The sequence below is a fragment of the Miscanthus floridulus genome, chromosome 8, assembly GCF_019320115.1.
Source record: "Miscanthus floridulus cultivar M001 chromosome 8, ASM1932011v1, whole genome shotgun sequence".
Taxonomy (NCBI): domain Eukaryota; kingdom Viridiplantae; phylum Streptophyta; class Magnoliopsida; order Poales; family Poaceae; genus Miscanthus; species Miscanthus floridulus.
Genome location: NC_089587.1, coordinates 113,634,639 through 113,704,178, shown reverse-complemented (window position 1 = coordinate 113,704,178; position 69,540 = coordinate 113,634,639). Strand labels below are relative to the sequence as shown.

Genomic DNA, 69,540 nt, shown 5'->3' with positions numbered 1-69,540 from the left:
GTGGTTTCTTCCAACAAATTCAATAAAGTAATGTGCATATTCTATAGAGTACTTTACGGGCATTATCTGTACTTTACTCTGAACCTGTAGGGTCACAATCTGGCATTCTAGGGAGCAATTGGATGTTATTTTGCTGATTGCCATTGTTAAAGTTTCTAAATTAGAAGCTTTTCATGGATGACTGGAAACTATAGTGCTCATTTTGATGTCAGGCCGATCCTTTGTTGGAGAGATGATTTCTCCATGATTTCCAATGCAAAATGGAATGATTTGATTGGTCCCCTTTGTACAGCTGACTTCTATCGTAGTTTTTTTTTCAATCAAAAGGGAATTATCATGCGACCTTCTGTTGTAACATGTGCTGTTATTTTCTTTGGAACAAGAAGCTCTCATCCTTTCAATGTTACCCGACTAGATGGTGTTGTGTGTATGCATCAAGCAAACCATTGTCTTCCTTTTTCTCAAATGTGCTTTGTTTTTTATTTAGCTAACCAGTTATGGCTTGCCATATACGCATTTTTAACAACTGAGAAAATGCTTAAATGCTCTTGTAGTACAGTATAGTAGTACATCTCCAAAGCAAAAACAGCAACAGTAGGTGTATTCTGGAACAGTAGGTATATATATATATGCGCGCGCGCGCGCACGCATGTCTAAAGCCTATGAAAATTTCATGTTGTCATGGTGTTAATCATCCTTCTAGCCGTTTGGAACAAAGGATTTTCATAGGAAAAGTAAAGGAAATCAAAACGGAGGAAAGAACTAAATGGTTAATGGAGTGTTTGGTACGAAGGAAGCGAGCTATCCCTTTTGCTCTGGAACACTGTAGCCTCAACACGATTTCGTAGGAAAGAAAACCTCCACTCCTACCTCTGGTTTTCTCTTCCGTTGCGTATGCCCGAGGCAAGTGCAGGCGAGCTTATGCGCTTGGCCCGTCTGTCCTCTCCGCCGTATGTAGAATGCAGCGAGCTTCACCCCATCCTTGGGCCTGACGCGCACGGCGTCGTTGGCGCTGAGCAGGCATGGCACTTCGTTGTCGTCGAAGCACCCAGAGCCGTCAAGGCACCGGCCTCTCTCCCTTCCGCTGGTGATGTCGCAGGATCTGGGGAAGCAGGGTCGAAGCCATGCTGCCATGGGCTGAGGTATTGAGCTCCAATGGAGATCCGCCGCAGATGTATGTGCGGGAGCCGCTGTCCTTTTTTTCTTTTTTGGAAAGATTGTGTGCGGCTGTGTAAAGGCTCTGAGGTAGTTGGATAAGGATGAAGACGGTAGAAGTTAATGGCAGTGGGTCCCACATGTCAATGTAACAATGCAAACAAATATTCATCTTTCATCACGTTAATGTAGTCACTCGGCCAAACCAACCAGCCAACAGTGTTTTCCTCTCACAAAAAACTAGCACCAGTCAGCCCCAACCCAGCACCAGCCCCAACCAGCGAACAGGCCCACTATAATCTAATGCGTATATATTTTGATTGTCACTTCATTTCATTCCTGTCATGTATTCCTGCAATCCAAACAACCTATAGGTTTTCATTCCTGTATTTTGGAATCATATGGTTTCCTACTTTCTACTCTATCCTATTTATGTGTTTCCTACCGTTCATTTGTTTTGGATTCCTACGTCAAAATGCTTCTCCACTTGTTGATACAGCGACCTTGCTTTCTTACCGAGACTAAGGTGGTGTTTAGGTGCCCCTCCTAAATTTTAGTTATTGTCTCAGTCGAATGTTTAGATCATGCATTAAGTATTAAATATAGACTAATATCGAAACTAATTGGCATAGTTTATGACTAATTTGCGAGAGGAATCTTTTAAACCTAATTAGTTTATGATTTGACTGCGTGGTGCTACAGTAAACATATGCTAATGACGGATTACTTATGCTTAAAAAATTCGTCTCGGGGCGGGAGTACTGACGGATATGTAATTTATTTTTTTATTAGTATCCGAACACCCCTATGCAACGTCCTCCTGACACATCTCCATAAATTTTAGTCGCGGGATCCAAACACCACCTAAATCCAACTTGTTTACATGTGAACTTTAAGAATCTGATATCAGGTTTTGCAGTCGAAAGACTAGTGATTTTTAGGAGTGTTTTGGTTCTTTAGTCGCTCCTAAAATTTAATGTCACATCGAATGTTTAGATACTAATAAAGAGCATATAATATAGATTAATTAACAAAATCACTTACATAGACGGAGGCTAATTTGCGAGATGATTTTTTTAAGCCTAATTAATCTATCATTAGCACATGTTTACGGTAGCACCACGTTGTCAAATCATGGACTAATTAAGCTTAAAAGATTCGTCTCGTAAATTAGTCGAAAGTTAGTTAATTAGTTTCGTAATTAGTCTATATTTAATACTCTATGCATGTGTCCAAACATTCGATGTGACATGAATTTTAAACGCCCTGTACAAACAAAACCACCCTTATTATCAAATCTAGTAGCTGGTCTGATCCTTCATTATGCAGCAGAGAACTGCCTTGGTGCAATACAGCTTCAATGTCTAATCTTAAGAGGTTGATGTGACTGGAGCGGATATCACATAAACACTGCTGGCATTCAAGCTGCCCAAAGAAGCAGAGTTTAAGCTGACAAAAGCGAGAATGAGGCATCCTCGTGAATTCTAGCTAAGTTCTATTGGTTGAGCGAGATACAGACTTTGCAATGTCTTTTTTTCTGTGGAATATGTGTCGTTAAATATTGTCTCTAGGCTGTAGCAGATACTTCTATTTGAACACTGATGACCTTCTTGGTTATGTCTCTGTCGAATATATGCACCTGTTTAGTTACTTTTTTTCTTGCCATGTCGTCGAACACTGAATGACCTTGTTCTTCTAACTAGTTTGCTACAACTTCGGTGCAAGTGAATCATCCTTGCATATCACTTATTGTTGACCTGTGTTACTTCATTTGTGATGAGTAAACTCTTGTTTATCAATGGAACAATAATGTCATCATGAGAGGAAAAGAAAAAGTTACTTGTTGTTTGGAATCCCCCGTAAATCCAGCCGGGTCTTCTAGAATCCTGCCTGCCGATACGATGCGTTTTTGGCTCAGGAAAGAAACTGCGTCCGGAATCAAACAAGAGCTGCCGAATGAGGCAGAATCCCTACCTGCCGATGCGATGCGTTTTTACCCGGGAAAGAACTACGTCCGGAATCAAACAAGAGCTGCCGAATGAGGCCTAAATAGCTAACTTGTTATTCCATTTCGAAGGCCTTCCGTTTTGGCTATTAGAATGGAACATTCCGGTACCGGCCGATACCCTGGACTTTATAATAATAATAATAATGTGTGAATATACTTATACACAAATATGCATATAAATATGTACCAACCTAACTTATGGTGTAAATATCATTTTTACCAAACTAACATGTCATTCAGCAAGTTCATAAGACCTTATTTCAAAGTTCAAACTCCAAAGTTCATACATGAAAAAATAAAATACATGCAGCCCCGACCGGTATTGGCCGGTATTAACCGGTATCACCCGGTATTGACCGGTATTTGACCAGGTATGGGATTACGGCTCTTCTATACCGGTCTAGGTGCCGATACGAGGCATTCCGGCCATTCTGGCCGGTACCGGAATGGAATTTACAACTATGCTAAATATGCCACTACTGGGTACGATAATGCTCTATCGTGGACGTCTGGACAGATGGATGCCTCACTCTGCTCATTCCCGCACCTAAAAAAATCTTATCCCGCTTCCTCCTCCCCATCCTTACCCCTTTCGCGCTCGCGCCCTGCCCCACCCCGATAATGTGGCCATGGCTGCCTCCCATGGTTCTGGGCTGCTTTTAAGCAGCGTGCTAGGCAGCCCAAAAAAATACGTTCAGGCAAACAAGGTGCGTTGCAGCTCACGAACCATGCTCTGGCCCTCGTCCAGGAAACAAACGCACCTTGGTCAGCGACTCAGCGAAGGGCAGAGCCGCAGAGCCCGGGAGGCCGGCGAGGATAAGGGGCCGCCGGGCCGGTACTAGGCGGTGAGAACCAAGGCAGTGGCCGAGATGAAATGAAACAGAGTGATGACAGAACCCCGTTCATCTTCATTCATCCTGCTCCTGCCAAACGATTGATTCTCTGCTTGTTGCTCGTGCTCCTTCCGTGAAACATCTTTTTCGTTCCATTTCCTGTTGTTCGTCTCGTCTCCAAGGAACAGAGCCGAGTAGGAGGAGTATCATCTCGTTTTCGTTTTGATTCTGACGCGCGGAAGAAATATCTCCCCGACCGGTGTGCTTCCCTTTTGTTTCGGTGTGGCGTGTGAGAGAGAGGCTTGCTTATCAGGCTCGGACTTGAGATAGGAGGCTGGAGTGGGCTGGGATCTTCATCATCACAAAAAATGGTCAGTTTACTGTTAGAAAAAGTCCACATTGTCTATCTTAACTTTCATGAAAGTCTGTATTTCCTTCTTCAACTCTATAACCGTTCAAAACACATCCCTCAACTTTTAAAACCGTTCATCTTACCTCCTTGACCCTGTTATAAACGGTTTTGAAGATAGTTTTGTCTTTTTCTTTTTTATTTATTTCAGCTAAATCTTTGAAAAAATCATAGTAAATCAAAAAACATCATAAAATCGAAAATATAATTTTGTTAGACTCCGCGTGAGTAGATCTACACAGTAAACATATAATATGGTATGTTTTAGTACAAAGTTTTTGTTGTGACTTTAGATTTATGCTTTTTTGTAATTAAATTGAATAATTTATAGCTGCAGTTTCTATTTTCCTGTTGTGGTGAAAATTTTATGGTGGACTAATTATTGTATGTTTAAATTGTATTAAAAATTGCATACTCATTGGATCATATATAACTTAGTTATAGATTTTATTTAGGTTTATGCTTGTTAAATATAAATAAATCTATAACTAAGTTATACATGATCCAATGAGTATAAAATTTTTGCTACAGTTCAATCATACAATAATTAGTCCACCATAAAATTATCATCATAATTGAACCATAAAAACTACAACTATTAATTATTCCAATTAATTTCAGAAAAGCATAGATATAAAGCCACATCAAAGGCTTTGTACTAAAGTATACCATATTATATGTTCACTGTGTAGATTTACTCACGTAGAGTCAAAAAATTGTTTTTTTTTCATTTTATGATTTTTTTATGATTTACTATAATTTTTTAAAGATTCAGCCAAAATATATAAAAAAGAAAAAGATAAAAACTGCCTTTAAAACTGCTTATAACAGGCGTGTTCGCTGGTTGGTTTCTAGGCTGGTTTGGGCGGGCTGGTGCTGGTTTATTGTGAGAGGAAAACACTGTTGGCTGGTTGAATAAGCCTGGCTGAAACCAACAAGCGAACAGGGTGAGGGTCAGAGAAATAAGATGAACGGTTTTAAAAGTTGAGAGAGATGTTTTGTGTGGTTTTAGAGTTAAAAAGGAGGAAAAATGTATTTTCGCGAGAGTTGAAGGAGACACTGTGGACTTTTCCTTCAACGTTGGTTTCAGCTCAGCTGCGGCCTGCGGGTGATTGGTGAAACGCAAAAAGACAGGTTTCGCGTCCCTGTTGTGCGACTGCGACCAAAGATTTTGTGTTCCGGCGCGGCAAATCCGTCCTTTGGAGAAAAAAATCTGGGATAAGCACACTTTTGACTTGGGCGACGACTTAACAGGGTTCGTTCGACGCTTACAGCGTTTTATCTTCTCATGATTGGGTTGGGGATTTCACGAACGAGTCCAGCACAGCTTCAGTTCAAAGAAAAGGCCTTGCATGTTGTCAAAAAAAAAAGGCCTTGCAGGTTGCAGCGGTAGCTAAACCGTACCGATTGGCTAATCGGCTGCCTGGTGTTTCATCGCACGTGGTGATCCGAATCCCGCATGGTGTGCCTGGTGTTTTGTCGTATTTTCTTATGATTATGACTGAAATTGTGTCAGAAACAAGTAAATAAGAGGAAGTAGGTGTTTTGTCGTATTTTCTTATGATTATGACTGAAATTGTGTCAGAAACAAGTAAATAAGAGGAAGTAGGTGTTTTGTCGTATTTTCTTATGATTATGACTGAAATTGTGTCAGAAACAAGTAAATAAGAGGAAGTATGATAGCAGACTGCCGGCTAAATACTAAGGTAAAGAAAAAAGAAGAAGAGAAAGAAAAGAAGCGGACAGTAAGCTTATAATCAAGTTATATTGTAAAATAGACAGTAGAGCATGTATTAATAATAAAGCTGCGAGAAGGTTGCAAAGATGGCTACCCGCGTGCCGATTATATTACTAGCCTCGCTCTGAATAAATGGTCCTGTAGCCTGTAGGTGCAGGTGGCTCAGGCCATCCACTCGTTTTCCTGTGGTGTCGTCTCAGCTCGGCTCGGCTCATCCCGGTCCCGGATAAAAAAATGGCCAGCCAGGAGCCGGACGGACACAGCACATGGGCGTCAGTCATCACGTAGGGCATGGCGCGCGGACAGGCGGCCGGCGGGCCTGGGCCTCTGGCCGATGATGCTCTGCCGCCGGTGCGTGTATCCCGTCTCGCTTCAATGCACTGCACTGCACGCCACTCGTAGCCGGCAAGACGGCAGGCAATCCAGATCCGTGCCATGTTGCTTGCTTCGCCGCGACGGTAACAGCTACAGCACTGTTCAACGGCGCACACGGGATAGACAGCAGAGAAGCGGAGCGGAGCGGAGCGGAGCGGACGAGAAGCTGCGGCCCGCGGGGAAGGGCCCACACCAGGCCCCCGAGCCCGATTTGACACGCGAGCGCGGGGGAGGGAAGAGTGCGATGGACGGAGTCGGGCCGAGCAGCCTCCGGGCGCCTGCCAACGTCGCTGTCTCGGTCGCTGCCGGGGTTTTTGACCCAACGCCTTGTTTAGTTTGAAAAAAAAATTTGACGAAATGGCACTGCAACACTTTCGTTGTTATTTAGCAATTAATGTTCAATCATAGTCTAATTAGGCTTAAAAGATTTGTCTCGTGAATTTCGTCTAAACTGTGTAATTAATTTTATTTTTATTTATATTTAATGCTTTATGCATGCGTCCAAAGATTCGATGTGACGAAGAATCTTAAAAAATTTTACAAAATGAAGTGCAACTAAACCGGCACTTACCTTAGCTTCTACAGTACTGAACTCGGAGAGCCACGATGGCTTTGACGTACTGCATGACGTACTCGTACTTCCATCCAGTTCAGGCAGTGTGGACTCGTACAGACAGGCCAGGCGACGCCTCCCGGTCTCCGAGCTCGGATGCCGTCAGATCCAGCTCCAACGGCTGGGATCAACCGACGAGACGACGCTTCTAGACGCGATTATTACAAATAAAATACGTCACGTGCGGCGCAGGTAACCTCCACCCACGGTCAAACAGACGGAGCAACGGGAAGCCTCGCCGCGTCGCGAACGCTCTCAGCGCTCCCCTCCCCTCCCCTCCTGGCCTCGTCCCCCCGAGACGAAGAAAAGCCGGCCTGATTCCTCCTCATCGCATCGCGCCCTCCGCTCCGACTCGCTCCGCCTGCCACCACCTAGATCCTCGCGCCCACTGGCTGACGCGGGGCCCTGTTGTCTCTGGACCCACCTGTCCGTTGCCCTCCGGTGGGAATTCTGCGCGTGTGAAGTGGCCAACTGGGGCGTGCGTGGCGTTTTCTTTTTTTGGCCGTTGTGGGATGGGATATGGGAAGGCGGTGGGTGGGTGAGCTGGATCCAGCTGCGACGGCGGCGACTTTGTCGCTGGGTGATCATTACGCCGGGCCGATCGCGTCTTCTTTCTTTTTTTTTTCTTTCGGCTCGTATCGTTTTGCAGCCAGTTTGGTTAGCTGGTCTCTTGGCTGGTTTATATCGTTGTTCGTTTATGAAAAAGTATTATTAGTTAATTTATGTGATAGAAAAATACTGTTCTAGCTGAAAATTTACGATTGTTTACGACCAAACCAATACACTGTTTGTTTGGGACGTGCGGACATTTTACATTTTTTCAAAAAAAATTGGCCTTTTGCGTTTTTTGCCCGAGTGCATCCGTTCCATCCGATGGAGGGGGCGGCCGGCCGGCCGCTCAGGATCTCCTGCGCCGCGCCACTCTGCGCTGCCGTAACCTGCGGTGAGCCCGTCATCGCAACTTGGAAGGATGTAGGAGTACAGTACCTACCAACCGAGATGGTCCACTCAATTCGACGAGCACGAGATCACACTTCTCAGCCTTCTCAGAAAAAAAAAGAAAAATAAGATAATGGTTGTGCTAATGCAGGCGTGGTAGTGAGGTGATCGTGCCACGCCACTAAACTCGTGGAGTAGGATCTTCATTAATCGCCCGTGACCTCATCGTCTTTATCAAGTGACGTTCAACCGTAATGCATGCGGCGCGGTGCATCTTTGCAGATATACTCCGTACTACTAATCTGGTAATGATGTGATCCACGTATATTTTCCAATGCGTTACGTTTTTTTTCAATTCCCGTGGCCATAGCCATGGTTAGCTCTGGCCCTGTTCGCGTGCCTTTAAATTTGGCTTATTCGTTTTTTTTATCTAGAACAGTGTTTTTCTCTTACAAATTCCTCAAGAATTTCTCTAAACCATCCAAATTCCTCTAGAACCATACCATCCAAACGGGGCCATCTCAATGCTGTCGGCTGAACTCATCGACACATGGACCGTCTGACTAAATATCTGAGTTTTGGTTAAGACGGGATTCTTTTTAGTGCATCTAAGGCTAACGAGTACCCTGTTCGTTTGATTTATAAGTTGTACTTTTTCAGTCAATGAACAATATTTTTCTCTCACAACAAATCAGTTAACCGTACTTTTAGTCATGTCTTATCAGCCAAGCGGACAGGGCTTAGATTTGAGACAAAGTAGATTTGTTGTTTGCTAATTTTTTTGGAGCCGGGATTCTGGTTTGACCGAAGTTAAACAGAAGGATTTGTTTTTATATGGATTTTGGGTAAGTGTTTGAGTTGACTAAAAACTGAAAGACTTCTTACAACGGCTCTTTGAAGGGGATGTGGCTATGAGCCTGTTCGTCTGTTGGTTTCAGCCAGCTCAAACCAGTCAGCCAACAGTATTTTTCTCTCACAGCAAACCAGCACCAGCCAGCCCAAACCAGCCCAGAAACCAACCAGCGAACATGCCGTATATGTAGTAGGTTGCCTCACTTAAGTGCCCTAAGGTTGTAGAGCAAGTGTTTTCACACTCCATCCATCCTCTCAAGTCCTTTAAGATCATATCAAGGCTAGAATAGACACTATAGTGCATCATTATGAGGTGTAGACCTTAGAGCTTGAGAGGTTTCAGTGTGTTGGACGTGTTGCCCTTGTATTTTGGTGGTCCTGGGTGCTTGAGGTCTTTGTGGCCTTCCAGTGAAGGCGTGATGACCTTCGAGTTGACGATCATCCGTTCTCAGTGTAGAGCGACTACGTGTTGGTGTTTTGAGACCAGGAGACCCTCTCTCTCTCGTGTGAAGAAACTCTATCGTGGGAACGACATCACGGTGACCACGATCGGGTGGAGGTGGTGACACTATGTGACTCACATCCACATTTGGTTTGTATTTGATTCCATGCGCGAATTAGGTGACAGTGGTGGCAACAGTGAGACTTGGTGACTCACAACTTTGTTTTTTTGGCGGAGACCTTGTGTGGCAACATAGTATTAGTGATTGGGTGGCATAAGAGATTTTATGACTTCATCGCCTCTGGTCAAATAAACACCGCAGTCAAAATGGACTTTGTGACTGGGAGCGTACCTTGATGGAGCTTCAATATGGAGTAGGGGTTGCGATCTAACAACCGATCCGACGGTATATATCGTCGCGTCTTCAAGAGTCCCCCCTCTCTATCCTTAGCACTTTTATTTACTTAGTGTGTTTATTGCTTCTGCATGTGCTTTGCTTTTGTGTGACTTTTACATTTCTAGATTAGCCACAGACTAGCTGATAGGATTGGCTCTAGGCGGTTGCTAAGCTCTTTTTAGATTGATGATAAGTTAAGAGCATAATAAAAAAACCTTAAGTGCACATCTTGTTAGAGTAGTTTGTGGTTTTCTAGTGGTTGTTTAAATTGGTCCCTAGGTTTTAATGTCTGTTTTAGACACCCAATTCGCTCCCTCTTGGGTACTCACGACTCCTTTCAAATCTAAACAGTGTAATGATTTCTATTGTCAATCTAATATTAGTTTTCATAAGTACTTTTGTTGAATGTGTGCTTTTGAATGATATTGAATCTTGAAATGATGATCATGGTTGTATACTTAAAAAACTCACACTCACTCGAAATCCCAACTACAATAAACCACTACTACAACTAAAGAGAGTGTAATGGAGAGCTTACGAGCAGGAGGGGTACCCCCTATTTATAATCTAGAGAGTTGCCACATCCTGATCTTTCACCCTATCTATTTCCATTGCTCCTACATAGATTAATCGGTCAAACAAAAGGATACACTACAAAGATGCAAACTTTCTTGATCAAACTAGCTACGGAGAACGAAGAACATATACTCCTTGGTCCCTGCCTGATGCCAACGATGAGGCAAGGAGCAAGCCATAGAGTAACTTCTAGAAGATCTAGTTGCCACCATTATTGTCCGCCTCCTTGTTGGCTTGTTCCATCGTCACATGCAACAATTGCATTGCCACCGCTGTCGTTGCCATTGCCACCCTTAACACCAGACATCATCGTTGCCATCCCGATCTTGGATGTGATGGAGCAAGGAATCCACCCTCCTGACCTGGATCCACGTTAACATTCCTCTTCCCATCCTTGTCACCGGACACCATAGTTGCACTAACCTCGCTGCCGCCATTGGTCCCGAACATCGTCGCACTGATCTTGGATGCCATGGTGCTTAGGAATCTGCCTTGCTCACCCAAACTGCCACCACTGCCAACACCATTGACCTCCACTACTTCTTGATGTGCCTTATTTAGAGACATCATCGTCTTACCCACTCAGTCCTACACCTAGAAATGAAACTGCTAGAACCATGATCTCAACAAGGCTGCTCACGCCAGAGATAAAGGTGTGAGTGGAAGATGGATGTGGGAACACGGATGGCGAGCAATGGTGGTTCAGAGATTATATCAAGCGATTTTGTCAAGACAATTGTGAGAAAAAAAGAACAATAAACATAGATTGTTGGATGCTTTTTATCACTAGAGCTAATGAACCATCAAAAGATAATACCAACTCTTATAGCATGGGCAATCGATCAGGGTTTTGTAAAAATCTTTCATGGTAAATGTTTAGCCAAAGATATAGCCAAAAGTAAGTGTTTTAAAAAAACCTGAGGTCAAAACTAAGAGAAATACTCTAACGTAGGTGTCTGTATAAAAAGTGACCAACAAGTAAATATTTATTGTTTTGCCGTACGCTATGATCGGATGTGGCCTAGCACTCAATGACATAGGGTTTATACTGGTTCAGGCAACGTGCCCTACGTCCAGTTTAAGTCGGTCAGTGACTTTATTCCTAAGGCTAGGTGCTCAAAGTTTGTTGTGGGGTTATAAATGAGTGGGAATAAGATGGAGGTGTTAGAGGTCCGGTCGGACTCTGGACCGAAGGGCCAAGAGTGACGGGAGCTCCTACGTGCGCTAAGTATTAGAACGTATGCTATGTGTAGCTTTAGAGTTCTAGAGCCATGAAGCTATTCGAGTGCTCAGAATGTCTAAAGCTAGCAGAGAGAGAGAGTTAGAATTATTCCCCGTCTTTGTTGGCAGAGAGCGCATCCTCTTTTATAGATGAAGGGGACAACCTTACAAGTTCAAGAGAGAGAGAGAAAGTGCCCTAGTATTGTTGCCAACGTCGTCGGGTACAAGATAGTTTGTCGACGTCCACAATACTGTTGACGCCTAAATGTATGTGGCAGGCTCCATCGTGTTCTTCTGGTATGGCAAGTGTCGGCGCCTACCATACTATAGGACAAATGTCGGCGCCTACAACACTGTTTGTGTTCTGACATGTCTGGAAGGCTACAAAGTACCCTTCTGGCATAGCTTGACAGTACTGTCCTATAGGTGTGTAGGGTACGGGCCTTGGTATTCCGGTTGACTTGAGCACCTTACCTTATCTGCTCCGCCTGATTCTTGGGTCCTCACTGAGCGGACGTCCCTGGTCGATCATTCCCAGTCAGCTCCGACCGCGTCGGTCGAAGAAGAGCCATAAGCAGAGATTTAGTGTATTCCCGGTCAGAGAGGCGGGTTAGAGTCGGAAGCGAGCGTCGTCCCCTCCTTGGCTAGGCCTTTCGGTCGGAGAAGCAAGTCAGGGTCGAAAGCGAGCGTCGTCCCCTCCTTGGCTAGGCCTTCCGATCAGAGTCTAGATCGCTTTTTTGGCCTGTCGTTAGATATCTGGGCCGATCTAGGAGTTGCGTGTTGTTTTGTAATGCCATCTGCTAGGCCAAGCTTTTATTGGGAAGGGGGCCCATTAGGGACCCTAGGTTTATGAACCCGACAGGAGCCCCCGAGCCCCCAGACGATTCGGGTAGAATCGTCTGGAGGATTTTTCAACTTGCAAGTGGGTGCGCGCGAGCGCACCTGGTGGGTGTAGCCCTTGAGCCTGTGTCTGACTAGTGAGTCGGTTGGAGGTGGAGTATCTTGGTACTCTTTCCTAGGGCCATAGACTCATATGTTTCTACCGTTCGGGGTGTTCGCCCGTGTTTGTCCCGCACATGACCTACGCGATTGGTTGATTTCCTGAGTCGGCATCGGCCGACTTGAGCCCCGTTGGGTTCGGTAGGGGTTGGTCTAGTTTCATAAATTACCCTGTCCATGGTTTCCACAACTGAAGGGCTGAGCTAACATCGCTTGCCTCGATGGCTTAAGTGACGCGCTCGGTGAGCTCACTAACGGGTGCGTTTGAGCGGAGTCTGGGTCCATCGTTCATAACGGGGTCGGCATGGCCCTCATGTGGCATTCCACTACTCCTTAACCCACCTTTGGTAGATGCCTAGGTCATTCTAGAGACCAACTCAGGTGGTCCGCTGGCCTCCCCTCGATGGAGATTCTGTGGGCATGGCTTGAGGTTAGGATCGAACGAGAAGGTCAAGATGACCCTGTCTGCTTCTGAGCATATCGAGCGAGGGCCGCTGGGGCTCATCTATGTTTTCTCCACTGGCTCTGTTTAATGTGAGGCGGCCTCGAGCCCTTCGTGGGCTGGCCTTCAAACCCTAGTCGGTCATTGCTCATGTTGAATGAGGCAACTACCACTTCGTGACGCAACACGAAGCGTTGTGATGCATTAATTGCATATGTGATGCTTTGGATGTATGGGATGAATGAATGATTGTATGAATGAATGTGTGAATATGTGTATGAGATAGGATGAATGAATGATCATGCATTAGAAAATAAAGTAAGAATGTTTGGTAAAGTTACCTTGATGACTCGAGTGACGGGTTTGAGGAGCTCTTATTGGATATGTCCGAATAGGATCCATGTTTGTCGTTCATGATGGAGCCGGCGTAGCCCGCATGGGGCATCCCACTGCCCCTTACCTATCTCTTGGTAGTCGCCTGAGCTATCTGATCGACTCAGGTAGCCCGTTGGTCTCTCCTCGACAGAGATCCTATTGGTGGGCCCTTCCAAACCCTGCTTGGGAAGGGGGAGGGTCGTTTGCATGCGATTGCGCCTTGTTTCCTAGGCCACATCTCGCTTTAACCGGGCCACATCTTGCTTTAACCGGGTGACGTTTTGTTGGGTGGGGTGCATCCCATCAGTCGGGACGCATCCCATCGCATGCCTATTCACATTTAAATAGGGGAAGGGTGAGGGTTTTCGTACCATTCCTTTGCCTTTCTCCATCTGTCACCTCTCCTCCTTCCTTCTCACCAAGCACGTTCATGTGCCACGGCGGTTCCTAGGAGAAAGAGGGTAAAGTGAGGGAGAGGAGAACTCATAGATCCATTCATGAGTCTAGAGCGTGATGTCGAACTACTGGCCATCCAATATAGATGAGGCGATGCTAGCCACCTTTGCCAAGAAGGGGCTGCTTCCATCGAAGGAAGTGGCACACTAGAGGGCTCCTGCGCTAGGGGAAGCCGTTCCATGATGTCAGGCCAATGAGGTTGTCTCCTTCCTCTCCTTCCACGAGCGTGGGCTAGGATATCCTATGCACTGGTTCTTACATGGGCTCCTCAACGAGTGGGGCCTAGAGCTACAGTAGCTCAATCCGATTGGGGTGCTGCACGTTGTCGGTTTCATCACCGTCTGTGAGGTCTTCCTCGGGATGGAGCCGCACGTGGATCTATTCCGGTGGATCTTCACCGGATGAGCCCTATCGGAGGGGTAGCCACCTAGGACCATGCTAGTTGGGGGCTTCGCCTTGCAGAAGAAGCCAAGGTTGTTGAGCTCCTACCCTGCGTACTCCCCCTATGACTCCAATCGAGGGTGGCATGGGGAGTGGTTCTACATTAGGAACCCAGCAGAGGCGCCATTCCTGCCGTTCACTAGAAGAAGGCCGGAGAGGCGGGAGAGTTGGTCATGAGGTCCCTCTAGTCGGTAGAACAAGCTAGGGGTCATCGAGGCAGAGCTCTAAAAGCTAGTGTAGCATGGCCTCGATGGGGTCAGGTGTTCCACACCTTCTTCCGCCATCGTGTCACCCCACTGGGGGAGAAGAGGTGGCCGATGTGGAACTACTCCAGCCCAATAGACCCCGAACGCTCGTCGCCGGAGGAGTTGGCGAAGGACGAGGTCTGGAGCCGACTCGACCAGGTGCTGCAACTGAGGGATAAGGAGTCCCTTGAAGGAAAGCCCAAACCTCTCCACGCCACAAATCTATCCAATCTGGTACGCTCCCCTCCTATTATTCTATGACATTTTTCTCTTGCTCTCCTTTGTTCTAACTTTGAGTCATCCCTTTCATAGGGACTTGCCGGTTACAAATCCCAGCCGCATCTTTCGAGCGGGCTGGAGGGCATGGCTCGGCAAGCTACCCTGAAGGAGGTGGTGGACACCAAGAAGAAGAAGAGAGCTGAGAAGGCTCAGAGGAGGCATGAGAAGGAGATCGCCCGACAGGTGTGGGTCGGTGAAAACCAGAGCGACATGGAGGCGGAACTCGAGTCGGAGGAGCCCACAGAGATGAGTGGTGATGTGAGCACCTTCGAGGATGACGAAGACAAGGGTGTCATCATGACCTCGATGGAGCATCGTGCGCCTATGGCCGCATCCGTCGGTGGTGGGTGGGATACGGAGAGGCACAGTGATGTTCCCATGTCAAAGAAGCGTGTCACGAGCTCGGACGCCACTATCGAGCGAGAGACGAAGTGGGCACGGTCGTCGCGCCCTTTGGATGCATCGTTGGCTTTACCCTCCTACTCTAAGCATGGTGGGGGCCCTAGCCGGTCGGAGGAGCGTGCCCGTACCCCCACATCTTTGGGGTCGGCGCGTGCACATGAGCCACAACGGAGAGATGCCCCATCAGTTGCTCCGATGGGTGCGTCATGAGTCGGCGGTCGTGGCCATTCATAGGTTGATCGGGAACCGGCCAGGTCGACTCCTCGAGGAGGTGTGGGTCATGACCCATGAGTGGTCCTCATCTAGCGGACTCATTGCTAGTGGGTCGAGGCTTCAGGGACCTACCCCTTTCGTCTTGGTATGTACCTATGTTACTTTTGATCTCACAGTTGAGTTTTTTTTAGTGTGACTAACATGTACTTATTTGACAGTGGCCAAGGACTGATGGGACTAGGCATCACGCTGCCTCCCATGAGGGGTTACGCCCTCTCGGTCGGGGTGGTGGGGAAAGTAGACTGGTGGTGGTGCGACCTTCCCTTCTAGGGGTTGCGCCCTCTCGGCCGGTCGTGACTATGGCGACGGCGGTGGCAATGATGGTGGCGATCCCTATGGTGATGGCGGTGTTTGGGTCAGAGGTGACCCTTGTGATCCCTCCCCCAATAGCCACGGTGAAAGAGAGGAGGGAGACTGGGCTCCCTGCCTCGCTCGGTGGAGGAACACATGACTCGCCCTCCTGGTAGGAGCTAGAGGGGTCAGGAGGAGACGCGGCTAGGCTAGAGGTAGAACATCCATCAATGAGCCATGAAGTCAAGATAGTGGAGATCCCCTGCTTCGGCGAGGCAGGCGCTAGGGTGGAGCCACTGGCCATCCCACCGTCGTAGGAGCTGGCGGTGGTCTAGTCATCGCACGATGTTCTGGCGGCTGGATCTTCTAGCAGGTTGGGGGCAACCCATGAGCTAGTGTGGCCCTACCCCGGCGACCCGAGGAAGGCTTGGTTTGTCCTTCGTGATAAGGAGGAGGTGGTGCTCTGGCACTTCCTAGAGGAGAGAGGACTGTCGATAGAGTCCGACCTCGCCCAAACCAATGCGAAGCTCAAGGAGGCCTTGGAGCGGGTTGAGCTTGTCCATTATGTAGTCTCAGTCGACCTGCCATGCGTCGCTGAGGTAAGCCTTCTGTGTTTTTAGTGTTTGTCCTCAACTCCTTAGTCTTCCACTAGTTGTCTCAGCGTGCTTGCTTCTCGCTTTGTAGGAGTTAGAGGCGAAGTTGGTCCACATGTCCCATTTCCTTTGGGAGGAACATGGTTAGATGGAGCGAGAAGCTGCGATGTCATGGTGGGTCAACGAGGTTGAGCGCCAGCTATAATCCGCCCGTTGAGAGTCCCAAGGCCGGGTGGCCGAGGCGACAAGATCATAGGCGGTGAAACTGCTTGCGATGGAATGGGCAACTACTGCCGAGCGAGGACTCGATGCAGCAAAGGTCCACCTAGCGGAGACCGACGCAGTGCTCTAGAAGTCCTTGGAGGCTATGGAGACAGAGCGGAAGGCCCGGTCGAAAGCTGATCGAGAAGTGCTCGCGCTCTGGGGGTAGGTGCTTGGGGTGGAGGAGTCGAACGCCTGACTGCTCGAGGAGGTCACCCTGCAAGAGGAAGGGCTCTCCATCCTCGAAGGCACCCACCTCGGTATGTACCTATTCCATCTTTGGTTGATGTCTTGGTTTTTCCTTTCCTTTGCTTCTAAACTTGTCGTCCTTTTTCCAGAACTGGGCGGAAAAATTGGTTCTCTAGAGCGGGAGCTGGAGATAGCCAAGGCGGCGATTGGTCAGAGCGTGAAGGTGCTAGCTAAGTCCCTTGAAGAGCGATGTGCTCTCGAGGGGGAGCTCAACCCAATCCACAACATCGCCTAGGTGGTTGTCTCTAAGGTGTTCGGGTCAGCACCGAGCACCAGTACGCCCGCCATCCAACTGGCGGAGGTCCCGAACAAGGTTCGAGCGCTCATCTCTGACGGGATGTTCTACGGGATGTCGGGGGTGCTGACCTCAGTGGCAACGCACCACCTAGACTTGGACTTCGCTACCATCTATAGAGGGTACACCGACGGCTAGAGCATGGATGCCATCCATGCGCTCGGGGAGAGCTTGGTGCTAGACGCACAGATGGTTGCTGAGCAAGTCTCCGCACATTGGGTGATGGAGGATTGCCGTTCGAGCGTGGCTGAAGGTGTACACCAGGAAGACATCATCCAGCCTACAGACAGAGTGGAGATCTGGTCGAAAGCGAGCATCGTCCCGCCTCTGACCGAGCCAAATGTTGTCCCGTCAGAGAGCGAGCAGCCCTTATCTTCATTGGCTGAGTCATCAGCCGATGTCGTCGGGTGGCCACAATAGAGTTTAGGGTGGAAACAATTAGTACATGTAAAACTTAAGTTTGCTGGGAAGCCCCTGTGTGAACAGTTTTTTGTATTAATGAATACTTTGATTTCATTTTGTGATGGAATCACTTTTGTAAGGGGAAGCTTGCCCCATATGTTCTTTGCTTTTACCCTAGCATAGCTCTATTTTTTATCCTTTCTTTTTTGCACCTGCCCGTTTGACCCGTAGACTGCAACTTTAAGAACTCGAGCGTGGCCCACGAGGTTCAGCTGCTCATAACCATAGGTTGTGGTAGGGTGTGATCAGTCGGGAGTTTAAAACAAAGTTACGTAGGGTAATTAAAAGAATGGACTACCCTTTCGTTCGGGTAAAAAGTATTTACTATATGATAGTAAAAAAGAGAGGTGGTATCGCATCCTCATGGTGCCCCTGAGCGATCCAAGCTGAGAGTGCTCGGGCTAGGGTGCTTGTAGGAGCAAACGTTGAATGAAAGAAAGTGGTAAGACCGAATTTTAGGGGAAGAAACGACATAACTGTTCGATGTTCTATGTGTTGGTGAGAACATTGTTGTTGTCGTCCTTCAGTTGGTAGGTACCCATTCGGATCACCTCGGTCACTGTATAGGGTCCTTCCTATGGTGGAGAGAGTTTATGTTTCTCCTTGGTTGATTGGGTTCTCTGGAGCATGAGATCATCAACCTCGAGGATCCTCCCTCTGATTTTTCTTTCATGGTACTTGCAGAGAGTTTGTTGGTGGTGAGCAAAGTGGATGATAGTCATCTCGCGAGCCTCCTTGAGCAGGTTGACTACGTCCTGCTGAGCCTCCATGGCTTAGTCATGGTCGAAGGCCTTTACTCTTGGCCAAGAAAGGTGTGAACCCTGTGGATCGGTTTGGGGTCATTCTCAAGCTCTAGAGGATCGCTGGGACCTCTATAACCCATCGCCCGATGTACCTATTAAGTTAGTCAAAGATGTGTGGCTTGAGTCCTTGGAGGACCATGCCATTGGCCCACTCGATCTAACCATTAGTACGTGGATGTCCGATCGAGGCCCAATCAATCCTGATGTCGTATCCATCACAGAAGTCTAGGAACTTCTTCCTGATGAAGTTAGTTCCATGGTCAGTGATGATATAGTTGGGAACACCGAAATAGTAGATGATGTCAAGGAAGAACTTGACCGCCTCTTCCAAATGAATGTTGGTGATGGGCTTCGCCTCTATCCACTTAGTGAGTTTGTCCACTGCTGTGAGTAGGTGAGTGAAGCCGCTCGTGCCCTTTTTGAGGGGTCCTACCATGTCGAGGCCCTAGATCATGAATGGTCAGGTGATGGGGATGGTTTGAAGCTCCTGTGCTAGCAAATGAGTTTGCTGAGTGTAGAACTGGCATCCCTCACACCCATGGATGACCTCCTCTACCTCTCGCAGCACAGTGGGCCAATAAAAACCTTATCGAAAGGCTTTTCCGACCAGCGACCTCGGGGCCGCGTGATGTCTGTAGATTCTGGCATGGACCTCGAGGAGGAGCTGCTTCCCTTGGTCGGTAGGGATGCACTTCATGAGTATTCCTGACGGACTTCACTTGTAAAGTTTGTTACCGAATGTGACAAATGTCTTGGTGCATCGAGTGATCCATCGCGCTTTAGCCATTTTGGGTGGGAGAACCTCCTCGAGGAGGTAGGCGAGTTGCTATGCTCTCCAGTCAGTTTGATCGAGTGCTACCACGGCAACGTTGGTGGGCGATGTCGTCAAGGAGGCACCGAGGTCAGAGCCCCTGAGCGCCAGGTTGGTGTTGGGGTGCGTCTGGATCAGACCTTCCAGGACACGAGTAGGCTGCTCGTAAAGGTCGTTGATGAAGACTCCATCTGGAGACAGAACACACATGGTAGCCAATTTTGTGAGAAAATCAGCTGCATCGTTGTCCTTTCGGGGCACATGATGTAGTTCAATCCCTTGGAATTTGTCTTTGAGCTTGTGCATCTCTTGGTAGTATGCTGCCATGAGGGGGCTTTTGCAGGAGGATTCCTTCATGACTTGGTCAACGACTATGGGGGTATGGCCCTCCGATATCCATAAGACAAGACATGGGCCACACCATCAGAGGTGGCCCAGCCCATAAGATCAAGGCATGCACGACGCTGCTCGGCGTGCACCATAAGCTATTGTATAGTACTAAATAGGATACTTTCCTTGTAACCCTACCCCTCTAGAGTATATAAGGAGAGGCAGAGGTCCCCTACTCGACATCTCAATGCAATACATCAGAACATAGGATGTAGGTATTACGTCATACAGACGGCCGAACCTGTCTAAATCTTGTGTCTTGGTGCTTGTATTACCATCTCGCTACTGATCTTGCTCACCTCTACGACAAATCTACCATCATGGGATACCCCTTGGTGGACTGCCGAGCATCTTTTGTCGACAGTTGGCGCACCGATTGTCTGGTCGGTGACCATGCTTGGGGTGCATTTCCCTGCTCCCCTCGATGGTCCGGCTAGAGCCCATGCCACCTACTCTCACCGCCCCTCGATGGGTGTCATCATCATGCCAGGCTTGACGCTAATTGTTGATGACGCTGCAAGCATCTCGGTTCGGCCCAAGGCGTTCACGCATAGGTGGTCCTTATGGAGCGGGCGCTGGGTCAGGTCGTGGTGTAGCTATGGCCTCCTATTTCGCGCTCGGCGACTGTAGTGGTGAGTGGAGTGATTAGATTGGTGCGCCCCCATTCCCCCAGTGAGGAGAGAGGCCGTGAGTCGGTGTCACAACGTGGAGCTCTCCACCTATTGAATGGTGGCGGTTTCCACCATCGCCCGGAGGTTTTGGTGGACCGCCTACTCCTAGGGGTCGATAGGCTCTGGAAGGCCGCGTAGAATCATTGCCGCAGTGACGATGGTCTGGCCATCCCAAGCAAACTATGGGGGATCATTCCTCCCATCCATGATGTTGCGCTGGACCTAGTGGGCACGACCCCGGGCATCGCTCGCTGGGTTACACGCATGTGGCACAACATGCTACGCCGAGCGCATCGGTGCAGGTGGCAGCTGGCTCTATCGCCTTTGTCGTAACTCCTCGTCGTGCTCCTGCGCATGCGCGAGGGCCTCCGCACGAGGGTCCGGAGGGGTGTGAGTCTGTAGAGACTCTGCTACCACTAATGGCTATCTTGGAGCATTTGCCATAGCGCACTCCTGGGACAGAGGATGGCTAGGTGCCATAATGTTGCTGATGCTTGAGCCGTCGCTTTCAACCTTGTCATCCACGAGGTCGTGGAAAGAGGTGGGTGCATAGCCTATCATCCCCATGAATTCGGATGTGAGAGTGGGTGGCGTTAGCATCTTTCAGAGCCCTTGTGCGTACGTGTCCACAGGGGACGCGAGGCCATAGGAAAACCGGTTGCATGGTGGTCGTGGTGGGGATAATGGGATCCCTCCGAAGAGTCGGCGGAAGATATTAAATAGCGAGTAAAGAACAATATATACGTTACTCATAGTGGGGTTTGAGCCCAGTGTAGGCTCAGAGCAAAGCATAGGTGTCTCGTCATTAAGGTCGCTGGGTGTGCCGACGCCTGTTGGAGGGACAAGTGCCTCTTCACAGAGGTGAAGCACGCTGAGTCGGTCAGCGATGAAGTCCTGGCTCCCAAACAGGAAGGTCTAGGATGGCTCGAAGACAGGAGAAACCCACATCCCAACAGGTGGGAGTGTAGGAAACTCCAGCAAGCCGAAGCGAGTCATATCGCTTGAGCCCATCATGATGAAGATGGTGGAAAGGTGGGCCATCCAATGACCAAAAGCGTGAACGTACGTCGTCTTCCTCATGGACGGCGCCAACTGTCAGTGCAAAAAGTGACCAACAAGTAATTATTTGTCATTTTGCCATATGTTGTGATCAGATGTGGCCTAGCACTCAGTGACACAGGGTTTATACTGGTTCAGATAACATGTCCTACATCTAGTTTGAGTTGGTCGGTGACTTTATTCCTGAGCCCAGGTACTCGAAGTTTGCTGTGGGTAACAAACGAATGGGAATAAGATAGGGGTGTTAGAGGTTCGGTCGGACTCTAGACTAAAGGGCCAAGAGTGATGGGAGCTCCTACGTGCGCTAAGTATTGGAACGTTTGCTCTATGTAGCTTTAGAGTTCTAGAGCCATGAAGCTGTTCGAGTGCTTAGAATGTCTAAAGCTAGCAAAGAGAGAGAGAGAGTTAGAATTATTCCCCGTCTTTGTTGGGAGAGAGCGCATCTCCTTTTATAGATGAAGGGGATGGCCTTACAAGTTCAAGAGAGAGAGAGAGTGCCCTAGTCTTGTTGCCCATGTCGGGTACAAGATAGTTTGTCGGCGCCCATAATACTGTTGATGCCTAGATGCATGTGGCAGGCTCCATCGTGTTCTTCTGGTATGACAAATATCGGTGCCTACCATACTGTAGGACAAATATCGACACCTACAACACTGTTTGTGTTCTGACATGTCTAGAAAGCTGCAAAGTACCCTTCTAGAATGGCCTAACAATACTATCCTATAGGTGTGCAGGATATGGTCCTTGGTATTGCGGTTGACTTAAACGCCTTACCTTATCTGCTCCACCTAATTTCTTGGGTCCTCACCGAGTGGGTGCCCTCGGCCGGTCGTTCCCAGTCAGCTCCAACCGCGCTGGTCGGAGAAGAACAGTAAGCAGAGGTTTGGTGTATTCCTGGTCGAAGAGGCGGGTCGGAGTCGGAAGCGAGCCTCGTCCCCTCCTTAGCCAGGCCTTCCGGTCAGAGAAGTGGGTCGAAGTCGGAAGTGAGCATCATCCTCTCCTTAGCCAGGCCTTCTGGTTGGAGTCTAGATCGCTCTTCCGGCCTATCGTTAGGTATCTGGACTAGCCTAGGAGTTGCGCGTCGTTTTGTAATGCCATCTGCTGGGTTGAGCTTTTTCTAGGAAGCGGGCCCATTATGGACCCTGGGTTTATGAACCCAACAGTAGGCGACTGATACACTTGTAAAATGCTTTGAAAAATGCTAACACATATGCACATAAGTTCTATACTTTGTGGTTAGTAAGTTAGAAGCAAGGATGAAGTGTTGTGGACTTAGAAAAAGAAAAAGAGGAGGAGGTCCATGACTGAACACTGGCCGCGGGGTGACCGGACTCACCCCTACGCGTCCGATCATTTATAGCGAGCAAGCAGTGACTGACCGAAGGTGAGAAGTTGGGACCAGACGCTAGGGCTGGCTTCACCGACGCATCTGGTCACTTGTTGAAAGGTGGTGAGTTCACCTGATCAAACACGCTGGGTCCGAGTTAGGTCGCGATGACGTACGGTGACATCAGCTCGACTGTGGCGCGCGTACTAGCGAAACACTAACTGGATGTAGGCGCGCGTTAGGTTGGCATTGACCTGACGCATCCGGTCATGTTTTCGGCACTTTAGAATGTCTCTGGAAATGGCTGGACGCTGAGGGCTCATGCGTCAGGTGGTGCAAGCAGCGAGTCCGATCATCACTTAACACGCGAGCGACTGATAAGTTGACCGTTGGAGATGAGCGGTTGTGGTTCAAAGGCTTGACGCATGGCGCTCATCCGTGGACTGGATGCTGTCGACCAAACATTGGGGTGCATCCGGTCAGGCGAGTCCGGTCAGCCCCGTGCTGAGCAACGACTCTATTTCTTTAGGGCTCTATATATAGTTGGGGGTCAGCTCCAAGGTATCTCTCTTGGTACTTTGGCATTCCTAACATCCTTGTGAGCCTAAGCAAACACCTCCCAATTATCTTCATCATTGATTCATCATTATAGTGAGATTATGAGTGATTCCAAGTGCATTTGCTTGAGTGATTGCATCTAGTAGCACTTGAGGATCGTTATGGCTATGGATTTCTTGTTACTCTTTGGTGGTTGCCACCACCTAGATGGCTTGGAGCAGCGGAGGAGCTTCGGCACGTGTTGGTGTTTGTTTGTGGCTGGCTCCAGTGATTGTGTGGGGTCTTGTACCTTCTTCGGCGGAGAGCCAAAAGATAACTCTAGTGGATTGCTCACTTATGGGTAGATTCTTACGGTGTCCAATTGTGTGGACAAGGTTCATACAACACCTTTTATCTACCGAAACCACTAAGTATTGGTTGACACAACAGGGACTAGCGTGTCAGCAAGCATGTGAACCTTGAAAGAAAAATTAGTTGTCTCTTACCATTTGGTATTCTCCCAGTGATTAAATTTGTATTCATCTTGTGATTGGTTTACTCTTGTTAGTGTTTTGGGTCTGGCGGATCCTCAACCGACTAGTGAAAGTATACTGTGTGCCCCTAATTCCGAATGGTGATGCAAAGAGACACAAGGTTTATACTGGTTCAGGCAATAGGTGCCCTACGTCCAGTCTGAGAGAGCGATCTTGTATTCCTTGCACCGAGGTGCTTGTAGTAGGGGCTTATAAGCTGAGCGAGAGAGGGAGCTTGTCCAAGGTCTCTACGTGGAGTGGCGTGGGTTGCTTGAGATGTTGATCTCTTGCAGTGAGGGAGCGTGTGTGTTACAGAGCGTTGTGCGTTGCTTGCACCCATGTGTGTCCCCCTGAGTCCTCCCCCTCTAGAAGCGGCTCTGGTTACTCCCTTTTATAGTCGAAGGGAGGCACAGGGGTAGTACATGGATTTGCTATGTGGCATTTTGTGGACAGAGGCAGTATGTCTGAGCCCTGTAGTTTATCACTATGGCGGCATGGTCGGTGGAGCGGCCTTGTCCTCAGTGCACTGGAGCGACATGCCGGTCATGCCTGATCCTGAGCGACGTGGGAGCTCCTGTGGTGGCATGCACGCCTTCTTCTGTTGGAGGCATGCCGATCACTGTATGTTTGACCGGCGTAGAGAGCCGAGGCTAGGCGGATGCGACGGCACGGGTGTACTAACTCTGAGGATATAGGAGCTTGGCCCTGTGCACGACGTGGGAGCTCCTACGGCTTGATGCAGGGCATGGCGCATACTGTGGATGACCTACATGGGCCACCATGCCGGTCCTAGAGTGCTGACAACGTAGAGAGCCAAGGCCCAATCGGTGCAGAGGCTGAACCATTGTGGGAGGCTCGGCGGGCGCGAGTCCCAAGGCTACGGGAGCCCGGAAGCGGATAGCCGAGGCTCGGAGGGAGTAGTTGGTTTTGTTCGTTGATTCCAAGGCTACAGGGACCCGGACCTGACTTTCCATGCTGTGCTGTCCTTGGAGCAGGGTTTAGGCAGCATAGTGCAGAACGGGTGTCAACCGTGGGCACAGAGCCGAACACAGCGGCCGGTAACCTCTGCCCCGTCCTGTCCCGGACGGCATGGCGTCGATGTGACTCCTATCTCATCGACCACTCCGCTGTATCATGCCGTCGTTCGGTTGACGTCACGGGAGTGGTTAGACGCATTAGTTGGATGCGACGTCCCGTTAGAAAAGTCGGTCAAGGCAGCGGCGACGGGGCTAGTGCCGAGCTGGCCTCGAGCAAGTTGGAGAATCGGTACCTCATCCGAGGCCTCATGGCGTGGGGCCTCGAGCGAGGCAGAGAATTGGTACCTCGTCCGAGGCCTTATAGGCGGGGCCTCGGGCAAGTCGAAGAATCGGCACCTCATCCGAGGCCTTGCGGTGTGGGGCCTCGGGCGAGTCGGAGAATCGGTACCTCGTTCGAGGCCTTACGGGTGGGGCCTCATACTAGTCGAAGAATCGGTACCTCCGAGGCCTTATGGGTGGGGCCTCGTGTGAGTCGGAGAATTGGTACCTTGTCCAAGGCCTTACGGGCAGGGCCTCATGCGAGTCGGAGAATCGGTACCTCGTCCGAGGCCTTACGGGTGCGGCCTCGTGCGAGTCGGAGAATCGGTACCTCGTCCGAGGCCTCGTGGTTTCATTCTAGGCCGAGCCCGCTTTGGGTGAGCTCGGATATTGTTTGAGGTGGGCCGGGCGGTCCAGCCGAGCCTCGGATAAGGTGGGGGTTTGCTGGTGGTTGTCTCTTGGCTTCGATTTTTACAAGGTCTAAGCGATTTTTTTGGTTCTTGCTTAGGGGACCCTTTTTATGGTACCCGACAGTAGCCCCCGAGCCTCGGGGAGAGTGTGAGTGCTCTCCTTGAGGTTTTGACGAGACTTGGCTTGCAGTAGCTCCTGGCAGGATGGTGTTTCATACTCGAGGCTTCAATGGGTGCGCGCGAGCGCACCCACCGGGTGTAGCCTCCGAGGCCCTAGAGGAGTGGATTTATTCCTCTAGGGGCTTTTCTCATGTTGAGTGAGGGTTTTATTGAGTTTACCGAGCCCACGAGTGCGAGTTCGGGTCGCTGGGCCTCGGTTTAGTTTGTAGGAAGAGCCCTCAAGCCTTTGCTCGGAGCAAGAGGGCGATCAGGAGCTTGCCCGTCTTTTTTGTGCGGACCTCGTGCATCCTTTTCGTTCAGAAGGAGGGGTGTTTGTCGCGTTTACTGAGCCCACGAGTGCGAGTTTGGGTCGCTGGGCCTCGGCTTGGTTGCAAGTGAAAGGATCAAGATGTCCAAGAGGGAGGGGTAAATTGGGCTAATTCTAAATTTTCTTGCAATAATTAAATCCTACGGTTAGCCCAATTAACCTCTTGTGCCTAGAAAAGTGTTTCTATTAATCTAACGCACAATAGACTTGTAACCTAAGTTCCAAACTTACTCTAGCATGGCAATTCTATGAATATAAGAACAAGTATTGAATTGCTCAAAGTAAATAGAGAGAGAGAGGAACACGGCGATGTTTTGCCGAGGTATCGGAGAGTCGCCACTCCCCACTAGTCCTCGTTGGAGCACCCGCGCAAGGGTGTAGCTTCCCCTTGATCCGTGCAAGGATCAAGTGCTCTCTACGGGTTGATTCTTTGACACTCCGTCGTGGTAAATCACCCACAACCGCTCACAACTTGAGTTGGGTCACCCACCAGCTCCGCTAGGTGATCACCAAGCTCCCAATCACCACTAAGCCATCTAGGTGATGGTGATTACCAAGAGTAACAAGCACGAACTCTCACTTGACCATGCGAAGCCTAATGAGAATGGTGGATGCACACTTTGCTACTCTTGATTCACTAATGAGGCTACTCTCTTGGATTCTCAAATCTCAATCACCTCACTAGGACCTTGCTCTTCTTGGCACTCACAAATGTGTTTCTCAGCTGTTGGAATGAGCAAAAGTAACTCCACACACGAGTGGAGCTTCTATTTATAACATGGGTTGAAAAACGAACCGTTATGTGCCTCTACGGGGTGACCGGACGCTCCGGTCATGTTGACCGGATGCTCCGGTCAGTTCAACCTGCACACCAGTGTTTAAGTGTTGACCAGACGCTAGCAACGTCCGATCATCACTAACCAAACACGTCCGGTCGCATTAAACCATCACTAGAACCTTACTGTACTCGACCGGACGCTGAACCCCTAGGGTTCGATCAGTACTGACTGGGTCGTAGATTTTCTCTTCTCGAACCTTACTAGAGTCGACCGGATGCTGGCCCTCAGCGTCTGGTCATGCCAGACACAATCTCCTTGATCAAATGAACTGACCAGACCCTGCGGCCAGCGTCCGGTCGCACCGGAGCTAGCGTCCGGTCAGCATTTGACCCTCCATTCACTTCCAACTCTCGATCATATATGAATGAAGTTTGCTCCATAGGATCATAGGGCTATTGTGGAGCTACCTAGTGCTAGTTTTAACAAGTGTGCACCACACCTAACTCACTAGACTCATCTAGGTCAAGCTACCCATCCATACCCCCCTTAATAGTATGGCCAAAGGAAAAACAAAGTCCTAAACTACTCTAAGTGTCTCTTCAACTCCAATCGACACTTAGAACTAGTCATCCTTAACCTTGTCGTCCATCCTTTGAAAACCAAAACGATTTCCATCGTAGGGGCATGACCACCTTGATTGCCCAATTGATCTCCATTACCATGACCTAACTTAATTACCTCTGCAAAACACATGTTAATTATAGTAATCTTGTATTGTCATTAATCACCGAAAACTAACAAGGGGCCTAGATGCTTTCAGTAGGAAGAGCCCCTGAGCCTCTGCTCAAAGCAAGAGGGCGATCAGGAGTTTCTCTATCTTTTTTGTGCGGCCCTTGCGCATCCTTTTCGTTCGGAAGGAGGGGTGGAGTATGCCAAGCTACCCTCGGTGGGTGCGAGCAGTGACACCACCGGTGAGCTGTTACTGGGTAAGTCCGAGTGGAGGCCCATGCCCCATTCAATAGGGGTCGGCTAGCAGTCCAGAGATGCACTCCAAAAGTACTAGAGGGCTTCTCTAGTGGGTCCTAGGGCCGTTCGATTGGCCCTAGGGGCTCGGTGCCTCCCTATGGTGGGATCCTATTCAGAGACCTCCCTACCGGTCTCAGACACAACTTAGGGCATCCCAAGCAATTACTTGCTTGGGCCTCGGCCATGTACAAGCTCACCCATAGTCATCCCTGACTCTGTTTGTCCTGGGGCGATTGTCGAGACCCTCAGGGGCCTAGCCTTCGAACCCTTGGACCGTAACAGGCTCGGTGCCCAGTTCCTTAGTCTGAAAGGAATCGGGTGGGGGATATTCCCTTACCATTGGCTAACGATGGTGGGTACGCCTTTTAAGGCGGTTCCTCGGGGAGACGGAATGACGCCTACCATTGTTGTGGTCGAATGCAAAACGATGTCTGTGGACAAGACATTACTGTGCGTGTGGTTAATCAGAAAAAGGTGGACGTGTGGGCGGTTTGGCTGGATCTGGATTAACTGCGCTAGATCTGAGGGACACTTCCCTGGTTTCATCGCCCATCCATTTCGCCCTCTTCCCTCCCTCATAAATACATGATGAGCCACGCCCCGCCCCTCCTTACCTTGCCTGCGTTTGCCCTTTCTGCCCTTGAGCGGTTGCTAAGGACAGAGGAAGAGAGCGCCAGGGAGAAGAAGGGAGAAGGGGGAGGAAAGGAGAGAGAGAGAGAGATAGTGAGAGGGCCTTACCACCGTAGCCACATTCTCCACCGCACCCATGGCCGGTGGCGCTGTTGTCCTCTAGGCGGATCCTTAGGGTCCATCCGACGTGTCCACGGTGACGCTACAGTCGCTCGTCGATGACAATCTCCTCCGCCCGATCACCGACCCCAACAGACCAGAGTGGATTGCTCCAGGGGGCGAGCCAGAGCCAAGGCCACGCGATGGCTACATCGTGAGCTTTGTGCCCTTCCACGAGCATAGCCTCGGCCTACCGATGGAACGATTTATGTGAGCGCTCCCGCATTACTACGGCGTGGAGCTCCACAACTTCAACCCCAACTCTATCGCGTAGGTGGCCATCTTTGTCGCTGTCTGCGAGGGGTACCTAGGCATCACCCCCACTGGGAGCTATGGCTCCACTTCTTTCGGGCGGGGCTCAACACCAAGCCGGTGGGCACGGCAGGCACGCGGAAGGTGTTGAGGGCCGGCGTCTGCACTCTCCAAGTGTGCCAAGATAGGCAGCCCTTCTACATCTCGGCCCAGCTTGCGTCGTCCAACCGCCGCTGGTACAATAGCTAGTTCTACCTCCGCAATGACGATGGCGGGCTTCCCCCCTATACTGAGCGGGTTGTGGAGAGCCAGCCAGAGAGGTGGAGGTACGGTGTCCTGTTGGCTGATCAGCCCAAGCTGTAGCCGCTCCTGAAGTTGCTGGAGAGGCTACGCAGCCGCGGCCTTACGACAGCTGTGGTCGTGGCGGCCTTCCACCACCGGAGGGTGCTACCACTAATGGCTCGGTGGCAACGCCTGTTTGAGATGACACCGGGTGAGTCGATCGAATGCATCCGGTTGTCCGCCATCACCCTTTCCGACATGGAGACTCTGCATCGGGTGAGAGAGACGGTGGAGGTCAGCAGAGGAGTAGTGATCTCACCCCATTCCCGATGCGCCCGTCATGGGGGGTACATCTCTCTGGTGAGTCACGCGTTGCTGCCGCCCCCGAGGCCTCCTTGCTCCTTACGTTTTCAATTTGTTTCCTTATTTGGGTTTGCCGTTCCTATAGGGGATGAGAGATGTGCGAGCCTCCCCACCGCCCATTCCTAAGGACGCAGGGCGGCGAGCGGAGAATAGGGCGCACGCTGAGGCGTACAAGGAGCGGAAGGACGCCATGGAGGCAAGGCGCAAGAGGAAGAGCCACGAGTGCGACGAGTTGGAGAAACGTCGCTGGCAACAGAGGCACGGCAGTCTCCCGGAGGAGCCATCTCCATCATCATCATCGATGGATTCTTCGAGCGATGACGACGAGAGCGAGGCGGGGTGGGGTCCCCTGGACCATCTCCCTGATGTCAGGGAGACGGTGCCCGGGGCATCGACGAGCGGCCTGGCTTCTCTAGGAGGAAGAGGAGAGGTCGCCTCAGGGCTGGCAATCGCCTGCCCTAGGGCCGAGGTCGACACGCCCGAGACACGGGCGTTGGGGAAGCGTGCCGTCAGCCCGATGGGCTCGACGGTAGAGGTGGAGCAGGCGATGGCGGGGGTGACCCAACCGCCTCTGCTAAGGGTCGAGGGGGCGTCAGAGTTTGGCGAGGGCCGGCTGGTACTGGCGGACACGGGGGGCGTGCCACCGCCGCTGCCGTTGCAGAGGACGAGGGACGCAGTGCGGAAGCTATTGTGTCCCTGTTCGAGGTAAGTGTTTTGTCAGTAGAGTTTGTAGCATCTCCCACTCGTTCTTTGGTCATATGTTGACCTCATGAGTGCCTTGTCTTCAGCTAGAAGCGTCAGGCGGAAGCGCCCGCCCTGGCACCACATAAGGCGCTCAAGGTGAGAACCAGCTCCACCGCCCGATGCGTGGTGGACGTGCAAGCTGCCATACAGCATGGCGTGGCGTCAGCCAGGGCCGACCCGAAGGAGCTGGTCATCTAAGGAGAGGCTATCGAGGCGGCCACGAGGCAGGCGGGGGAGGAGGCGCCTATGCCCCGCGAGGCCGAGGCCCTCGAGTCAGGTGACACCGTGGTGCCTTCAATCGCTGAGGCCACCGAGGGCGAGGCCGAGGCCCCTAGGACCTCCGAGGCCAAGGTGGCGGAGGCTAGGGCTCCTAGGACCACCGAGGCTGAGGTGGCGGAGGCCGGGTTGGGCGTGGCGGAGCCGATGGCCTAGGATGCAGAGACGGAGGCGGGGCAAGCTTCAATACCACCGTCGTAGGAGAGCGCCCAGGAGGTGGAGGTTCATTCAATCTCCTTCGACAATACTTCCTAGGGGAAGGAGGTGGCGGACGCCAAGGCAGCTAGCACCGCGGAGCAGCCAGCTTTGACTTCTGGGGAGGGGAGCTCGGCCCTCATCCGGGTACAACCTGAGCCCCACGGGTGGGATAGCCCGCGTGTCTTGTGGCGGAGCTGGGATGACCCTAAGGGGAGCCTTTGTTCATCCTCGAGGACACGGCCGAGGGGGGGCGTTGGGGCTCCTTCGATCAATTCCGCCATCTGGCGGAGCAGTCGTTGCGGACAGCGCTGTCCGTCGTGGTTGATGACCTGCCCGGCGTTGCCTAGGTACGCGCTTTCCTTTCTCATGCTGTGTCGTCTTTTTCCCGAGTTTTCTCGTAGTGCTTGATGTTTGTTCTGCCTATCTAGGAGCTCGAGGCCTGGTCCCTCAGGAAGTCGATGTTCCTCCGGCGGAAGAGGGATGTCTAAGACTAGCTTCGGCAGCAGAAGGACCTACTCGCCAATGCTAATGAGCTTCTGTCAGCGTGGAGCATGGAGGTAGAGGACCTCTGCCTTTGCTGTGCTGACATGAAGGCCGAGGCAGCCATGGCTCGGGAGCCGGCCGCCCCTTTGGCGGTGCAGATCAAGGAGCTAGAAGAGGAGCTGACCCTGGTGGCCAGCGAGTGGGACACCTTCAGGTCCTGGGCCAAAGAAGCGATGACCTCTGCCAAGGCCATCACCGGGGAGCTAGGAGTGGAGCAGGGCGCGCACCTGCTGACGAAAGGTGCCCTGGCGGAGGCTATCAAGGTGGCCGAGGCCTCCCGGGTCGAGGCCTTAGCTTGGAAGGAAAAGGCCGATGGTGAGTCCTGTTGAGCCGCGCCTCTTGTTTTATTTGTTTTTCTTGCGTTCGATCCCTAACTCCTCGATGTGACGCAGAGCTAGAGAGGGAGGCTTCTAGGGCGGCCGAGGCCTCTTGAGTCGAGGTCCAAAACTAGAGGGAGAAAGCCGAAGGTGAGTCTCGTAGGCGTGCGCCCCTGTTTGGTTTGTTTTCTTTCGCGCTTAACCCCATCCCCCTGTTTTGGTGTAGGGTTGGAGAAGGAGGTCACCCAGGCTACTGAGGCCTCCGTCATAGTGCAGGCGGTGCTCGAGGCCAAGATCTGGGAGCACAACACGCAGCAGAGCGCCACCCGTACCACCTATGAGGCCCTGGAGGTCAGAGGGATCAAGTCGAGCAGCTCCCTCGGGAGCCGCTTGATCGCGTTGAGCGGCCGAATCCATGAGCGGCTCCGGGGGGCGCTGCATACGAGCGTCAAGCGTGCCCTGGCTGTCGTCTCCTCGCACTACATCGGCATCGACCTCGAGGCCGTCAGTGATGGCTACGTCATGGCTGAGGATGATGAGAAGGCCGAGGAGGAGGTCATGAAGCTGGTGGAGGTGGCTGAGGCCCCTGGCACGGCACTGGCCAGGTTGTTCGAAGAGGAGGTGGTTCCTCCTACGCCGACCGCCGACGCTGGCGACCCTGAGTTTTGACCTAGGCCAAAGGGGCCATGTAAATAGATTAGGATTTACATCATTGTGCCATGATGCTTGTGGCCGTCGAGGCCTTTTAAAGTACTTGCGTGTATACGCTTTTTAATCATTTTTTATTATATTTCTAAGCCTCTGCCCTCTGTCTCGTCTTTGAACATATCTCTTGCAAAAAACTTCCTTGGAGCCTAAGCTGCCCTTTAGGCAAAAGGTGGTGATGGAGTTGCCATAGCCTAGAGGAGTAGGCCATCTCGCGGCTTGGTCGGCCTTTTGGCCCTAAGACAGACTTTCGGTCCTTAGGCTTTTTACAATCGATTTGTTAGAGTGCGCGAGAGAGTTTGGCGTAGAAATTTTTTTGAAAACGACTAAAAAATAGTGTCTAGGACTTAGGGGGTCCCTCCTTCTAGCCCCTGAGGGAGGCTCGGTTCTGCAGAGGCAGAGCCGAGTCTTGTTTGAGCCCCGTGGTGGGCACCTCTACAGAGGTAGAGCCTAGTCTCCCTTATAGCGTTGTCGTAACACCGATCCCCCATCGATGGGCTCGGGGGGTTTCTCAAAAAATTAGAACAACTAAAGAACGCTTCTTTATTGTATTTTGAGAAACAATGTATATAATGCTTGGAAATTTAAGGGTAGAAGCGGCGTAGCTGTTCTATGTTCCAAGTGTTGGTGAGGATTTTGCCCTTCTTGTTGGATAGCTTGTAGGTCCCGGGCTTTAGCACTTGGGCAACAATGTACGGCCCTTCCCATGGCAGGGTCAGCTTGTGGCGACCCTTATTGCTCTGCCTCAATCTCAGCACCAGGTCGCCCACTTTCAGGTCTCGGCCTCGAATGCGCCGGGCTTAATAGCGTCGTAGGGCTTGCTGGTACTTGGCCGAGTGTAGCAGCGCAACGTCTCCGGCTTCCTCCAGTTGGTCGAGGGCGTCCTCGCGGGCAGTGCGGTTGCTTTGCTCGTTGTAGGCCTGTAGCCTCGGGAAACCATATTCCAAGTCAGTGGGGAGGATGGCTTCGGCTCCATAGACTAGGAAGAATGGTGTGAACCCCATGGCTCAGCTCGGAGTGTTCCTCAGGCTCTAGATGACCGACGGGAGTTCGGCAAGCCATTTCTTGCCAAATTTCTTCAACCGGTTGTATATTCTTGGCTTGAGACCTTGTAGGATCATGTCGTTAGCATGTTCTACTTGGCCGTTTGTCCTAGGGTGTCCTACGGCTGACCAAGCCACACGAATGTGGTGGTCGTCGTAGAACATCAGGAACTTGTGGTCGATGAATTGTGTCCCATTGTCGGTGATGATGGTGTTTGGAACCCCGAACCTGTGGATGATATCAGTGAAGAACAGCACTGCTTGCTCGGATTTGATTCGAGTGATCGGACGAGCCTTGATCCACTTGGAGAACTTGTCGATCGCTACCAGCAAATAGGTATAGCCCTCGAGGGCCTTCTGTAGAGGCCCAACCATGTCTAGCCCCCACACGGTGAATGGCCATATAATGGGGATGGTTTGGAGGGCTTGGGCCGGGAGGTGCATCTGCCATGCATAGTATTGGCATCCATCGTAGGAGTGTACCAGCTTGGTGGCGTCAGCAACCGCCGTTGGCCAGTAGAACCCTTGGTGGAAGGCATTTCTGATGAGCGTCCGAGGAGCTGCATGGTGCCCATAGGCTCTCGCGTGCAAGTACCAAAGTAGGGCTTGGCCTGCCTCGGTGGTGATGCACCATTGGAGGACGCCAGATGGGCTTCACCTATACAACTCGCCATTGCTGAGGATGTAAGTTTTGGCTCGTCGCGCAAGCCGTTGGGCTTTGGTCTTGTCTGCAGGAAGCTCTCCTCGAATGAGGTAATCAAGGAACGGGATTCGCTAGTCCGTACCCTGGTCGGCCTCGTGAGGCTCCACGTTGATTTCCATGGCCTCTTGTTCGACCGCAGGGGTCTCGGTGATAGAGGGGGCCTCGGGCCCTGCGGTGGGCTCGACCGATGGGCCCTCTTCCACCGCCAAGGCATAGTCAATAGAAGGCTTGTGGAGGTCTCTGGCGAAGAAGTTCAAGGGGACCAGGGCCTGTGCCAACGCCATCTTTGCCAGTTTGTCCGCGGCCTCGTTGAATCTTTGCGCAATGTGGTTGAGTTCGAGGCCATCGAACTTGTCTTCTAGGCAACGTACCAACTTGTAGTACGCCTCCATTTTGGGGTCATGGTAGTTCGACTCCTTCATCACTTGATCGATAATGAGCTGCGAATCGCCTCGTATGTCGAGACGCCGTACTCTAAGCTCGATGGCGATCTACAAGCCATTGATGAGGGCTTCATACTTGGCTATGTTATTGGAGGCAGCGAAGTGGAGCTAGATCATGTAGCGCATGTGCACTCCGAGGGGTGAGATGAAGAGCAGACCCACGCCTGCCCCGGTCTTCATCAGGGACTCGTCAAAGTACATGGTCCAGCATTCCACCTAGATCTGAGCAGGTGGCAGTTGGATGTCGGTCCACTCAGCCACAAAATCAGCCAAGACCTAGGATTTAATTGCTTTCCAAGGCGCAAAAGACAGGGCTTCCCCCATGAGTTTGATGGCTCACTTGGCTATTCTACCTGAGGCCTCCCGGTTCTGGATTATCTCTCCTAGAGGGAAAGACGACACCACGGTCATCGGGTGGGACTTGAAGTAGTGACGCAGCTTGCATCGAGCCAAGATTATGGCGTAAACCAGCTTCTGGATGTGGGGGTAGCGTGTCTTAGTCTCGGAGAGCACCTCGCTGATGAAGTAAACAAGTCGTTGGACGGGTAGAGCATGCCCCTCTTCCTGCCTCTCGGCCACTACGGCCACACTGACCACTTGGGTCGTTGCGGCGACGTAGAGTAAGAGGGCCTCGCCCTTGGTCGGTGGCACCAAGACAGGAGGATTGGTGAGCAGTGCCTTGAACTTGGTGAGGGCTTCTTCGGCCTCGGGGGTCTAAGAAAAGCATTCGGATTTTCTCAAGAGGCAGTACAGAGGCAAGCCTTTTTTACCAAGGCGTGAGATGAAGTGGCTCAGGGCCGCAAGGCATCCCATAACCCTCTACACTCCCTTGAGGTCTCGGATTGGTCCCATGTTGGTCACGGTCGAGACCTTCTCTGGGTTGGCCTCGATGCCACGCTCTGAGACTATGAATCCCAAGAGCATGCCTCAGGGGACCCTGAAGACACACTACTCGGGGTTGAGCTTGATGCCCTTCTCTCTGAGGCATTTGAAGGCTATCTCCAAGTCATCGACGAGATCACTGGCCTTCCTGGACTTGACCACGATGTCGTCCATGTAGGCCTCGACGGTTCACTCGATGTGCTCGCCAAATACCTAGGTCATGCACCGCTGGTATGTGGCCCCTGTGTTTCTGAGGCCGAATGGCATAGTCACATAACAGTACATGCCGAATGGGGTGATGAAAGAGGTCGTGAGCTGGTAGGATTCTTTCATCTTGATTTGATGGTAACCGGAATACGCATTAAGGAAAGATAAGGTTTCGCATCCCGCAGTGGAGTCAATGATTTGGTCGATTTGGGGTAATGGGAATGGGACTTTTGGACATGCTTTATTCAAACTGGTGTAGTCTACACACATCCTCCACTTCCCATTTTTCTTCTTAACTAATACGGGATTAGCTAACCACTCTGGATGGGACACTTCCTTGATGAATCCAGCCGCCAAAAGCTTCTGCACCTTCTCACCGATGGCCCTGTGCTTTTCCTCATCGAATCGGCGTAGGCGCTACTTCACTGGTCTAGAGCCAGCCCAGATGTCCAAGGCATGCTCAGTGACCTCCTTCGGTATGCTCGACATGTCCAAGGGACTCCACACGAATACATCGGCATTCGCGCGGAGAAAGTCAACGAGCACGGCTTCCTATTTGCTGTCGAGGGTGGCGCTAATCCTCAGCGCTCGATCGTTGGAGCAGGTGGGGTCGACCGGGACGAGCTTGATGGCCTCTGTGGGCTCAAAAGTCCTGGCACAACGCTTGGAGTCAGGCACCTTGCTACCAAGTCGGTCGAGGTTGACGATGAGGGTCTCGGCCTACACGAGAGCCTTGGCGTACTCGATGCATTTGACGTCACAGTCGTATGCATGCTCGTATGTGGACTTCACAGTGATGACGCCGTTGGGGCCCGACATCTTGAGCTTGAGGTAGGCGTAGTTGGGGATCGCCATGAACTTGGCGTAGCACGGGCACCCTAGGATGGCATGATAGGTCCCCTTGAACCCAACCACCTCGAAGGTGAGGACCTCCTTGCGGTAGTTGGAGGGAGTGCCGAAGCAGACGGGCAAGTCGATGCGCCTGAGGGGTCGCATGTGTTTCCCTAGCACGATGCCATGGAAGGGCGCGGCATCGCCTTGGAGCCATGACTGGTCGAGCTCCAGGAGCTCCAGGGTGTTGGCATAGAGGATGTTGAGACTGCTGCCTCCGTCCATCAACACCTTGGTAAGCCGTTGTGTTGTCAATGATCGGGTCGACGACGAGTGGGTACTACCCGGGGTTTGGGACATAATCAAGGTGGTCATCCTAATCAAAGGTGATCGCCTCCCGAGACCAGTCGAGGTACCGGGGAGTGGCCACCTTAACCGAGAAGACCTCCTGATGCTCCTTCTTTCGCTGGCGTGCCGTGAGGCACGCTGAAGGCCCGCCAAAGATCATGAAGGCGTTGTGCACCTCGGGGAACCCGTCGTCCTTGTCGTCGTCCCTATCGCCGGCGCCCTTCTTCTTGGCATCGTCATTGGGGAGCCCGAGCTTGGCGTAGTAACGCCAGAGCATGGTGCACTCTTCGAGGGTGTGCTTCACCGGGCCCAGGTGGTAAGGGTAGGGCTTCTTAAGCATGTCGTCAAAGAGCCTCAGGGATTCTTGCGATCTGCGGCCGTGACTAGATTGGCCTCGAGAATGACCTGCTTCCCCTAGCGACCCTTTTTCTTCTTCTTGGGGAGGTGGGGGGCCGAGGCCCCGGGGGCCTCATCCCTCTGCTTCCCCTTGGCGTCGTTGCCAGGGAAGATGGCCCCGACGGCCTCTTCACCCGAGGCGAAGTTGGTGGCGATGTCGAGGAGAGTGGCCGCCGTGGTCGGTACGTTTCGGCCTAACTCTCGGACCAGGTCTCGGCAGGAGGTGCCGGAGAGGAACACTGGACAATTTTTGAGTCGCCGACGCTGGGCAACTCGGTGCATTGCTTGGAGAAGCGTCAGATGAAGTCTCGGAGAGACTCGTCCGGCCTCTAGCGACAACTCTTGACGTCCTAGGAGTTCCCAGGGTGCATGTATGTGCCCTGGAAATTCCCGACGAAGACCTTTACCAAGTCGCGCCGATTGTTGATCTGCGAGGGAGGGAGGTGTTTGAGCCAGGCTCGCGCCGAGTCTGACAGGAACAAGGGGAGGTAGCGGATGATGAGTAGGTCATCGTCCACGTCGCCTAGCTGACAAGCCAGGTGGTAATCAGCCAGCCATAGCTCGGGGTTGGACTCGCCGCTGTACTTTGATAGGTTGGCTGGTTGTCAAAACTGGGCCAGGAAGGGGGCGCCGCAGATGGCCTTGCTGAAGACTCGAGGGCCAGGTGGCCCAGGAGAAGGACTGCGGTCCTCCCCACTATTGTAGCAACCGCCTCGATGTGGGTGGTAGCCTCGGGCGGGCCCATCGTTGTCATGGCGCCGTCGCCTACTGACCACCTTGTGGTCGCCTTGCGCCTCGCGTCGGTTGCCGAGGCGGTCGTGCACCGAGGGGGCCTTGTTGGCTGTCGGTGCCTGAGCAGGCTCGGGATGAACCGAGGCCTCTCTATCCTGTCGAGGTGATGCCGCGGGTAGTTCTGAGGCACCCTCACACCATCGAGAGGTGGTACTTTCGGCCTGCTGTACCGCGACGGTCTCGAGGAGGTCTCGGAGCTCGCCATGGACCCGTTGCCCCTCCGAGGTAGAGGGCTCGGGCATTATCCGGAGTAGCATCACTGCTGCCGTGATGTTTTGGCTAGCGTGATTGAAGATAGGGGGTTGCTCGCCCTTCGTCGTTGTTGATGCGGTGGTTGACGTCGCGAGCCCTCCGTCGGGCCACTCCGCCATCACCGTGACCCTGCTGCTCTTACTCGAGAGTGTCTTAGAGCTGCTGCAGAAGGAGTCGGTCTTGTTTGGCCTTGGCCTGAAGCTCGCGGAGCTGCTCCAGGTCTAGGCGTCGAAGTTCCTCGGGGGTAGGGTTCCCGTTCCACGCTGCCGGAGGCTCGACGCGTGGAGGTGTGGCGTCGCCTGCCCCCTCGTGGGGCAGGAAGCGACTGCCTGCCCCTTCATCCTCATCGCCCGCCCTCGACATCCCGAGCTCAATGTTGAAGCACTCACGAGTGGGATCGTAAGTGTCTTCGTCATCGGAGTCGGAGTAGCCGAAGCAGTAGTCGCTCACGACCATGAAGCGGCACATGGCTTCAGGATCACAAAGCCCAGAGAAGTCTGCTCTGGCCCACGCCTCGTCCTCCTCCAAGGAGTCAGCATGGGTGTGGGTCGGGGTTATGGCGATGAGGTCGAGGGCAAAACGTTGGTAGGCGGCGGCGGCATTGCCCAACCCGAAGGGGTACGGGGATGGTGCCGTCGCCGGACTCCGCTCCGCTAGAGTCGACTCCTCAGGAGGCGGTGGGGCGGAGCTTGATGACGGGGTATCGTTGCGCGCCACCGGTGTCTTTCCCTTGCCCAGGCTTAAGCTAGACAGGTCCCCAGCCAGGGACTCTGTACCAACAACCGGGTATAGGATACTAGCGGAGCGCGGTGCGTTGTCCTGAGCTCGCGCGGTGTCGGGGTGGTCCCACCCGCGTCGTGCCTGGTGAGCACGACGAGAGCGGCGGTCTGGGCGCCGCCTGCGCCTAGGCTACTGGTGCATGATGTCATCGTCTGTCGATGGGGCTCTGGGTGGGAGGAGTACCATATCATACTTAGATCCTAGAGACATAAACTCTAGGCTCCCGAACTAGATCACCGTGCCAAGACACAGTGGTCGCATGGGGTCTGCTATCCGAAACTTGTTGGGATGATTAAGCTGACACGCAGTAGATCCCCTACCTGGCGCGCCAACTGTCGATGTTTTGGGTCTGGCGGATCCTCAACCGACTAGTGAAAGTGTACTGCGTACCCCTAATTCCGGATGATGATGCAAAGAGACACAAGGTTTATACTGGTTCAGGCAATAGGTGCCCTACATCCAGTATAAGAGAGCGATCTTGTATTCCTTGCACTGAGGTGCTTGTAGTGGGGGCTTACAAGCTGAGCGAGAGAGGGAGTTGGTCCTAGGTCTCTATGTGGAGTGGCGTGGGTTGCTTGAGATGTTGATCTCTTACAGTGAGGGAGCGTGTGTGTTACAGAGCGTTGTGCATTACTTGCACCCGTGTGTGTCCCCCTGAGTCCTCCCCCTCTAGAAGCGGCCCTGGTTACTCCCTTTTATAGTCGAAGGGAGGCACAGGGGCAGTACATGGATTTGCTATGTGGCGTTTTATGGACAGAGGCGGTATGTCTGAGCCCTGTAGTTCGTCATTATGGCGGCATGGTCGGTGGAGCGGCCTTGTCCTCGGTGCACTGGAGCGACGTGCCGGTCACGCCTGATCTTGAGCGACGTGGGAGCTCCTGTGGTGGCATGCGCGCCTTCTTCTGTTGGAGGTGTGCCGGTCACTGTATGTTTGACCGGCACGGAGAGCCGAGGCTAGGCGGATGCGACGGCGTGGGTGTACTGACTCTGAGGATACAGGAGCTTGGCCCTGTGCATGACGTGGGAGCTCCTATGGCTTGACGCAGGGCATGGCGCGTACTGCGGACGACCTGCATGGGCCACCATGTCGGTCCCAGAGTGCTGACAACGTAGAGAGCCGAGGCCCAATCGGTGCAGAGGCTGAACCATTGTGGGGGGCTCGGCGGGCGCGAGTCCTGAGGCTACGGGAGCCCAAAAGCGGATAACCGAGGTTCAGAGGGAGCAGTTGGTTTTGTTCATCGATTCTGAGGCTACAAGGACCCAGACTTGACTTTCCATGATGCGCTGTCCTTGGAGCAGGGTTTAGGCAGCATAATGCAGCACGGGTGTCAGCCGTGGGCATAGTGCCGAGCACAGCGGCCGGTAACCCTTGCCCCGTCCTGTCCCGGACGGCATGGCGTCGATGTGACTCCCGTCTCGTCGGCCACTCCGCTATATCGTGCCGTCGTTTGGCTGACATCGCGGGAGTGGTTGGACGCGTTAGTTGGATGTGACGTCCCGTCAGAGAAGTCGGTCAAGGCGACGGCGACGGGGCTGGTGCCGAGCCAGCCTTGAGCGAGTCGGAGAATCGGTACCTCGTCCGAGGCCTCGTGGCGTGGGGCCTCGGGTGAGGCGGAGAATCGGTACCTCGTCCGAGGCCTTACAGGCGGGGCCTCGGACGAGTCGGAGAATCGGCACCTCATCCGAGGCCTTGCGGCGCGGGGCCTCGGGCGAGTCGGAGAATCGGTACCTCGTCCGAGGCCTTACGGGCGGGGCCTCATGCGAGTCAGAGAATCGGTATCTCGTCCAAGGCCTTACGGGCGGGGCCTCGTGCGAGTCGAAGAATCAGTACCTTGTCCGATGCCTTACGGGCGGGGCCTCGTGCGAGTCGGAGAATCGGTACCTTGTCCGAGGCCTTACGGGCGGGGCCTCGTGCGAGTCAGAGAATTGGTACCTCGTCCGAGGCCTTGTGGTTTCGTTCTGGGCCGAGCCCGCTTTGGGTGAGCCTGGATATTGTTCGAGGTGGGCCGGGCGGTCCAGCCGAGCCTCGGATAAGGTGGGGGTTTGCCGATGGTTGTCTTTTGGCTTCGATTTTTACAAGGTCTAAGCGATTTTTTCGGTTCTTGTTTAGGGGACCCCTTTTTATGGTACCCGATAACTCCTCTACGCGGCGGTATAATCACTCTACTCACTTATTTATATTCCCGCAAATTAGTTGTCAATCTCTTTAGTGTAGTTAGTCTTTGAGAGCTTGTTAGTTTGGTAGTGTGGCTCTTTAGTTATTCTTTGAGAGCACACTAGCTTAGTGAGTAGTGACTAGCTTGTTGTGTGTGAGTGATCATAGCAACTAGAAGTGTTGGAATAGTTGGCTTGTAACTCTTGTAGAGGTAGAGCAAAATTGCATTACGCCGTTTGTTATACTAATCAATTGCTCTAGTGCTTTGTAGAGATTTTAAATAGGCTATTCACCCCACTCTAGCTATATTAGGACCTTTCAGAGGGGAAGAAGACGGTCGCCACGGAGCTTCGACACAGCCCTAGTGCTCTGCGGCGGGGCGATGGGGGCGAATACAAGGCGGAGGGCGCGACGGTCACCTGGGCATGAGTGGCGGTAGGAAGAAGAAAACACCATGTTAACGATCCACGGTGGTGAAACGACCTCAAAAGTAATCCTCCCAACTTACACGGAAAATGGAAAAATTTTCAGCAAATATTACTATTTCTTCCCTAGCTGTAGTCCCCTTCTTCCTTCTGTTAAATTTTTTTTTCCCGTTCAGAATCCCATGTACCTTCACTCCCTCGAAGAAGACTACTGTGTATTTATTTGTTCCCGCTCATTGATTTTAGCTGATTAATAGTGTTAGGCCCTCCACAGTGTTGTTCTAGAGTGATGCTAAAAGATGAGAGAGTGTGTTTTAGCACCACTCCTCACACTACAGCCATCGGTGTCAGAACTCAAAAAAAACTGGGAACGAATCAAGTAAAGGAACCGGTGCCTAGTTAATAAACAAAAAAAAATGAAGCCACATGATCCTTTACTCTCTCCTCCATTTAATATACTGCTTATTGTTTTTCTTTTTCAGCTATGTCATGGAGCCCATCAACTATGTCCGCACACTACAGCTCAAACAGCAGTATGCCTATTTTCAGTTGTTAAATTTTATTTAGGCACCACCACGTTGTGGAAGGCCTTATGTGAGAATAAAAGGTGGTGGCACAAGCCGAGCCGAACACGCTGCAAATCCCTCCGCGTCCTCTCCCTCGCCCACCCCACATTATTCTCTCCCCAAATCTGACCCTCCCTCGTGCGAGGTCTCACCTCTCCCGACGCGACGCGAGACGCACCACACGCGAGCCCAAGCCAGCCCCATCTAGGGTTAGCGTTCCACGGCGGCGGCGGCGGCCATGGACGAGGCAGCGACGGCGGCCCTGGCGGCGGCGAGGGGGCGGTGGACGAAGTGGGAGGAGGTGGTGGTGTCCAACGACCGCGGCAGTCGCCTCGTGCACTACTACCTCCACGGCAACGGCGAGGCGAAGGAGCTGGCGGTGGTGGGGCGGGAGCGGAGCCCGCGTCACATGTCGTACGCCGTGCAGGGGCGGTTCCTCCGCGCGCTCGCGGCCGCCGCGGGGGCGTTCGCCGTCGCGCTGTCACCGTCACGGTCACCCCTGGCGGCTGCTGGGGCGGACGGCGGCGCTCCGAGGAGGTGGCGGTCCAGGCGGGAGGTCGTGGACTGGCTGTCCTCCCTCGTTTCCGGTAAGATTTCTGTGCCCGGGTTGTGCTTGTTGGAGATTTGGTTGTAGATTTGGATAACTCTGAGCGGGGCCTCGGCGCGTTTGGTCCCTGTTTTTTTTTGGCTCGATTTGGTGCTATGTTTTGCGTTGAAATTGAGCCTGTTTTTAGTCGGATTGGAGGCTGTTCATGTTCTGGCCCCTTGCTGGATTGGAGGCTGTTCATGTTCTGGCCCCTTGCTCTGCATGTTTGGATGCGTTTTATGCCGTGAAACATGAGAGTTTATGGGATTTACAGGGATTTCTTCTCCTGTTCGCTTGTTGGTTTCAGCCAGCCCAAACCAACCAGCCAACAGTATTTTCCTCTCACAACAAACCAGCACCAGCCAGCCCAAACCAGCCCAGAGACCAACCAGCGAACATGGCGGACCGTCGGCTGATTTGTTCGTCTGAATTCGGGCTTGTCTTCCCTCCCGCGGCAATCCGCGTTTTCTTGCATATCTGCTCGTTTGTACCCGATGCTGGAGGGATGGTTTCTGTTTATACAACCTTGACGCGCTGACCGAATCTGCTGTTCTATGGACCCGATATCTATACGGAACTATATGTTTTCTCATCTTTAGGCGCCTGCAGCTTCTAGGAAACCTAGGATTAGGATTAGGTTTCGGTTAAGGAACGCGGATGCTTTGCTTTCATTTCCTGCTGTGTCTAGCCTGATTTGGGCAAGGAAAACCGTAATCTTCCTCGTATTTTTCTATTTCGCTGTTTAGGGATTCTGTAATAGGGGCGGCTGGAGACACTGATGCTTTACTTCCATGTCCTGCTGTGTCTAGCCTTATTTGGCTAGAAGAGGCACCGTGTCTAGCCATATTTGGCAAGCAGAGGTGTTTCCTTCCTCGTATGTTTCCATTTGGCTGTTGGAGGGAGCCGCGGCTGCGAAACACGGGTGCTTTACTTCCATTTCCTGCCGTGTCTAGCCTGATTGGCAAGAAAAACCGTCTTCATCGTATTTTTCCATTTTGCGGTTAGACCATTAGAGGATTCCTCCACTATGGTATTTAACACCGGTGCTTTACTTCCATTTCCTGCCGTGTCTAGCCTGATTGACAAGAAAAACCGTCTTCATCGTATTTTTCCATTTTGCGGTTGGACCATTAGAGGATTCCTCCACTATGGTACTTTGTTTCACCAAATTTGTTCAGCAACTGAGGTAGTGCATTTCGCCCTCTTTCTGATGTTCAGGAAGGCTGCTTCTGGAATAGACCAGGACGTGGCTGCTTCTGGAATAGACCAGGACGTATGTCTCTTAGTTGGCATTTCCGTGTGTTTCGTTAGCTGTTCATTGGCTGAGTTTCTGTTTAGTCAAATTGGTTTTGGGTTGCTTTACGGTTCTTCTAGGAAATCTCGCCCGGTTTGTTCAGTAATAATTTGGTTGCCTGCGAAACTCATGCCTTCTCCTTTTCCATAGGAATATGGAGAATACAGGTGTGTCTCAGTGGAAGCAGCTGCTGGCTTCCTTTGGGCCATTTGCGTAACCTTGGCATTTGGGAATAGAGATAAGCGAAGCAGCAGCATGAATGTATACTCAATCAGGTGCTGTTTTGATCTTCCCTTGTTATGGCCTCCCCTGATGCCTCTATGGAGCGGATCCACAAGTCCATATAGTGTGTACTTTGACTGTACACTGAATGTTCATGCAAAAGAAAGCCTCGATTTCTTTGAAAAGCAACAAATTCTTGTGCAAATAAATCAACATATTCCGGTGGAAATGTTTTGTCTGGCTTTGTGCTCAAAGCTTTAATATAATATAATGAAGTGGGAAATCTGTCGGATATTTGGATATGTAAATATGATCAGATTGTACCCAAATCGCGAGAAGTTATTCTCAAGTAAATGCATTGTACAACTTGTTTGCTGTTTGCAGTGATGATTTGTGATTGTCATCATTCCTTCTCTTCTGTTTTGTTTTCTTTACTTCTTCGTTTTGTTTTGCTGTGTTGCTTTTGCCTAGGTGTAGAATTGTCTACTTGCTACGGTTTCCATTAAAGGTTTCCTTGGCGATTTTCTTATTGTGAATGCTTCATTTGCAGGTTATAATTATGGTTCCTCCTCGATGGCTAATAGGTGCAATGGGGATTCATATGATGACAGTGTTATTAACTGCACTCAAGTTACTGCTTCGAAGGTACAGAAATGTTTTCGTATATCATCTTGCGTTTCTTATGTCTTGGAAGCACCATTGATAATTCTCCTCTAATGCATTTTCTATTATGCCTGTTCAGGATGTTTCTTCTAGGGAAGCTTCGAATGATTTCACATGGTTGGGAGCTCCCTGGCATTGCCAACAACGTTTGAAGCACTACAAATCTTTCTGCCGTAGAGGAATTAGTATCTCGGTATGCCCACTTGCTGTCGCTGGCTATTTTCATTGTCTTTTTAGCTATGTGCACCTCTATTCCTTGCTCTTTGTCAATCAAGTATAACACTTACATTTCAAATACCATACCTAGGCAGACATGAAACTGAGCCCCCAGGAAAAAAAAATGCCACTGTCCTTGAATTTTACTTGGACAGTTTCATGAGATAGAAGTGGATATATTTTGTTGAAAATAGGTTTCTTTTACTTTGACAAATATTTTTTTTTCATTATTCCTACTTCGAGATGATATTAAGGAACCTTTTGGCTTCATAGAAATACATAGTTAAAAGTAGATGAAGATCGAGTGCCAATATTATTTTTGTGTAGTAAACTTTTGAAGGTTGAACCTTAGCTGATACATTCCTACTATACTTATAGGTGCATAATTTTGTATACATCATGAGTGAAGAGATGAAGAGACTTATTGCTTATGTGGAAGATCTCTATGAGGATACAAATTCATGCAATATGGTCAAGGTACAATGGTTCGACAAAGTTGACGAGGTTGGTGTTTCGTTGCCCATGGATTTCGATGACACAGAGATTTTCTTTTCTCTGGGCCGTCAAGATCTCAATGTAGAATGCATTGATGGATTGGCTGCAGTCCTGAGTGCCCAGCACTACGAGAAGTTCAAGAGTGATACCAGATGCAGCTTGTGGCAACCTTATTTTTGCTGTCGGCAGATTGATAATGGTGAAGTCAAGCCTTTTGATGTCACACAGCTGCAAGGCTACTGGAGCCAGGAAGTACTTAGGACTATGTTCAACGCAACTTCCTCTCTGAAGGTGCGTTTCAAGGTCCCTAAATCCGGACCCAGTTCAGATGGATGGCTGAAGAGGAAGCGTGATGCACTCAACATTGATGCTAATCCACAGAAGGCCAATTGTTCTGGTGCTTCTACTTCTAGGTTTTATGGTGAGAACATCAAACACTTGTGTCCTGGTTGCCATGTGGAAGTACTATCTCAAGATAGTGGTATAAGGGGATGTTGGTTTAGATGTTTGATTCTGAAGAGGCATAAAGATAAAATCAAGGTGCGCTACCTAGAACTTCAGGATGCTGACGAGACTGGAAACTTGGAGGTGTGTTATGTTCAGTTCTCTTAATTTATTTTCTTTTGTTTCATGCCATTGGATTTTAGAACTGGAGTTTGACCTAATATGACGCTTGCAGGAGTGGGTTATGCTAACACGAGTTGCCAAACCTGATCAACTGGGTATACGTTTCCTTGGAAGGCCAATGGTTCGTCCACAGCACGTGGAAGAAAGTAAGGCCTCGTGCTTTGATGTTGGAGCCATTGTTGATGCGTGGTGGCATGGTGGCTGGTGGGAGGGAATCCTGTTGTGCCATGGAGGCAGCGGGCGTCTACAAGTTTATTTTCCAGGTAGCTTCACTTTCTGTGATTATGTGCAATTCTTTTATGCTGTGTGTTTTGTGAACAATTAGTGTATTAATGAAAACACAGTACCTTACCTTTTTTTTGTCATTCATCACAGGAGAAAAACGAATCGCTGAATTTGGTGAAGATGAGCTGAGGTGTTCCCTTGAGTGGGTTGGTAACAAATGGAATCCTTTGAAGGGAAGAAAAGATATCGCAAGCCAGCTGACCTCCACCGCAGATGGAAGTAAATATTTGATTGGGAAACAAGATCAGCTGAATTTTACTGTCCCTCCAAAACCAGAAGCTCAACTAGAGGGACTTCGATATGACAAGAGGGGTATTGAGAAATCTTCAGTCTGCACTATCTCACGAGATCAGAAACGTGTCCTTGCCGACCTGACTAATGATCTGAAGTTAGATAACTTGAGGTGGATGCCAAGAAAGAGGAGCAGAAGATCTGGCTCAAGAAAGCATTCTGACACTAGCAGTGGAAGCAGCAGTGGGGACATGGACTTGTCCAGCCCCAGTGGAAGCTTTGGTCAACTTAATCTAGCTCCCGACGAGGAGGCATGCAAGAGCAGTGGAGAGCAGCCTTTTATGGGTGTGCCTGTGCAGGTTCCCAATCTTGTGATGTCCAGGTGAAAGCCAATTCAGCAGCACCGGTTGAAGGGGTTAACATGTTAGCTTCTTACTTTCTGGAGTTACATCGGCCTTGGCGAGATGTAGGTTTTGTGCATCCCCAGGTTAGAGATGTAGGTTTTGTGCATCCCCAGGTTATTTTTGCCAGCACAACCCAGATCCAGGTTTTGACAGTTTTTTTCAAGGCTCATCAACTGTAGTCAGTTGGATGTGAAGAGGTCACCAAGAACCAGTATACAGTTCGTATGTATGACTGACCTAGATAAGTTTTTTTATCTGGTCCCTATAATTTCTAGGTCTGATAGCTTTGTTAACATCTTCTAGGAGAGGAAGAAGGCCCAGTTTGGTTTCTGGTCTGATAGCTTACAGTTCGTATGTATACAGTTCGTTTTGTTGTCTTGTAGCAGTGGTGTGCCTTACATAGTTATCATCTACTGAACTTTACACAGTTATCATCTACTGAACTCGGTGAAATGTCACAAAATAGCTGCTTGTTGCCTATTTCTGTGTTCTTTTAAATATCAAAGTTAGGGTACCTGTTGGATTCAGTTTTCTCATCGTGGTGGACTTTACTGTGCGTGCTTGTGTATGTACCACCACCCACGGAACGGTTGTGAAATGTGAATTGTGCGGTAGCTTGTGGCATGCTGTTGTTGCTTGTTGGAAAATGGTGTAATTGGTTGGTGTGAAGAATCCCTATCGTTGAAAAACGGTGATGATTGATTGGTTTGGAGAATCTAACTCTACCTTGGATATGTTATGGATGGTAGGCTTTAACAGGTTTGGCTTTGCTGGCGTTACTGGTAGCCTACTGCCTGCCTACCTTACTGCCGCTGGACGCCGTTGATGCTGCTCCATCTCTTGACGGTCAAGTTAACGACACGCAATCACGCATGACAAGTTTAGTAACTTCTGGTCTTCTCCGGCCGTGCAGTGCTAATTGATGTTCACATCGCGTTTCCATGTGCAGTCCGATAAAGGCATCCAAGCGTCCATCTCGACACAGGCTGTGTCCAAAGCATCGTCACAAGTCGGGCACTGGGCAGAGGAAAGGAAAATGCCATACCGGGCATCCAGAGGCAGCCTGCGTGGTTGGACCAGAATCTGATTCTACTCGATGAGAAGACGATGCCTGACCTTGACACGGCACAAAAGCTAGGTATCGATCGAAATCCTCTTAGCCCCACCCAGGAATCCAGGACCCAGCTGCCCGCCCACTTGCACCCTGCGGCCCTGCCCTTGAAAAGGGGCGGGCTCCTGCTGCCTTCAGGATCAGGACCACCCCCTTTGCCGGCGTTGAAACCGACCGGATCCGATCGCCGCCGCTGGTCGTGGTCGAGCAGCAGGGAGATTGATGAGCGGCAAGGTAACCACCGCGGTGGCCAACGGTTCTTTGCTGCCGTGATCCTGAGCTAGAACCACCGTGGAGTGACTGGTGTTTGTTTTGTGACGTGGGTGCAGCAGCTCTACTGCATGACGGTGAGGATGAACATCGACTGCAACGGGTGCTACCAGAGGATCAGGAGAGCGCTCCTCCACATGCAAGACCTGGAGAGCCACCTGATCGACCGGAAGCAGCACCGGGTGAGCGTCTGCGGCGCCTTCGTGCCGCAGGACGTGGCCATCAAGCTCCGCAAGAGGACCAACCGCCGCGTCGAGATACTCGAGATCAAGGAGGTCGACACGGGGGCGGGAGGCGAGGGCGAACCACCGGCGGGGTCCGACGGCGGCGGTCAGCAGCCGTCCTGAAAGGAAAGGAAACGCCCTAGGACAGTAGGACAGGACGCAGGCACACATTTGCCTCTCGACCGGGCTCTAATGTAGCGCGAATGTTACATAAAATCTCTGTTCGAAACAGATATGACAGATAGATCATCCTTGAACACGGTGCGGCAGCAAGTGTTTCGCTCGGTTTGATGAAGGTGTTCACGCCCCTCTTCGCCGCAAGTTTGGTGGTTCACCGTCCCTTTCTTGATTTCTTCCTTTGCCATACTACCGGGGGCAAAGAGCAGGCTTCAGCACACCTTAAGAGTACAGCTCGTACTAGTACAACGGAACCAACAACGCTACCAGCACTGAGCTCTCAAGTCTCAACTAACCAACCACGAGGACGAAATCACACACAGAACCCAGGCGCTAACACTTATATGGACTCGTGGTCTCGCAAACAAACACAAAGCAAATGGTCTGCACCCTGCAGCATCTGGCTAGTCTTCTGAACCTGCACATGCTTGGTGCCCAGCCTTCTAAGGCATCCAGTCCAAACAAGGTAACCCCGACAAACGTAAGAGCAGCAGGGCTGCCTTCGAGTGCAGTGCAGCCTCCGGAAGGACAAGCAGCGCCAACCATACACAACAGAAGGGAAGGATCTATACATCACCAACTTGCTTCAAATTTGGTACCGATGATGATGATGATACCGTGACAATGACAGCGTGGTATCAAGAAAACCATTGCCGCAATCTTTCAGCAATTTTGTCGCGGAGATGAGGTTCATCACCAAGTTAAGATTGGTGCCCACTGCCCACCAAACCATAGCACCGGACCAAAAAGCCGGCGGTGGTGAGACATGCAAAAGAAGCTGAAAAGAAGGCGCTGTACCTGTACTGTACATAACCTGGCGAGAAGGTGGCACGTACCCTGCTACCTCTTGGCAGGCACCAGCACCAGCCGCGCATGGTAAAGCCAGGGTTTCCTTGGAGTGGCGTTAAAGCCTGCAGAGGTGGATGGGCAGCAGAGCAGAGAGAACAACGAACGAGCTCACCGTTCGCTGGCCAGCTTACGTTCCGGACAGCAGCAAATGTGATGTGTCCGTCCGCACACACGTACTCCCAGTCCTGTTCCTCCTTTTGCCACAACCATTGAGAGCTCGTCGTGCGACAAGGAGAGCTTCTCCCCCTCTCTAGCTGACTCATGATCAGCAGCGAAAAATGGGGCTGGTGGTGAAGCGTATCTTCCTCCTCACCGCCTCCCTTGTGCTCCTCTTGCTCAGCTTCGAGGTCCTGGACCTGGAGGGGGCTCTCCGCCGTGTGAGCCATGGCTGCGGCGAGGTCAGTGCCGTGGCAGTGACCCGTGATGCCAGTTCTGGTTTCCTCTCCAGGTTCAGGATGCTGGTAAGCCTGGATCGTCATCGGCCGCTGCGACACCCACACCGGAGCCATCAAAAGAGTTCTGCAGCTCCAGCACCGGCACCGGCGCCGGTTCAGGGTCATGAAGCAAGAGCTGCTCCGACTCCTGCTCCTCTTCCCCATGAGAGCCATAGAAGTATGCCACTCAGAAACCACAGCCACATTGCCCCAGCGAGGAGCGTGGCACGCAAACTGGGAGGTGGAGGTCACGCCAGGCTCCCAACAGCCGCCATTGTCGCCCTGGCTGTGGCTGGAGCATGTCTGCTTGTTCTCGGAGTTGCAATAGCAGCAGCAGCCTCACTCAGAAGATCAAGGAAGCTTCAGAAAAAGCCTTTCAGGCTATTTCCCCATGGATCAAGAGCTCACAGGTCAACTTGTGCTACCATCAAGGTTAGTTCGCATCCCAGCCCGGGTTCTGCTGTGCAATGCTGGGACTATCCAATCCTCACAGAATCTTCAAAATCTATGAGCTTAGAATCTTCAGAATCTAAGAGCTTATCCGTGCTTCCCACTACATCAAAAAGGGCAGAGTTAATCATAAGCGATTATGCTGTGAAAACCAGCACCAACATGCAGTCTGATGAAGCTGATTCTTTCCATTCATTGTCCTGTTCTCGTTCATCAGGTGGCTCCATTACAGAGTCGCCACTGCAAATTTGTAATAAACCTATCACAGATCCGTCTCCATCTTCTCGACACAGGGACGATTCACCTTCTAGTTCATCATATCAATCACTATCACCAGATTGTAGATCTTCCTTCTGCCCAAAGATTCCACCATTCACAGCTCCCGATCACACCCATGTGCTTAATGCCATTTGCCATCTTCCAGAAAATCCAGACGAGAAAACTGGAGTAAGCCACCAAAAAACTGCAACGGCTAATAACAATTCAGGATCCATGGGACATCCTGAAGCTCCAAAAGTAGAGCAGGTCAATGCAAAGCTCAGTCATCAATCGTCAGGATATAAGTCTACTTCCTATGCTACAGAGACCACACCCTCCGAAACAAACTCAGCATTCAGGGTGTCAAATACAGACATTAATTTGGATCCAAAGGAATCAATACGGAACTCAGCTGAAGAAGCCAAGTTCAAACCATCTGGAGCAATAAGTATATCGAAAACACCACCACCCCCTCCACCGCCAATTAAACCTACTTCAAGTCTTAAAGGGCAGAACTCTGGCCAGCCTCCATTGCCACCTCCATTACCGATCCAGTTACAAGTTGGCAAAGATGGGTTACCACTTCCAAGGTTGAAACCTCTGCACTGGGACAAATTAAGGGCAGCTCCAAACCTCTCAATGGTGTGGAATGACATTCAGTCAAGTTCCTTTGAGTTTGAGTAAGCCACAAAATGATTCCCCTTGCTACATTGTCATTTCATTTCCTATTATTACATCTAACAAAAGCATACATTATGCAGATTTGATGAACAGATGATCAAGTCATTGTTTGCATACAATTTTCAAGGGCAAGCAAAAAATGAGGACCCCAAGAGCAAGACTTTAGCTACCAGCAAACATGTCATTGAGCACCACAAACTTCAAAATACTACAATACTCTTGAAGACCTTAAATGCTAGCACTGAACAAGTCTGCATTTCTATAACAGAAGGTATATCTTGCTGCATTTGGATTTAAGCTTACCAAGTAAATGAAGGCCAGATGAACCTACTGTCCTGTCTTGACAATCACAGGTACTGGACTGTCCACACAACAACTAGAAGCGCTGGTCAAGATGAAACCATCCGAGGAAGAGGAGAAAAAGCTACTTGATTATGATGGGGACATCAACATGTTAGATCCAGCAGAGAACTTTGTTAAGGTGCTACTGACAATACCAATGTCATTTTCAAGAATTGAGGCAATGCTGTACAAGGAAACTTTTGATGATGAAGTTGCCCATCTCAGGATGTCCTTTGCACTAATTAAAGTAAGTAGAGCTATTCAATTAATTTAGAAGATAGAAACATTCTGTTGAAGCTACAACTATTTCTTTGTTTACAGGGAGCCTGCAGTGAACTCAGGTCCAGCAAATTGTTTTTAAGATTACTTGAAGCAGTACTCAAGACTGGAAACAGAATGAATGTTGGAACTATAAGAGGAGGGGCAAGTGCTTTCAGACTTGACGCACTGCTGAAATTGTCAGATATACGTGGAGCTGACGGGAAGACAACCCTCCTGCATTTTGTTGTCCAAGAGATGGAGCGACTACAAGGATCAAAGGCTTCGGATAAGCTCAGTGGAACTTCTGGATCTTGTCAACTGGCAGAAAGAGAAGAGTATCCAGAAATAGGTGCAGAATTTGTTTCAGAATTAAGTAATGAGCTTGGAAATGTCAAGAAGGTAGCAAGTATAGATTTAGATACCTTGAAAAGCTCAATCTCAAATCTATCACATGGACTGGCTCAACTGATAAGGCTTGTCGGGAAGGAGCTTACCTGCAATGACAGGAACCAGAACTTCCTGCAGTGCATGAGATCATTCCAAACTCATGCAGAGAATACCATGCAGGAACTCAAGGTTGATGAAGCCGAGGTCCTACAGCAGGTCAGAGAACTCACAGAGTATTATCATGGAGAGGTTGGCAAGAATGAGTCAAACCTCCTCCATATATTTGTCATCATGAGAGATTTTCTTGGTTTGCTAGATAGGGTGTGCCGAGACATGAGGGGTACAAAGCACATCCAACCTCTGAACATAGTCCTTCCGCTCAGGTGAATACGTTCAATGATCAGACTTCACATTAACCAGTTGGACATTAACAAATTAACTTTTTTGTGTGAATGTGTGTATAGTTATTAGCTTGGGATGGGTTTGTATCAGTTACGGATAGTTTGTACACGTGCAGAATTGTATTAGAATGATGGTGTGTTTAGATTGCATGGTTTTCAATTTGTTGAATACACTCACAACTTAATGCTGATCATGTTATTGTTTTGGAGGGTCCTATATACTCCTGTAGTTACTGGTAACTGCCAAACATGTACTCTTGTATGTTTTCGTTTTGCTAATAATCTTTAAAAATTTCAAACTCCAAAGACAGCAGGCCCGGGCCACTGTGCCAGTACACGTCAAAACAGTACATGTCCATTTACATGCCAGTCTAAGGGCAACGAGGAATTTTCCCAAGATATATTCAGGGAAGATGGGATCTCTACCACTTTACAAATTTCAAGAAAATATACTTCCCAGAAGATAAATGAAAAAGGGACATAAACCATATTTTAGAGATAAAATCTGCAGAACTATTCTACAGTTTATCACTTATTGCTCTCCAACAATTCCATAATATCAACAGTATAATCCCTCCAACAAGACCCACAACATTGAGAGATAGGAACCGGTACAAAAAGATCAGACAAATCCTGTTGAATGCTCAAGATACAAAAATTGGAGATCGAGAATAGAACTCCAACTGCAATCAGACTACTTATGGGCATATAGATAAGATCATAACTCTTCAAGGGATCTTACAAAGTTAAGCTCTCAGGATCCTCAAGAATCTTTGCAAAAGTTTGAAGGAATGCTGCCAAATCAGCACCATATACAATCCTGTGATCAGCAGTGACATTGACCTACAAAAAGAAATGTTGAAACAGCTTAGTTAAATACAAATCCCCTGATGCTATAGTTTCATACTCTATGTCCACTGTACCACAGCCACAGTTTCTATTGAAATATTGCCAGTATTGTCCTGAATAAACTGTTCAACACAAGAACTATTGCTGACACAATCCAAGTGGCAACCAACCAAAGAGGCCCTAACTCCTAACTGGCAGCACCAGCGATACATCCACACAATAAAACCAACAATATAAACAACTCAAACGGACTTTGATGACTAGTGAGGTATAAGTTGTGGTGCTTGGTACCGATGAATTGTATATTTTCCATTGCAAAATTACTCATTTTAGGCCAGCAAATCTATTTCTATGATTTAGACAGAACCATAGAATAACATCTACTCCCTTTGTTTCAAAATCTAAGTCATTTAGCATTGTCTTATGTCAAACTTCTCCAACTATGACCAGGCTTACAGAAAAATATATTAACATCTACAATATCGAATAAATGCATTATCAATACATATTCCATGGTGAATTTAATGAAACTAAATTGATGTTGTAGATGTTAGTACATTTTTTTATAGAAATTTGGTCAAAGGTAGATAAGTTTCACTTAGAGCAAAACTAGAACAATCTACACTCTGAAACAGAATGAGTAGTTATATAGACAATAACTGTAATTATGCAATACTATTGGGCATCTTATCATCGTAATTAACTCTTGGAATTAAACCATGCAACACACTTCACATGATATATCTGACAAACTCTTCAACATAACAACTACATGTCATGAATACATTTTAAAACTAGCAGGATGTAGAACTATTCACATTTTACCATACTGAAACATTATATGCAAACAACAGATGTCTTAAACACAGGTGCATTACTAACCAGCATCTTGCTCTTGACGCTAAAGAAACCATCTTTATCAGCCACGACTGTAGGTTTGGAGGCTCCAACCGCCATAATAGCTCCCTGCACTCATTGATACTCAAATATTAACCCTCATACATAAGTGAAGCATACCTATTATGATTTATATAGACTAGGAAGAAAGGGAATTAAGCCCACCTGGCCAGGCGGAAGGATCGCATCAAACTGATCTACAGCAAACATACCCAGGTTGGACAGTGTAAAAGTCCCTGCAAATAACAAAATCTTCAGGTAAGCATGTCCACATAAAATTCGCAAAGGCAATCTAATACACTATGCAATGCAATGAGTTCCATACCAGAGCTGTACTCATTTGGTTGGAGCTGTTTTGCACGTGCTTTCTTGACTAGATCCTTCCAATTTTGTGAGAGCAAATATATATCCAGCTACAGTGTAACAATCAACAAGCTGTTTGGTGAACTTGTTTGCTAAAACTGCAAAGTGGAGCCAAATTTATCACAAAAGATAGGTTGTACCTTGTCAGCATCCTGAAGGACAGGTGTAATAAGGCCACCATCGATTGCCACAGCCACTGCAATGTTGATGTTACTGTTGTATGTGAAGCTCTTTCCATCCCTGCAGCTAGCATTGACAACAGGGTGCTGTGCAAGAGCCATGGCTGCAGCCTTCGCCAGCAGCACTGTCATTGTCACTCCCTTTGGCTTAACCTGTCAAAATCAAATCAGTCTAATAATCAGGAAGCAGGGTAAGAAAAACAAAGGAGCTTCAAGTGCAGTCAAGCCCTGCTTCAAGTCCTCACCTTTTCATACAGCTCATCGAGCTTATCGGTTACAATTGGGTACCCAACACGGAAAGTTGGCACTGCCAGGCTCTCCACCATGTTCTTGCTCACTGCAGCCTGCATGGTAGTGAATGGAACAACAGTCGCGCCAGGAACCGGCGGTAGCACTGCCGCCTGAGGCACCGCACCCACTGAAGGCGCAGCAGCAGCAGGAGCGGGCTTTGACTTGGGCTGGATTCCGGCAGCCGCCTCAACATCTGCCGACGTAATTCGACCGTACGGCCCGGTGCCAGTCACCTTGGCAAGGTCCACCCTGTGCTGCTTAGCCAGCTTCTTAGCTTGCGGGCTGGCGATGCCCTTCGTCCCCGCGGCCACCGGCGCGGGAGCAGCCGCCGGAGCCGGAGGAGGAGGCGGCGCCGCTGCGGCATCCTCCGTTGGAGCAGGTGGCGCCTGCTGCGGCTGCCCGTTGGAGAGCTCCTGAGCCTTGGAGAGCGCGAGCGGCACCTCCTCCTCAGACTCCGCGAGCAGCGCGATGGGGGCGCCCACCGGCGCGGACTCGCCGGCCTGGACGAGGACCGCCGCCACGATGCCGTCGTGGAAGGTCTCGACGTCCATGTCGGCCTTGTCGGACTCGACGACCACGACGGCGTCGCCCTTGGAGACGCGGTCGCCCTCGCCGGCGGACCAGGAGACGATCTTTCCCTCCGTCATGGTGGAGCTGAGCGCCGGCATGAAGATCTCCCGGATCTTGGCGCGCACCACCATCCGCCCGCGCCGCGCCTGCCTCCAGCGCGCGCCCGCCGGCACCGCTCCGGCACGGAGCCGCGCGGGCAGGGTGGAGGCGGAGAGCGAGAGGGGTGCGGGGGCCGTCGCCATTGGAGGAGAGGAGTGCTCGAGGTCGGAGGCGGAGGCGGAGGCGATGGGAGGGGGCTGTGGCTGGTTGGCCTGGGTATATGGGGTGGAAAGCAGTGAAGAGGGCGGAGAAAGCGAGGCGAGGATGGCTTTGGAAACTCCGATGATGCTGTCATGGACCGGGCTTCATCTTGCTGTGGGCCTCTTACGTCATTAACAAGGGTGACCAGTCTAGCCCATCGACGGAAGTTGCGAGGCCAGTCCATTTACGGTCACCAGGGATCTGGCCCATGTAAGTCCATATTCAGTCATGGGCCGGTTCCTACGTCAATCTACAAGGATGGCTTTAGCCCATTTACCCACAACTTCTACCACTGAGGCACTGAGCCGAGGAGGACCTATCCCGTAGGCCACAACGCTCCCATCCAGCTCCTGCTCGCGACCAAATCTGCCGTCTCCGCCGCCGCCGCGGCCAGCATCACCGGAGGGATCCGCGCCGCGCTGCTCCACGCGATGAACACGGACATCACCGCGTCGACGAAGCCGGAGTACCCGGTGGTGGATCGGAACCCGGCCTTCACCAAGGTGGTCGGCAACTTCTCCGCGCTCGACTACATGCGCCTCTCCACTATCTCCGCCATCTCCGTCACCGTTGGCTACCTCTCCGGTTCGCCTCCCCCTCCCAAACCTTATCTCTCACTTCATCCCCCCATCGGTAGCTCAGACCCGCGCTTGTCGTGCAGGGATCAAGCCGGGGATCCGGGGCCCGTCGATGGTCACGGGCGGGCTCATCGGGGTCATGGGAGGGTTCATGTACGCCTACCAGAACTCCGCCGGGCGCCTAATGGGATTCTTCCCCAACGAAGCCGAGGTCGCGCGCTACAAGTACAAGCTGTAGTGAGGATCCAGCTCCACTCCGTCTCTCTTTTCGCAACCGTTGCGCCTTTTTCTTTCCTGACCTCGTGTTAGCTTCAGTACTTGATCTGGGCACTCTATGGCCTTGAATAAACGCTGTATGCTGTTGCACAGTTATGAGGATTCGATGATACAATTCACCTCCTCTTGATGTTGTTTGGTGAGAATTTCATCGCCATTTCGGTGAATTTATGAATATTAAAGTGACTTCTGCTCTGAACTTGTTATTTTTTGTGTCATCGTGTTTGTGTATCTTAGCTTGTCAGGATTGGGGTTTGTTACTTTGTTGCCTCACATGGTAAGTAATGGGGTTCGTTTGGCTCATTATCTGCCTGTTGGGGAAGATTTCAATGTTTGTTTTGTTCAGATGATCTTTGTATCGAGATTTACCTGGTGTGCTCCACATGTGAATTCGGTGCACATTTATCATCAAGAATGTCATGGAGGTAGATAGATGGTGGTATTAGAGAGCATACTTAAATTTTATCAATGCTTACTAAGTCCTGTTTATTTTAGCTTGCAGAGTGCAACTTACAAACTGAAACAAATAGATCTCAGATTGCAACAATCCATAGGCCAGATTGTTACAATCCAACAATTTGCTTTCCCCCCAGCTTGTAGATTGTAACAATCTACAATGTGCAAGCTAAAACAAACAGGGTCTAGCCTAGGAAGTACATAAAAATCTGTGGAAATGAATTTGATCCACCTGGTCTTTGCGGTATTGGCATGTGCCCATCCTTTTAATTTGAGTCTTGTGAAGCACATCAAGCTATAGTGAGAATTTAGCTCCACCCTGCCTCTCTTGCAGCAATTCTTGCTCCTGTATCTTTACTTACCCCGTGTTAGCTTCAGTTGATCCAAGCATGAGTGGTCTTTGCTGAGTGAATTGGTATGCTGTTGAACAGTTGTGAGGATTTGGGGATACAATTTAGCCCGTTTGTGTTATTACCCGTTCATAATTTTGTCTCTGTTTCAGTAAATTTATGTATTTGAAAGTAATTCCTGTCCCGAAGCTTAGTAACTGTTGTGATTACCTTGGCAGGATTAGGGGATGTGATTCTACCTCTTGTTGTTGCCTTTGGGGTGGGTTTGGCTGTCTCTGGCTGTTGGGAAAGCTGTCAAAGATTGCTTATATGATTTCTGCATGTGATAGTCACTGAGCTTGGTGCACATGGTAAAGTAATTAATTTGTTATTTGTTTGGGGGGCGGGGGTGTAGATATTATTATTATTTTTTTGAGCGTAAAATACAGCAGGGGAAACCCCCACCGTGAGATTTTATAAATAAAAAAGGTAAGAACTGTACAGGGAAACAAGCACAACAAAAACCACCTAAGAGGCTGAGAGAGCCATTTGGCAGCTAGAAAACTAAGAAAAGCGATCTATACAAAGGAGGAAAGAAGTGCGTTTGTCCTTAGACATCCTAAGAGCTTGCAGTCTAGCCTCGTTTAAGAAGGAGCATTTCCAGGAGAAGAAAGAAGGCTGTCCTCTGTCAAAAATAAAGCTGTTTCGCTGGTTCCATATGTGCCAGGCAGCAATGATGAAGATCTCCATGAAGAAGGGATTCTGGTATTGCTGTTTTGACTACATCATCATTTGGAAGAAATCACTTTGGAAGTTCCGGTGCATATTCAAGTGATGCCAGCAGGCCTGACTGAAGAAGAGATGAAAAGCAGTTTCCTCAACACCAGTTTCCTCAACATTGTGATTACAGAGAACACAGTTGTAGTTGTTGCCCTCCAACTTGTGTTTTTTCCTTTTGAGAAGATTCCTTGTGTTTAGCCTATCCATAATCATGAGTCAGGAGAAGACTTTAAGTTTGTTACAGCACTTTGAATCCCAAATCCACAGGAAAGGGGCAGGAGGCTGAACATTTCTGTAGGGGAAGTTGTAGAATTTAGAAGAAGTATAGCTGCTGCTGCCCTAAATATAGTGCCAGGAATCTTTTGTGTCCTGTTGAACCTGTATAGTTTGAATATAGTCTTGCATTGTTTGGTATTCTTGGTAAGCTTGTTCAGACAAAACTATTGCTCATTGACTTGGGAAATACACAAAACTATGTGCAAATTACTGTGGTCTAAATGGTTATTAGTGGCATAGGCAGCCGTGTTTCAGTTTATTTGAGTTGATTGAAATGAAGTCAGTTATTCTCCCTGAGTTTATTCACTTCTGATAAACCTCCCGCATGTGTCATTTTAAGACATAATGGAAACAACCATGTTTGTATTGTTGTATTCATTCTATTACCTTGGTCTGGACGAGCTTACTACTTACCAGACTAATGCCTATGCTAACGCTAACGCTACTCACATAACCAAATAAATCAAATAACTAAAAGGCATACTCTTTGCGGTCCTCGCATAACTTGCGTTTTGAGGTTGTCCTAAATCAAATGTTTTAAGCATGAAGACGCAGGATGACACTACAATATCACAGAAAGACTATATAAGTGAAAAAGAACGAAAATATAGTTCAGTTCCTGTTGTAAGGAAAATTAATCGGTAATAATGTGTTGTTTAGACAATTACAACGTGGATACCTGTTCTTCTATTTGTTTTGGCCCTGACCACTGCCACACGCACCTCAAGCTGAATGTGTAGTCGCTGCACCACCGCCTTAGCGTGCTCCTCTCACTGACTCCATTAGACAAGATTTGTTTGGTTTCTCATTCCAAATCTTAAACAAATTTCTATGCACCGACCAAATGATAATGCGACTACCAAGTCACAATCTCAGATTCGGAAAGCATAGAAAAAAACTGAAACCACTTGTGTACAATCGACTGCAAGTTCACGACTCAAGCACCAAGAATAATGACAGGAAGCTCCATAATCTGAATTCTAATATTAGCATGGCTGCATCATTCCAATCAAATCACCACATATAAGCAGTTGTAAGTCAATGCTATTTTTTTTTACCACGACCATACTTCAGATGTGGATCACTCTCAATTGAACGAAAAAGTAGTGCATCAATCGAACGGAAAAGCAGCAGGGAGGGTTCCAAACAGACACTGCAATAGGATCAAAGTGACAATTCAGTATTTAATAATTTAGATAACAGGTACTATCTAGAAAATTTCAGACCACTCTAATTTAGATAACACTGCAATAGGATCAAAGTTACAATTCAATCGGCCTGTTCACTGGTCGGTTTCTAAGCTGGTTTGGGCTAGCTGGTGCTGGTTTATTGTGAGAGGAAAACACTGTTGGCTGGCTGGTTTTGGCTGGCTGAAACCAACAAGCGAACAGGCTTATTCAATAATTTAAACCAAACACTACATGAAAGTAACTAAGGTCTTGTTTGGTTCCTGCAGTGCCTCCTAAAATTCCTATCACATTAAATGTTTGGATACATGCATGGAGTATTAAATATAGATTAATTACGAAACTAATTGCACAACTTGCGACTAATTTGCGAGACGAATCTTTTAAGCCTAATTAGTCCATGATTTGACAGCGTGGCGCTACAGTAACCATGTGCTAATGACGGATTAATTAGGCTTAAAAATCGTCTCGCAAATTAGTCTTTATCTATGTAATTGGTTTTGTAATTAATCTATATTTAATGCTCCTTATTAGTATCTAAACATTTGATGTGACATAAAATTTAAAAACGATTAAAGAACCAAACACCCTAAATTTCTAAGATTTCTGAGCTGCTCCGTCCGTTTGTCGAAAGCATCAAATAAATCTGACACACACTAACAATTCCAGCTATCTTTGCATGGCTACGGAAAGGCTCGTTCAACAAAACAACATGCTAGTGAAGTTTAATTAACCGGGATTTAGGGCAATTTTAGCAAGCCTATTGATAGCTGTAATTGAAGAAATTGCATTGTATGTGGTTGGAGCAATCCGGTAGCCTCAACTTCTGGGTAGGCCCTTTCCTCTGCAGGATCAACAACCATAGCAGCACTGAGAACCCTAGAATCTCCCTGTAAATCCATGAGAACCCTAGAATCTCCCTGTAAATCCATGATGTGCCCTTAGACTCTTAAACTATAGGTTTCTGACAAGAGAAATTTGATAGACATAGTGGATCACCTAGACATAGATCTAGCGGGTACAACTTTACATACGGGATAAAACTTCCTAGACCATGATCTAGAGAGAGAGAGAGAGAGAGAGAGAGAGGAAGAGAGGTGAGATGTCACCGACCACCTGCGGGCATGGAGGAAGAGCTCGATGCAGCCATGGCGAAAGTGATACAGTCCGAGTCGGCGGTGTGAGGTCAGTTGCAGTGCGGTGGTGGCGTAGAGGCGGCGGTGAAGACAGCAGTGGAGCTTCCTATCGCTGGCTGCGTCCCTCACTAGATCGGATTGGGTTTGTCAGTGGGTGTGGCGGCTCACGGTGAATCTCGTACTGAGAGCCGCCGGCCTCCACCTCTCTTTATAGCGTAGTGCGACGAGGGCCCACCAACCATGTAGGGTTAGACACCCCCGATTAGGGCGCGAGGTCAAGGCCCAACTCGGCCATTGGGCCGAGCTGGAGAGATCAACACTAACAATCTCCCTCCTTAATCTCATCTTATTACTTAAACTTAACTTACTTTATATTTTTTCATTCCATCACAGATCAGCGCATAGAGTGTGCCTCATCATCACGGTCAGTGCCATTAGATTAACAGCTACAATGCACCTCTCTATTTTGAAATAGATTCTCAACTAGGCCCTTATTATCCAGGAATCACAGGCTTTCCCTTAAACCCATGCCGGCTAACTGTTCTCTGAACACGTTGGGTGGTAAGCCTTTTGTAAGCGGATCCGCGAGCATCTTTTCTGTACTTATGTGCTCAAGACTAATTATATGATCCCAGACTTTGTCTTTCACAACATAATACTTTATGTCAATGTGTTTGGCAGCACCACTTGACTTATTGTTGTGAGCATAACATACTGCTGAATTATTATCGTAGTATAACTTGAGTAGCTTATGTATGTCGTCTACCACTTTCAACCCGGACATGAACTTCTTCAGCCAATTCACCTGCCCTGTAGCCTCATAACACGCTACAAACTCAGCATACATCGTAGACGATGTAGTGACGGTTTGCTTAGAACTTTTCCACGATATAGCTCCTCCTACGAGAGTAAATATATATCCTAACGTGGACTTTCTATCATCTCCCGTATAATCTGAATCTGAATACCCCTCTATGTGTAGGGAATCAGATCTTCTGTACATTAGCATGAGGCCTTTTGTGCATTGCAAGTAACGTAAAACTTTCTTTACTAGTCTCCAGTGTTCTATTCCTGGATTACTCTGATATCTGCCAAGTAACCCGGTAACAAACGCTAAGTCAGGGCGTGTACACACTTGAGCATACTGTAAACTTCCGACAACTGAAGCATATAGAATCACTTTCATTTGATCGATATCATATTGGTTCCTGGGACATTGGAATTCCCCAAATCTATCGCCCTTGACTATGGGAGCAGGTGAAGGCTTACAATTTTGCATACTATATTTCTTTAGAACCTTTTCTAAGTATGCCTTTTGTGATAATCCTAACCCCCCCTTTCTTCTATCTCGGTGAATCTCTATTCCCAGAACGAACGAAGCTTCACCGAGATCCTTCATATCAAAATTCGAGGACAAGAACTTCTTCGTTTCTAGTAGTAGATTAACATCACTACTAGCGAGTAAGATGTCATCCACATACAAGATTAGGAAAATTTATTTCTCATTCTTGAACTTTGCATAAACGCAATTGTCCTCTACATTTTCTTGAAACCCAAACATCCTTATTGTACTATCAAACTTTAAATACCACTGTCTTGATGCTTGTTTTAATCCGTAAATAGATTTCTTCAGGCGGCATCCCATACGTTCTTTTTCTTCCACAACAAAACCTTTTGGTTGTGTCATGTAAACATTTTTCTCCAAATCCCCATTTAGGAACGTCGTCTTTACGTCCATCTGATGTAATTCTAAATCGTAATGTGCTACAAGCACCATTATAATTCTAAAAGAATTCTTACATGAGACTGGAGAAAATGTCTCATTGTAATCTATTCCTTCTCTTTGCGTGAAGCCTTTCGCCACAAGTCGCGCTTTAAATCTTTCTATATTCCCTTTGGAGTCATATTTAGTTTTGTAGACCCATTTACAACCTATTGTCTTGGCTCCTTTAGGAATTGTTTCTAAGTCCCAAACACCGTTGGTATTCATTGATCTCATTTCATCTTGTATGGCTTCAAGCCACTTTGATGAGTGAGTGCTTCTCATGGCTTCTTCAAATGAGGTGGGATCACCCTCCATTTGAGATTCTTCACATTCATAGACTTCGTAGTCATCAGGAATAACTGGTTTTCTGACTCTTTGAGACCTTCTAGGGGCCTCGTTAGTTGACGCTTGTTCTATATGAGGATGTTGTTGCTCTTCCTCATGTGTGACAATGGGTTCTACAGGATCCTGAAAGATAGGTTCCTCATGTTCATTCATTGTCGCCACGGGAGAACTAACAACCGGGGCTGTTACTATAGTGTCTTGCACTTTTGGTGCAGCAACAACAGGTAGCGTGAAGAATGGCTCCTAAACCATCGGAGTAGGCACATGTACCTGCTTCTCCTCTAGGTTAATTTCTTGCACTACCATGCTCCCCCTGACCATATCATCCTCCAAGAACACAACGTGTCTCATTTCTACAAACTTCGTATGTCTGTCAGGACAATAGAAGTGATAACATTTTGACTTTTTTAGATAGCCAATGAAATGGTAACTGACTATCTTGGAGTCTAGCTTCCCTATGTTTAGGTTAAAGACTTTAGCCTCAGCCCCACACACATAAATAGTTAAGTGAGGGTTCCTTTCCTGTCCACAACTCATATGGTGTTTTGGGCACCGACTTGCTTGGCACTCGATTAAGAATATGAATGGTAGTTTTTAACGCCTACATCCATAAACTTATCGGTAGAGTAGAGTAACTTATCATACTTCTCACCATATCCATTAAGGTACGGTTGCATCTTTCAGCTACCCCATTCTATTGAGGCTCGTCCGGTGTAGAGTACTAGGCAACTATGCCATTTTCCTGTAAGAACCTTGCAAAAGGTCTAGGAACTTGGCCATGTTGGGTGTGTCGACCGTAGTACTCCCCCCATGGTTGGATCTTACTATTGTCAAGTATCGATATTAGGGATACCCAAAGCAAGGAAGTTAGCGCCCACGCTGACTTCCCCGGATGGCTCGAGACATATTAAAAGGTCTCGCCCGACCCCAAGGCCATGGGCTCTGTCTCGCCCGACCTCAAGGCTACGGGCTCCATCTCGCCCGACCTCGAGGCCCCAGGCTCTGTCTCGCCCGACCCCAAGGATACGGGTTCCGTCTCGCCCAAGGCCATGGGCTCCGTCTTGCTCGACCCCTTGGGTGCGGGCTCTGTCTCACCCAACCCCAAGGACACGGTTTCTGTCTCGCCCAAGGCTGCAGGGTCCATCTCGCCCAAGGCCACGGGCTCCATCTCGCTCGACCTCGAGGCCGCGGGCTCCATCTCGCCCGACGTCGAGGCCACAAGCTCTGTCTCGCCCGACCCCTTGGGTGCGGGCTCCGTCTCACCCGACCCCAAGGACGTGGTTTCCATCTCGCCCAAGGTCGTGGGCTCCGCCCCGCCTGACCTCGAGGACGTGGGTTCCATCTCGTTCGACGAGGACCCATACTGCCGCCAACCACTCTAGGTCCAAGCGTATGGGCCTAGGTCAAAACTCTGATGCCAGGGAAGAGGCTAGCATGCCTCGATATAACCCATGGTCATGACGGGCCATACTTGGGGATTCACATCAAGAACAGTGTCGGGCGTGCCGATGCTGTTCTGCCTAATCCTCGTACAGACACTGACAGGCGCGTTAGTTCACCACGATGTCCGTCGGGACGGAGTGGAACGCCATGACCAGCAGATGACGTCTGCGCATGGCGCCAGTGATGAACAGGGCCATGACATGGAGCCATCCCTGTTGACATCTATAGGATCAGCGGGACCCGCATGAAGGAGAAGAAGGACCTAATAACCCTGGAAGCATTCTTCTCTCTCTCGTTCTTCTACTTTTCCTCCTTTGTAACCTACGCTTTCCCTTCGTCTATAAAAGGGGAAGTAGGGTGCCCCATGGAGGGGGGATTTGAACACAAGAGCACAACATGAGCACATGACTGAGCGGCAAGCGAGCTCTCAGCACCCGTTCACTCCTTCCACCAGAGACTTGGGATCCTCTCCCTCTCTCTCTAGTTTGTAACCCCTACTTCAAACTAAGTGCCGGTAACACGAGAAGCAGCGAACTGGATGTAGGGACATTCCGCCTAAACTAGTATAAACCCTTGTGTCCTCCGAGCACACCATCTGAGCCAGATGCGCAAATACAAATTTACTCATCGATGGTCCGAAAATACCGATAGTTGACGCACCAGGTAGGGGCTTTTTGCACATCTTGACATCCACATCAGGCCTCGGATGGCTAGTTATGGCGTCAGCTGGGTCCTAGGTGCGCACGTGCGCTTCGGGAACCTATACTTCATTGTTACGATGGAGGGAGAGTTGGCGTAGGTTCCCATCGCCGTCCAACCTCTCCACTCCATCGACCTCGACATGATCGCCGAGGCACTTGAGGAGCTGTAGCTGCACGCACCGGAGGCTCGTGCCCCCGGGAGCGACAAGCTCCTTGGCTTCGATTATGGGAGGCTAGAGCGCCATTTCGGCGCCTTCCTAGGACCCTGACCTTCCTAGGAGGACCTGCTGAAAGCTCTAGTTTGGTTTTGGTTAATTGATGAAACCCTAAGTGCTAACCTAGTATATCAAAGTGATTATGAGATAGGTAGCACTACTCCAAGTAATGAAGCAATGATGAAGATCATGATGATGGTGATGGCATGGTGATGATCAAATGCTTGAACTTGGAAAAGAAGAAAGAGAAAAACAAAAGGCTCAAGGCAAAGGTGTAAATAGTAGGAGCCATTTTGTTTTAAGTGATTGAGACACTTAGCGAGTGTGATCACATTTAGGATCGATAGCTGTACTATTAAGAGGGGTGAAACTCGTATCGAAATGCGGTTATCAAAGTGCCACTAGATGCTCTAACTCATTACATATGCATTTTAGGATCTAGTGGAGTGCTAACACCCTTGAAAATATTTGTGAAAATATGCTAACACATGTGCACAAGGTGACACACCCGTAGAGTGTGGACAGTCCGACGGTGCCACCGGTGCCCTAGATAGAAAAGACGGAGGTCACTGTAAGTGACCGGACACTGGTCTCGGTTGGACCGGCGCGTCCGGTCAGGTGAAGCATGAAGACGCTGGCGTCGGTCTCTAACCGAACGCTAGGTCACTTAGTGACCGGACGCTGGAAGGTTGCGTCCGGTCCTGCTGATGTGACAGCGCATAAGGGAGTTGTCGTGTGACCAGACGCTGGGTGTGTCCGGTCGAGCATGACCGAACGCATCCGATCATGAAAAGTCATCTCTAGATGCTTACTAGAAACGACCGGATGCTGGGGTTCAGCATCCAGTCACTTTGAGCTATTGCGTCCGGTCGTCACTTGACCATTGAGATTGGGCGATCAACATTTGAAGAGAGGGGACACGTGGCACGCATCGCATGACCGGAGCGTCCGGTCACCTCGTGTTGTGCCTAGTGAAGGGGTGCAATGGCTCTATTTCGTGGAGGCTTCTATTTAAGCCCCATGGCTGGCTCAAGCTCACTCTCTTGGCCAGTTGTATTGACATAGCAACCTTGTGAGCTTATCAAAAGCCCTCCCACTCATCTCCATCATTGATCCATCATCATTGTGAGATTGGGAGAGAATCCATGTGCATTGCTTGAGTGATTGCATCTAGAGGCACTTGGTATTTGTGTTTCGCTGTGGGATTCACTTGTTTCTCTTGGTGGTTGCCACCACCTAGACGGCTTGGAGCAGCGGAGGAGGATTGGCACGAGTTGGTGATTATTAGTGGCCATCTCCGATGATTGTGAGGTGATTTGTACCTTCCCTGGCGGAGTGCCAAAAGGTAACTCTAGTGGATTGCTCGTGTCATTGAGTTACCTCACTTGTGGGTAGGTTCTTGCGGTGTCCAATTGTGTGGACGAGATTCGTGCAACACCTCTTAGCCGTCGGACCACCAAGTGTTGGTCGACACAACGGGGACATAGCGTGTTGGCAAGCACGTGAACCTCGGGAGAAAATTGGTTGTCTCTTGCCCTTTGGTATTCTCCCGGTGATTGATAAAGTATTCATCTTGTGATTGGTTCACTCCTCTACGCAGTGGTATAATCACCTCACTTACTCATTTACATTTCCGCAAACTAGCTATAACAAGCTCTTTAGTGTAGCTAGAATTGAGAGCTTGCTTTGTGGATTAAGTTCATCTAGTGGAACTCTTTAGTGTAGCAATTGTGAGAGCTTAGTGAGTAGTGACCTTGTAAATTGTGTGTCTAGTGATCATAACAACTAGAATTGTTGGATAGGTGGCTTGCAACCCTTGTAGAGCTAGAGCAAGTTTGCATTTCGCTATTTGTTATACCAATCAAATTGCTCTAGTCGGTTTGTAGATTTTTAAATAGGCTATTCACCCCCCTTTAGCCATATTAGGACCTTTCACCTGCGCCACCTCACCTTCTCGTTCGCCAATGTCATGACGTAGCTTGCTGGAGGATAGCCGCTCTCCCTAGAATACCTCATCCAGAGCACCCCGATGGCGCTCCCGTTCTGTCTGTGCAACACCGTAGAGACCATTGGCCCCCTTGTGGCGCAGCGCACGCCCCCACCCCCTACTAACGACGAGTTCATGGAGATGACCGAAACATCATGGAATCTTTCCATGACCTTCTTGTAGGAGAATCAGAGTCACCCTTCGACTGACTCCAGTAGGGGGAGTCATCACCCCTTGCGAGAATGTTTCATGGCAGGTACCCAAAGGGATACATCAAAAGCATCCATGAGGGAGGGGCTACCCCAATAGACGACCCCAATGACGAGGTTGAGGGGGATGCAGGGGCCCCACCTCATCTACGAGTAGAGCAACTGAGGGTGTGGCACCAAGAGCTCGAAGAAGCATGACTCTAGCTTGAGCAGGAACGCGCGGAGCTCGAGCGCCGTGGAGACGGTGGGCGTGCGCGTGCCATGGCCCACGACGTGAACCGGAGGATCATCGAGGATGATGAAGCCCTCCCACACTTCACCCAGGCAAGCTAGAACATCACTACCGTGGTGGCCTTGCTCCGAGGGCTTCCGAAGATCACAAGACCCGAGGATCATCGGGCCCATCATGAGATTCGCACACTACTCGAGCATGTGGTGATGCAGCAGGCTGAGAGCTCGCTGTCCCGATGATGTGAGCTCGATGCCAGCTAGCACACACCCTTAGAGTGACCCAACAGGGACATGTCAGTCCACTAGGCGCAGCGAGGCGATAGGCCGTGACCCCGGTGCATGAGCATCTCGGCCTCCACCATGATGCGCGCAACACCCTCAATGCCCACAGGCGTGCCCGCAGCGATGAGAGGGAGGAGGCTAGCCATGGCCACCACCCTCATCGTGGTGGATGCTACGATAGTGGCGAGGACCGAAGCCTGAGCCCTGACTTGTCGGGACCTCAGGCCTTTGGCCGACACATCCTCAACGCTGTCTTCCCACCACGGTATCGACCGCCGACCAACATGCCAAAATACTCTAGGGAAACAAACCCTGGACTGTGGCTCGAGGATTACCGACTTGCTTAGCAAGCCGGTGAGTGGATAGTGACAATTTCATTATCCGCAACCTTCCACTATTCCTGGTCGATTCGGCGCGAATGTGATTGGAACACCTTCCACCCAACTGAATTCAAAGTTGGGCGGAGCTAAAAGAGATCTTCGTGGGAAACTTCTAGGGCACATACGCGCATCCTAGGAACCCATGGGATCTCAAAACTGCCGATAGAAGTCCAAGGAAACTCTTTGTGGGTACATCCAGCGCTTCTCCCGACAGCGCCGACATCATAGGAGCTTTCCTGTCCGAGACCACCTACGAGTCCCTGGTTCACAAGCAAGGACGTAAGGGCCCACAAACCACCAAGGAGCTCCTCAACATCACCACCATCCATGCCTTGGGCGAGGAGGCGGTCGGGGCGATTTTTGATCACCCCAAGGGCAAGGCAAAGTGGGACGAGGACGCCAACGAAGGCGCCTCCATCTGCCCAACAAGAAGAAGAACAAGCAGTGGCGCGAGAGCTCGCTCGTGGTCACTGCTGACCGCAAGGGGGGGTGGAAGCCCACCGAGGGTACCCTAGACCACTTCAAGAAGCTACTCGAAGGGTCATGCCCAAACCATGCTTTCCCTGTCAAGCACCTATACAAGGACTGCGTCCTCATGAAGCGGTT

General features: G+C 49.9%; 4 protein-coding genes across 10 annotated transcripts; 3 read left to right on the top strand and 1 right to left on the bottom strand.

Annotated features, from left to right (window-relative positions):
- The first annotated feature begins 42,098 nt into the window (after positions 1–42,098).
- On the top strand, positions 42,099–47,392 carry LOC136477180 (uncharacterized). Of its 2 annotated transcripts, XM_066475250.1 has the most exons (7): positions 42,492–42,628; positions 44,072–44,196; positions 44,694–44,788; positions 44,886–44,999; positions 45,401–46,105; positions 46,197–46,407; positions 46,520–47,392. In XM_066475250.1, exons 2-7 carry the CDS (start codon positions 44,181–44,183, stop codon positions 47,044–47,046), a joined length of 1,668 nt encoding a protein of 555 aa, XP_066331347.1. In that variant the 5' UTR covers positions 42,492–42,628; positions 44,072–44,180; the 3' UTR covers positions 47,047–47,392. The 2 variants fall into 2 exon arrangements, with proteins under 2 accessions (XP_066331345.1, XP_066331347.1); XM_066475248.1 differs by lacking the exon at positions 44,072–44,196 and having other exon boundaries at positions 42,099–42,628.
- Positions 47,393–47,777: 385 nt separating this feature from the next.
- On the top strand, positions 47,778–53,815 carry LOC136477178 (formin-like protein 9). Of its 6 annotated transcripts, none has more exons than XM_066475243.1 (5): positions 47,778–47,915; positions 48,014–51,517; positions 51,599–51,789; positions 51,872–52,107; positions 52,182–53,815. In XM_066475243.1, the coding sequence occupies exons 2-5, from the start codon at positions 49,974–49,976 to the stop codon at positions 52,893–52,895; spliced, it is 2,685 nt and encodes an 894-aa protein (XP_066331340.1). In that variant the 5' UTR covers positions 47,778–47,915; positions 48,014–49,973; the 3' UTR covers positions 52,896–53,815. The 6 variants fall into 6 exon arrangements, with proteins under 6 accessions (XP_066331340.1, XP_066331339.1, XP_066331344.1 ...); XM_066475242.1 differs by having other exon boundaries at positions 47,818–47,943; XM_066475247.1 differs by having other exon boundaries at positions 47,841–48,202; positions 48,508–51,517.
- On the bottom strand, positions 52,949–56,313 carry LOC136477181 (dihydrolipoyllysine-residue acetyltransferase component 4 of pyruvate dehydrogenase complex, chloroplastic-like). The gene is made up of 6 exons (XM_066475251.1): positions 55,443–56,313; positions 55,159–55,350; positions 54,981–55,068; positions 54,821–54,891; positions 54,641–54,724; positions 52,949–53,752 (listed from the first exon to the last, which is right to left on the bottom strand). Exons 1-6 carry the CDS (start codon positions 56,298–56,300, stop codon positions 53,648–53,650), a joined length of 1,398 nt encoding a protein of 465 aa, XP_066331348.1. The 5' UTR covers positions 56,301–56,313; the 3' UTR covers positions 52,949–53,647.
- A 464-nt stretch (positions 56,314–56,777) lies between these two features.
- Positions 56,778–57,394, top strand: LOC136477182 (NADH-ubiquinone oxidoreductase 20.9 kDa subunit-like). The gene is made up of 2 exons (XM_066475252.1): positions 56,778–56,943; positions 57,020–57,394. Exons 1-2 carry the CDS (start codon positions 56,790–56,792, stop codon positions 57,172–57,174), a joined length of 309 nt encoding a protein of 102 aa, XP_066331349.1. The 5' UTR covers positions 56,778–56,789; the 3' UTR covers positions 57,175–57,394.
- Positions 57,395–69,540: the final 12,146 nt, after the last annotated feature.

What these genes read in the sequence shown, in the direction of transcription:
- LOC136477180 (XM_066475248.1), top strand. Translation starts at nt 42,280, where the DNA reads ATGGACGAGGCAGCGACGGCGGCCCTGGCGGCGGCGAGGGGGCGGTGG. An exon ending in CTCAAGTTACTGCTTCGAAG is followed by an intron (nt 44,789 to 44,885) that starts GTACAGAAATGT and finishes ATGCCTGTTCAG; the next exon opens with GATGTTTCTTCTAGGGAAGC. An exon ending in ACGAGACTGGAAACTTGGAG is followed by an intron (nt 46,106 to 46,196) that starts GTGTGTTATGTT and finishes TGACGCTTGCAG; the next exon opens with GAGTGGGTTATGCTAACACG.
- LOC136477178 (XM_066475243.1), top strand. Translation starts at nt 49,974, where the DNA reads ATGGGGCTGGTGGTGAAGCGTATCTTCCTCCTCACCGCCTCCCTTGTG. An exon ending in CTGCATTTCTATAACAGAAG is followed by an intron (nt 51,790 to 51,871) that starts GTATATCTTGCT and finishes TGACAATCACAG; the next exon opens with GTACTGGACTGTCCACACAA. An exon ending in TGTCCTTTGCACTAATTAAA is followed by an intron (nt 52,108 to 52,181) that starts GTAAGTAGAGCT and finishes CTTTGTTTACAG; the next exon opens with GGAGCCTGCAGTGAACTCAG.
- LOC136477181 (XM_066475251.1), bottom strand. Translation starts at nt 56,300, where the DNA reads ATGGCGACGGCCCCCGCACCCCTCTCGCTCTCCGCCTCCACCCTGCCC. An exon ending in TCCTTCAGGATGCTGACAAG is followed by an intron (nt 55,069 to 55,158) that starts GTACAACCTATC and finishes GTTACACTGTAG; the next exon opens with CTGGATATATATTTGCTCTC. An exon ending in GCGTCAAGAGCAAGATGCTG is followed by an intron (nt 53,753 to 54,640) that starts GTTAGTAATGCA and finishes TTCTTTTTGTAG; the next exon opens with GTCAATGTCACTGCTGATCA.
- LOC136477182 (XM_066475252.1), top strand. Translation starts at nt 56,790, where the DNA reads ATGAACACGGACATCACCGCGTCGACGAAGCCGGAGTACCCGGTGGTG. An exon ending in CACCGTTGGCTACCTCTCCG is followed by an intron (nt 56,944 to 57,019) that starts GTTCGCCTCCCC and finishes CTTGTCGTGCAG; the next exon opens with GGATCAAGCCGGGGATCCGG.